Genomic DNA, 63680 nt, shown 5'->3' with positions numbered 1-63680 from the left:
ATTGTTACCCGCAACCATAGACAGGAATCACAAAGAGTGTGACATCACGGTGGCCTTGTGTCCGAGGACACACGTCACATGACTGAAACATCCTTGGTTGTCTGGCTTGTCCAAGTCTGTCCTCACACTCACCTGCCTGTCTGCTGTCTCCCCGACTATTAAAGGTGAAATATACAAAAGATCTCACTCTCTATTGATTTTCCTGCCCCTCTGATTTCCTTTCCACTCCCGATCAAGAGATGTGGTGGTGATGAGGAGGATTATTTAAAGTGTGGGAACTTCTCGCGCCTGCTTTGAACCAACAAATCTACCACTAACGAAGGTTTCAGGGGCATTGTTCCTCTATCCTCCAAACCAGAATAACATCACAGCCTCCTGCAATCCCCCCTTTCCTTTCTTTTCTTCCTCTCTCTTCCTCTTTCTCGCTCTCTCTTATCTGCGGAGGAAATGAAGCTCAATCACCTGCAGAGGAGCTGAGGGCGGCACGGGGGACTTTGCAATGCAAATGCCTGGTAATTACCCGAAAGCTAGGAGAGTGGAAGTGCACGGATGAAAATAGAGCAGGCCGAGAGAGGAAGAGAGGGAGAGGGGGAGAGAGAGAGCGAGAGAGAGAGAGAGATGAACTGAACACCGGGTTCACATGCCTGTTGATGCAGGATGATTTGGGAGTTCTGGGATGTGTGTGAAGATGTAGGAAGAGGGGAGGGGAGGTAAGGGTGATGAGAGCCACATGCATGAAGGGAAAACACACACAGAGGCCCTGAATGTGTGTTTATTTCCTCTGTGTTTGTGTGTGTGTGTGTGTGTGTACATATATCTTCGATATCCCTAAATTTAGTGTTCCTGCATTTCTCGGCTGTGATGGAGGAAGGATCCACTTTTAATTCAGAAGAATACAACAAGTTTCTTTGCACGAGTGTGATACTAGTTGGAGCAGAAGTGTGTGAGGATGTCTGTTAGTGTGTGTGTGTGTGTGTGTTTGTATGAGCCAGTGCGCACCATTGTGTGCATGCTCTCTAATGGGCACTAGTGTATGATATTGTTTGTGTGTGTGTGTGTTTGTGTGTGTAAAGCAGGATGATTGCACACAGTATGCTCGTATGTGTGTGGTTTGTGTGTTGCAGCGGAGGAGTTAGTGAGTGTGTCAGCTTGCAGCTGTTTGATTGTCAGCGAGTGAGAGCAGAGACATGTGCAGATGTGAGCGAGTATCAAAGAGATTATGAAATGACCTGGAATTAAACAGCGCAGTAGATTTCAACTGGGTGTCGCTGCACTTTAAACCCTGGGAAGGAGACAAGGCTGAAAAGGCTGCATGCTCACACACCTGGTTCGGACAGTCTATTCGATATGCCCAAAAAGCTTGTTTGTGCTTCAGTGCGGGACTCTGGTCTTTGTTTGTTTTATTGTTTGCATGTTTGTGGATGATATTACTGAGCAAATAATGAGACTCACGAGCAGTTTGCACCTCAGTACAATAGCTGCCTCTGATTAACATCCGAGCAGAACAGGAGCCAGCCGACCAGAAAACCGTTTCGGCGATTTAGTGCAATTGTGGCTGTGCTAAAAGTCTCACTTTGACTAATTAGAATAATAAATCATGCCGCCTCGTTGTTTTCAAAAGGTCCTCCATCGTCTCGACGAAGCAGGTGGGATTGTGGGATGGTGTGAAAAAAAACAAAGGGTCTGATTGCTCGACTGAAGCTGCAGTCAGTTAAAAGCAATGCGGTGCTCTCCGGGGACTCGTATTCAAAACTGTTGCTGTATCAATTCATAGACCTGAAGGTGGGAAAAGTCAAACCTGACAATTTCTTATTCATACACCGGCCCGGGCTTGACATCACTTGACATAAATGACTTGGTTCATTGGAAAATGGGGGTTTATTCGAGACAGGTGGATTGAACGGTGCAAACGCTCCAAGATGGTTGATGTGTCTTTTAGTTGCTTTCGTGCTAAGCTACATGTACCACATGACCTTGCAATGTTAAATCCCCCCCCCCCCCCCCTCACTCTCAAGTCAATGAACTTTACTGACATGAAGTTGCACATACATAAGGTCTCGTTCTAATATTGAGTTAAGATTGTCAGGCCTGCCACTGATTATTAGCTCTGTCAGGGAGCTTGTGTTTTATGTCTTTGTTTGTTTGTGTGTGAATTAACAGGATTACGCAAATACTGTTATCATTATCAGGGAAGAACCCATTCAATGTCAGTGCAGGTCCGGATCATATGGCGAATCCAACACATTTATTTTACATTCTTTATGTCTTTGATGAGTATGTGGAATTTCCTTTGGATCCAAAAATCTGTTACTGGTGGATTTCAATGTGGTTTAAAAGGGCTGTCAGCAATTGTAAAGTAAGAAACAGGGCTAGTGACCTGTTACTGAGCCAATGTGTATCTGATAAACGTAATGAAGTCTTGTTGAGGGGCAGGGCATGCCCCAAATAAGAAGCCATTCAATTTTTGGGCTGATTCGGGTCAAACGGGCCGATCCAGGAATAAACTTTCTTTAACAAGATCATTGTTGTGTTATAATCTTGGTTTGTTTGCAGTTTTATGCAAAAGCGACCAGAGCGATTTCCATTAAACCTTGTGAAGGAATAAGGTCTGATACAAACCCACATACATTTTTTGTGAGGATGTGGATTTAGGGGCGGATCCATGTTTTTTTTTTAAACTGTTTTATGACAAATAAATTATTTAGGTTATCAGACCACTTTGCCTTTTCTTTTATGTGTCGACTGTAAAAACGAGATATTCACGTGTAGGATTGTGTGGCCTTGGAGGAGGCTGCATTCTACTGAGTGCCACCATCATTAATTCATCTGCAGATGAGATTAATGTAAAAAGAAAAGAAAAAAAGAAACAATAAATAAAATATACGTAGTGAAAAACACAGTTGGAGCTCAAGGTGACGTCTTCCAGTGTTTGATTTTGTGTGATCAACATTATTTGTTAGGGTTAGAATATATGAGAATTTAAGGTTAAGAAAATTACCTCCATATTTACTGATTATCAAAATAGGTGCAGATTTAAACTAACAACAGCATCTGTCTCAGCCGTCCTGCAGACAAGATGTCAAATAAATACAATGTACTGCCTTCTTGTCCACAAATATTCTCAGTCAGTGTGAATTTGTGCAAATTGTTTTCTCTCAACAGTGAAGGAGGAAGTGCGTCCCTGTCTCCACCGTTGTTCTGTAATTACAAAGTGTGCACACTCCAGTTTGGGCAGCCATGTGTTTCTGGGTCTCCCTCTCATTTCCTTGAGTCTATCTTCATAGTTTGGATGCGTTTCAGCTTCTGAACCGACAGTTTCTCTTATACTCACCAATTTGCAGCCTCTCTTTCCAGCCGTGCAGCATCTGATTTCATTGCGAGCTCTGCATATGTTATTGAAATAATATGGTTTCATTTGTTCAGTGATTTTGAGATGATTGTAAAATGTTTGCCGTGTAAGTGGTGCTTATGCTGTAAATCTGGAGGGTGCTTGGGACTGGAGGGCTTTGTACAGTGTTGCAGGGATTGAGAGGGACTGGATTTTAAATTTAACATCCCCCCTTTTTCAATATTTATCATGAGCAGAGGAGAGGAGAGGCTCTACACAAATTCTTTCTTTCTCCTAGATCCTTGATTCACCCATCAGACTTGACTTTATTATTTTAGACTACTGTTAAAGAACTGTTCCTTTAATGAAATAAAGCTGATATAGCACACAGATTATATATTTGTATTTATTCATTTTGAAAGAAATCCTCTACATCAGGTACCGAAAATCGACCTTTCAGTACTTACATGTACTTAGTGGCTCTCCACCAACGACAGCAGGTTGAATTCACTTTGCATTGTTGTTTAAAACAACATTTAATACAATCCCCTCTTACACCAATTCTTGTTCTCTCGCACGGATACAACAGATCCCCCCCCCACCACCCCACACCACCCCCATTTCTATGCAGTTTGCAAATCGAGCCCCCTTTTGAATTTCAGAACAGCAGGTTGAACTTGTGAAGTCACGGGCCTCTATGTGCAGGCTGCGAGTGAAGCGACAGCAAAGAGGTGAAGTTAAATACAGAAAAAAAAAAACCAGGAGGTGATCCAAGCGAAGATGAGCGCAGCTATATAAACCGCTCCAGTCCACTTCCTCTCCCTCTCGCTCTGGCGCTCCACCCGTGCTAAGAGTGGCTAGACTAAGCCACTCTTGCCCTACATACAGCCTAAACAGCAGATTACCGACTGTCCCTCTAATCCCATGCACCAGGGCATGTGCCACTGTCACCATGCACCAACCACCCAATCACCCTGCAGCCACCGTCACGGCGCCTGCTGTTCTGCTCGCTGTGCAAACTCCCCCCCCCCCACCCCGTCCCAAACATCTTCTGTTTTCGGTCAGCCATTTTGGATTTTGGGTTTTATTTCGATCCAAGCAAAGCGCGCTAGCAGCACAGATATTGAGACGCCTTGTTCCACTCGCACATCTTTTCTGCTTCTCTCTCTCTCTCTCTCTCTCTCTCTGTCTTCCCTAGCAACACCCTGTCCTGTCCTCATCCTCCCAGTGCCCCCATCCTCTCCCAGCATTAACCTCGTCATGACCACCTGGCACGGGACAGCTTCCTACGGTCCCTCAGCCTCACCTAAACCACCAGGCCTGAGATTAGGGTTAATCTGGACCTTGTGTCATCCTGTATCTATCCACCAACCCTGACAGCCCCATTCTTCCCTCCCTCCCTCCCCACCTCCCTCTTTACCAAAGAGGCTTTGGACTGAAATCCTTTATTGTGAACCCCCGCTCCCGTTGCAGTGTCTTTCCTCCTGCTGCCAACTGCAACTTTTCCTCCTGCGCCACATCCTGAGCCAATCTCTAAACGGATACTGGTAGAACCTGTCCCCGAGCTATGTTGGTTAAGGGATGCGAGCAAAGGATTTCTGCATTGTCTCTCTCTTTAGAATAAATTTGGAATTAGGCGAGAACTGTCGTATTTTATGCAGGCACTAAGGAATAAATGGAAGCACTGGCTTGCATACGTGTTCACGAGCATGCAGTAATACGTGACTATTCATCGAAAGTGTGCATTCAATTTGAGGACTTGCTGTAAAGGCATAAGTGCGCATCTTTTGTTCAGGTCCACGATATTTTGCTCAATTCTTCTGGACGAGGGACTTAGACGAGAGTCAAAAGAATTCATCCTTCACTCTTCTGTCCCAGTCACCCAACCCCCAGTGCATTGAGCCGGCCATGCTCTCCCGTATACCTCTCCCCCCGAGGACACAGTGAAAGCACGGAGGCCTGAGCTGGATGAAGAGACTCCACAATGGTGCAGGGAGCAAAGATGCGTAGAGAATGAAGACAAAAAAGGGGGGGGGGGGAGATATAAAGTGCTAAAGCCTCTTTTCATTTTTGTTTTGTCTTTGGAAAGAAATGGCGGATTCTCCCTCAAGCAAAAGTCTCCTTTCTTGAGCAGAAGGAAAATAAGCACTTTGTGCAGAGAGAGTGGTAGAATGGAGAGTGAGAGGTGGGGTGGGGGGGGGGCGGCAGGAGAAGTAGGCCGGCAGTAGAGTGTCTTACCGAGACCCTTGAGCACGACAACCTGCATCGGGTGGAAACTTTAATGACAAAACGACACGGAGGGCCCGGTGAAACCATCACGAGGTGCTGAGTTTATCATCTTAACTTCAAATTTCTAGTGTAATCGTCAGCAGCCAATTTGTTTAACACAGTTTAAATTTGTTCTGATTACGTGGACAGTTTTTTTCCCCTTTCGCTCATTAAAGAATCTGAGTAAATGTAAAATAATGATTATTTATAGGGTTCATTGATGTGATTCCCTGCCAGCCGGAGGTTCCTCCTGACACACACACTCAAACACACACCACCTGTACACACACAGACACACACACACACGTATGAACTCGATGACATTATCGCTTATGCAGCAGTCCTTAGTGCATTGATGTAGGACGGGATGCTAACGGCCTTCCACGTGGATTAGGAATCCGGAATCCTGGCGCCCGGAGCGAAAAACGGGCGGCAAGACGCAGGAGTGACTGGTAGAGTGAGAGTGACTGACTAGAGGGGAGAGAGAGAGAGAGCATCAGAACATGCTGAGAGAGGAAAAAGGCGGCGAGAGAGCGAAGAAAGGAGGAATGTTCAAAGTGATTGTGCGAGAGTGCAAAATGTCCACAGGGAGCAAAATAAAAAGACTGAGAGAGAGAGAGAGAGAGAGAGTGCGATGTAGTTAATGGATGTAAATTAATTGCTGTCATGTGGATTCTGATCCCAATAAATCAGGGTCAGTGTGGTCTCCTGTGCCATCTCCGCTTGGCGAGGAGAAGGCAGGACGGAGCTTTGATCCGGCTGACGCACACTGCCACTCACGCAGAAACACACAGACTTGCACAAAACATGCAACTTTCAAGAGGTAGAAGGAGAAATATAAGAAACATCGAAAAAACGTGTCAAGTCCTTGTGGGATCAGATGTCAGGGAATTCCTACGAATCAAGACTAAATATATCAGTTGAAATCAAATGTTTGGAGCCAGAAAAAGTTGTGTAAGACATAACATTCAATGTAAATATATAAACAGTAGTATTAAGTTTTAAATTTATACATAAATATTATTTCTTAAGCTACGGTAACTATCTCGCACAAACACTTGCCGCCATATAATCCGGCCACATGAGATAACCGGGATCCGAGGTGCCGTGCGATCCCTTTCATCAAGAGGAGCTTCTTTCTTTTTTTTTAAATGCACCTCAAGTGCAAACAGGCTACTGGATGCCAACTAGTGCAGATAAATGCAATGTGGTCCAATGAATTAGCCATGCTTATTACTGAAAATTACCACTGTGCTTTCTGCTTAACTAGGCTGCAAAATTGATTTACCTTATTTCCCCAGTCTATGACCATCACAAAGACGCGCTCCTATTACGAGGGGCTGCGATTATTATTGTACGTGTTAATCGGAAAATATGTGAACCATGTATTTTAATTACAAATCATACAAATTGTATAAACAAAAGCCTTGGATGAAATAAAACAATTTTTTTAAATGCATTGCCAACACATTAAGAGAAGCTGCAGCCACACCGAATCATGTCCCCGCCGATGTGAACGTTTTTCCATGTTAAAAAAAGAAAATTCATTCATTACTCCTTACAGTTCAGATTTCCCCACATTATATACGCCGTGTTTTCTTTGATACTGTATGCCCCAAAGCAAATCACTCATGTTCAAACAATAATATCTGAACATGAGAGAAATGGTGCAAAATGGGAAGTAGGTCACATAGCAATTTATCTGACAAAAAGGGATGGGGGTGGGGAACTGGGGCATGGTGTATGCAGAGGCAGCAGCGAGGGGGGAATGTTTTTTGGGGAATGCAGATCGGATGTTGTATGTTTGCGTGTGTGTGTGTGTGTGTGTGTGTGTGAGTGATTGAGCATATACATGTGGAGCGTATATGCACGATGTGGAAGTTGCAAAGGCGCGATCGAGAACAGCTTGGTCAGTGTGGAATCAAAAAAGCTGACATCTTGCTGACACATGATCTCACACACACGCACACACACACACACACACACACACACACACAAACAAATACATATATTTTGTGTACAAAAAAACTATGACCACACACTCTAAACTGAGGTTGCACTGCTCACTCTAGTGAAATTGAAACTGATATTGCAATCACTGGACCATATCAGCACATCTGACACAGAGTGTGTCAGCAGCATTGATCAGCTGTCAATGAACTACCCAGTTGCCCCCACCCCTGACAACACACACGAACTATCACACACACACACACACACACACACTATCACACTCACACACACTGATATTTACAGAGTAAATGACTACGCTGCACTACTGTCATAGCATGTATTCCCCTGTACAGACACCCACACACACACGTAAGCTGCCTGGATTCCTCCTGATCCTGTTTAAATCCTGTCATCACCCAACGTAACAGCTGCATGATTTGCAAGTGCACGGAAGGCCGTGTATCGCTGTATTCTGCAGTGACCCACTGTGCTAAATGCTACAGCTTATCTGCCTATGCAGTTAGACATATAGAGCGGAGGCATTTGTTTTCAGAGACGGCCTCATTTGTCTTCGGGTTCACCTGCCTCCAGGACGGAATCTGTTTGTGAATAAACTCTGCTGAAGTTATTCTGTGTGTGTAGGTATAAGTAGTGTCTTATACAAAAATAAATTCTGATAATAAAGGAATTGCAAAATTTAAGACAAGAAGTATAAAGAATAAACAAAACAGTTAGACTGCAGCGGATGCAAAAATAAAATCTGTCAAATTAAATGAGGTTCTCTCACATCTACCAAAAAAGAAAAAAAGAAGTAAAACAACGTATAAATATTCTTGTAAAAAGCAGAAAATACATTTCCTTCCTGATTCATTTGCATTCACTTTAATGGGAAAGAATTTAAGAAAACAGAGCATCAGTCATGAAAAGTCTTTCATTTTATTCGTCACATTTTCCTTTGAACAAATCAATCTTTGCAGAATTTAGTTGACGCAGCCTTATTTACATATTGAAAGACTTATTTACTGCAAATACTCCGAACACGATCTACACGATCTGCGCAGACTGCGCTGAGGATCTGCAAAGCCACATTAACACATGAGAGAGGCTCTGGAGCACCAGTCTTTTCTAATGACTCGATAATCCGACCCAAATGCTGCCTGCTTGCTAATCTCTCCATCAGATTACCAAACTAGGGACGAGCACTGTCTATTTATCCCGGCCTGTCTCCCTGCCTTCCTGCCCGTCTGTCTCTCCCCCGGCTTGTCTCTTTGTATAACCGCTCGTGTCTTCCCCTTGTATTTTCTCTGTATGGTACACCTTCCCGGCCTGCCTCTGTGTGATCTCCCTGGCTGTCTGCTGGCGGGGTTGCAATGCGTGTTTGCCCGGCTCTCATCCTCACATGTGCAGATTTTGAAGATGGAGGACGGGCCGGTAAAGGACATCAAAATGCAGTCACAGATCTCCTCTCTCTCTTCTCACCAACACACACGAGGGCCGACGCGTCCAACTTAAACATACGAATGCAAACGGGACAGTAAGCGTGAAATTCATGGCATGAAATTTATGCCTGCAAACAATACGGGTCCCGCCGAATTCCAGAAAATGGACAAAACATTTACATAATTTGAAAATAGTAGGTATGTTGGACAAAAAAAAAGCGAACAAAGGAAAAGGTATTTTTTTTGTATGCGTCCGTCCAAACCATCTTCACCCCCGCTCGCTCTTGAAATCCATCTCTCCGTCCCCAACAAAAGGCCGAGCTGTCTCCAGCGCTCTCCCCCAAAGTTCTGCCGCAGCGTTATTGTGCGTTTCATGTAAACAAATCCAAACTGATGTCCTGTTTGTCACACTTGGACCGTGTCTGATTCTATACATTTACTGTAAAACACTGCTGCAGTGTTGTGCCTGCGAGGCCCCTCGAAACGTCCCCTTGATTTTACAGAAATCACTCTGTGTCTGCCTCCGTACGTGCGTGTGTGTGTCTGTGTGTGTGTGTGTGTGTGTGTGTGTGTGTGTGTGTGTGAGAGCGCATCTGTGTCATGTTCGGGAGGGTATACAGGAGCTTGTGTATTCTTGTCTTATACGCTGCAGCTCAAACTGCACTTGACAGTCGGCAAAAACTTTTGACATTTAGCTTTTCACCAAAATAGCACTTGACGCCACTAATGCTAATTGAACATGTCTCTGATTTATCCCTGTGTGTGTGTGCGCAGCAGTTTATGCAGATTCTGTGACAGACCGGAGACGGATCGTATTCTCCGTGAAAAATTAAACATCACTTTTTTGGGGGGTTTTATCCCATCGAGGTGAGTAATTCTTCCCGATATATCGAAATAGATATTTTATGGTTTCGGTAAAATGGAGATCATTAAACGTGTGTCAAATTGCGGCAGAAATTTAGCCTACGTGCTTTTGGTAACGTCTGACAAATATCGCACCACCGGCAGTGACCGCACCAGACGATTCAAACTTCCGACGACTGCACTGAAAATGATCCTAATCACATCGACAACACTGCCGCTAATGTATTTGTGAATCTCCTCAACAGCCGACATTTTCCTGAAATGGGTTTTTAGTGTTTATTTGATTAATTCTAACACATTAATGTATTTCATTGAATTTTTTTTGTATTTGATAAATACAAGGGGGGGAAAAAAAGGGGCTCACTGCTTCAACAGCCACATGCAGCGCTGGGGACGAACTGTGAGTGTGTTGTGTGAAAGGTCCAGAACAGCTCCGGAGAAGAAACCGGTCAAACTAACACTGACACACGATATCAGCAAAAAAGTCTTCAACACAATAGGATCAGTCCCAACACGAGCACGCAGACAAATATGCTCATTCAGAATGGATCTGCTCCGCCACAGATATGACAGTTGTAGATGTCGACACATTTCACAATAATGAGAGTGGTTAGGAGCGGGGGAGATCGGGACGAGCTCAGTGGTGAAGTGAGGCGTGAGACGGGAGAGAGCAACGGAGGGCTGCAGGGAGCGAGGGATGGAGGAGGATTGAAGAAAGGAGGAAAATAAAGAGGAGTTGAGGTGGGCCCTGGTAGATTCAGCGCTAGCAGTGGATGAGTGAGTGTGTGTGTGTGTGTGTGTGTGTGTGTTTGTGCGTGTAGGATTTGAGCGGGAGGATGAAAAGAGGGGGGGGGGGGGGGGGGGGGGTTTACTGCGGCTGTCCATTTCCCGGGATCAGCTGATGGCCGCGGATGATGGAGCGGAGAGGGGTCAAGGGTCAAAGCCTTGCATTGTCAGCCCCAGCCTCTGCACTCCCGCGGAGTTCCCTCCCTCCCTCCCACTCGCGACCCCCCCCCACCCCCCAGTCCCCAATGCCTCGTGCACATTTACATACATTTATCAACTCTGTGCGTCGCGGCTCGCTGACTGAGGGGATGCACTTGCATGTGTTACCGGGCCGAGTCTCCTCCGCCGCCGCCGCAGCCCGTGCATCCGCCGCAAAGTCACATTTGTGAGCATCTCACATTGGGCCCGGGCGCTGGTGCATGATACATAATGTGCATGTGCATGAAATGTGTCTGTGACAGCGAAACGTGCGTGTCTATGTGCACATCTGTGTGTTTGTGTGTTTGTGTGTGTGGGTTGTGTGTGCGTGCAGGACAAGACATCAGGCCTCCCATCCCCCCCCCCCCCCCCCCCTCCCCCAGAATTAGGCCTCCCCTCCTCACCCCTTGCCCCCCCCCTCCCATTCCCACCCCCCACACACACACACACACTCAACCTCCCCCACTTTGCCTGTGTAATCCCTGCCAGCTGGCCCCGATGGCTAATCCCTCTGCACTGATCAGCTGGGCCACGCATCCAGTACGGGACAGGACAGGGACAGGGGCAGATAGGGGCGGGACGCTCTGTCTGTGTGTGTCTGCATGGGTGTGTGCGTGTGTGTGTACGGGTGTGAGGCGGGGGGTGGTGTCGACCAGAAAGCATAAATTGGAGCCCGTGCCTTCGCCTCGGCGCAGTGTGTCTGTGTGTGAGGCAGTTGCCTGTTCCTCCTCATCCCTTATCTCTCTCCTTCTCCTCCTTCTCCCTCGGATCCCTATACATATATACCTCCCTGGCTTATATATGTATATTTTACATCTTGGGCTTTTTTTGTCTTCCTTTTTGGTTTTGTCTTGAGCAGATCCAAATGGATTTTTTCTAATGATGGTGACTGGGTAGAATTTAGTTTTTTGTCCTTCTTTTTTTGTTCCTGCTGCCCTCCCTCCTCTTTCCCCTGACTGCATGCGTGACACCTGCCTGCCTGCCTCCCGTCCCTCCAGCCCCCTTGTCCGCCATCCCACCACCCCCAGTGTGCCTGCTCCCATGATCCTCCCGACCCACAAGGACCTTCACAGGATGGAGCTGCGCAGTCACAGCTACAACTACAGCAACAACAATAACAAAACCAGGACCAAGGACCTGAAGGAGGAAATACTCTGCAGCTCCCGCTGCTTTTTTGCCTGGTCTTTAGAGAGGAAGGATGTGTTTGATAGGAGCAAACATTATTCTGCTTGTTCTACAGTAGTATTCTATGCAGGCAAGTGTTAAGTGCATGGGTCAAGAGTTAAAAAAAAAGACAGGGATAATGAATGTAGCAGATTTTCTGGATCTGAGAGTCTTAGATTATGGCAAAGAAAATTCATCCGCCTCCGTTTGAGATTTTTCTTATGCATCAGTATTTACCCTTTGTTCAATTATTAATTTGTACTTCTTGGTCCGAGGACGGAGACTTGATTTAGATTCTGTTTTCCAGTTTGTACAGGGCTGTAGTTGCATGCGCAGAGTCCTCACACACACACACACACACACACACACACACACACACACACACAGAACTGTAGAGAAGAGATGGAGAGTAGGAGGGAGGGATGGATGGAGGGAGGGAGGGTGAGGAGGGGGGATAACGACACAGCTTTACCAACTGTAATGAAGAACTGCTTGGTCTGGTTAAACCGAACACCAAGCTCTTAACCAGGAGCAGCGGAGGCAGAGCTGTGGCGGGGACGAGGCGCAGCGCCGTGGGTACTCATTAATATCTAGTCGTCATCCTTTGTTTTGCTCTGAGGGGAAGATGGTCTGCAGGAATGGCAGCAATCAGGTAGCCGGGCTGCTGCTCTCTTTATGGTGCAACAAAGGTAGCGTTGCTCGCTGCTCTATCTCACTCCCTGCTCCTCTGTGCTCTCCTCTCTCTGAGGTGCTTTTTTAATGATGTGCTGTATACAGAGAATGCCTTAATGCTGCGAATTCTGCTTTGATAATCACCAGATGTATGTATTTTTTTTTCTTTGTTCATATTTTGTTGCTGGAAAGCCTTTCTTCTTCTTCTTCGTCTTCTTTTTTTTTTTTTTTTTTTGCACATCGACAAACGCGTGCATGCATTCACACGATCGGAGGAATCACAATGTCATTGGTTTGTATGGTGTATGTATTTTTCAATGTATTGTCTGTATCGGAAATACTGTTTTCATTCCAAAAGGTTGAATGCATGTCGGTGTGGGATTAGCATGCGATGTACATGTTTGTCATGTGAAAGGACCGCATAGCCGCCTCCGGGTCCACTGGGAGGACAGATCACAGGTGAGGACAGAGAATGGGAAAGTCAAACAGAGGTGGACTGGTAAAGAAAAAAAAAATGATTGTATACTTTCATCAAATACGAGTGCATGTGGAAAATGGCTGTAGAATGTGAAAACCAAGGAGGGAAACTGTTGCTATAAAAGCAGGGTAAGGTGACCGAGGAGAACCGGACGGAGAACGCTTTCGGAACTTTTGGTTTGAGCTCTTTGTGTTCACAGTGGACCTTGATTTAATTTCAATACAATTAAGGCACGCGGTGAATGCCAAGAGAGAAGCCACAGTCTTCGCTCACCTGGGAGACGCAGCGTAAAGCGGGCGATGTACAGGAAACAGGAGAGAGGCAGTGATAAGATGGATCTGCACTGCAATCCCATGAGATTAACACGCAGCGACAGGAACAGTCACGGGAAGCCAGGAGGAGAGGTATTAGGTAAAGAGGAGCGGTGACCTGCTGGTGTACAGGTCGGTCAATGCAAGTCAGATGTGGATCTTTCGAATAAAGACACACAGGTTACAAAAGGTGGTGAATAATCGCCGGTCACCAGTCGAGCTAAAATACTGGTTTCCATAATGTCAAGGCGGACAGAGCTGAAAGCAGCCTACCAGTGTCGGTCCCGTGGCCAAATGGACAGAGGGATCACACCGGGGGTATTTGCCATGTGGTGACGAAGGGCCACTTCAAAGGGTCTGTGTGTTTACGCATGAGCGTGCACTTGACTTATCTGAGAGGGAAGATGGAAAGAGCGGGTGAGAATGCAATAAGTGCATGAAGCGCTGCACTGGAGATAAAAATTCACCAGTAGGCCGGTTATAATGGGCAACAACCTCCCGAATCTGCTCTCTCACGCATTGCCGATTTGATTTGATTTCGGTTGAACACATCTCCGAGACCATCCTGAAAACACGGCTTCGCGCCTCTTTAAAAAAATATTTCTGTTTGTGAGTTTTTCAATATCACGCCTTTGTTTGTTTTTGTTGTGTAAAAAAAAAGTCTCAATAAAAAAAGTCATTTCATGGACCACATTTCTATTTGTTCTATCTAGTGTTTCTTCTCAAAGTCAAGGGGGGGAAAAAAAGGCCCAAAGCAAATCAAGTCATTTAAATAATGAGCTTCATCGCCACTCGTATAATCACAGAGCTGCATCAAATGATTCCAGCTGTAAAACGCTGCAGGCGATAGAGATGCGAGTTGACCTACATCTCAGATGATGGAGGCGGACGACGTGGGCATAAAATAAAATAGGAGTTTTAACTCTGCCACATATTTCACCGACTGTTGTATCTCATCCTATTCCCAGTTTTTCTGGCTTTGGTGAAAATACGACTTAATATTGTGAACTGTAGGAAGAACGGACAAAATGACTCATGCATCATTAATCAGTTGTAAACATTAGGGATTGAAAGCTTGAGATATAATAAAACACGCAGATGCAGACAGCCCTTTACGCCTTGCATCTATATCAGGCTTTTACAAATATATATATAGCCCTTGTATATATTATATTCTTATATATACCGTTGGGTGACATTTAATGATGGCCTGTCAGCTGCACATAATGAGCGTGTGCGGAGGGCAAGCGTGCCACATATGTTGAGACAGAGGTCATCCACTGAGGCTGTAGGCCCCCGACGCCCGTCCACACATTATTATGCGTTTTAGTAAACTCTCAATAGAATCGGGACCCTAGAAAAGAAAATAGAGGAGGGGGGCGGGGGGGGGGGGGAATACTCAATATGTCAACAGTGCAGGACCCCTGGCGATAGAGAGCAGGTGACCACATATAGACCCCCCCCTCTCTCCTCCTCTCATGATAGAAACATTCATCATGGTGACATCCTTATACCTAAATAGGCTGCAAATTTATTTTTTGCTGCTGATGCTTTCGGTTATTATGCAAAATGAGGCGGATAATGTGATGACGGGGGGGGGGGGGGGGGGGGGGGGATTACGGAGGCTATTGGGAGGAGAAGTTTTATAGTCTTTGTAATGTTTGTAGCATGTTATAAGAAATAATAGTTTGTCATCTAGAGGGAATTTCTGTGGCCCATTTGCACAGTTTGAGCTAAATTAGTGTACATATATGCAATATCTGTGTCATTCATATATATTCTAACCAGGCCGGATCCATTGTCCTACATTTTCCTTTCATCATTTTCTTATGTTGAACATTATTGTCAGGCTTTTCAATGCATAAAAAAAAAAAGCCCTGAAGAAATCTAATTTAGTCATGTAAATAGAGTTGGGGTTGGCGACATGGTGAAGCGTCACTAATGGAAGAAAGAGATGGATGCCTCATGGTAATTAGGGGAAATAAAGCAGAACCATGACCTTGCAGATCAATGTGTGAACCCATAAACACAACACGCTTTCATGTGTGGCTCTGGGACCAAACAATAGGTTCTATCAGACTAAATACAGACAGGGGGCGTTTTAATTATTATCCCCTCTATATGAAATGCAGGGTCACTGGGTTTAACCAGATTAAAGCAATAGAATAATCCCTGAAATGAGTCGATGCAAGTGAAACGCAAAGGCCCAGTGGACTGCCACTGGGCCTTTTAGGGTTGCTTGAATGAAAACATTTTCCTAAATTTAGTGAAAGTGGATTGATGAGTGCGCTCCGAGACATTAGTGCTGACCTCCTCTTCCCATCGTCCTCTTCCTCCCCTTGGTACCATTTCCCCTTTTCCTCTTCTGCTTCTCCTCTTCCATCGTCTCGGTGTCTGTTTGCGTCCCTGCCTCCTTTATGGCCGTTCATTTGCATCCCAGGAGAAGTCTGAACGTCGTCCCCAGGGAACGCGCGGATGAGGGTCACAGGAGATCCCCCTCGAGGCGGCGTGTTGGCCACGCACCCACAACGCAGACACGACACGTGCCGTCAGCCCCCCTCTCGACAGCCGTCACTCACACGCACACTCTCTCTTTCACACGCACACGCACTCACAAAGTGGCCTCATCTTCCCTCGAACCCGCGTATCTGCACCATCACGCACAGAAAGTCATCAAATATCAAGAATATAGGAGCACATGGCTCCTATCGTTAACTAGCTTAATTTATACACTGCTTTTTCCTACTGATTCAACTGAATTCTGTGGTGGCACTTAAGAATAAAGCTATATGTAAAACAATAAATGCATGACGTCTGCATACATGCACACGTAAGATCTATTATTTAAAGCTACTGGAGGTCTTACACAGCCTTCTTCAATGCATCACGCCGAGGCCCGATTTAAAAAGAAAACCATTGAACCCAACCGAAGACCCCTTTCTCTGTCAAAGATGGAGAACGGGCTACAGTTAATGGTACTGTGGCGCCCTCTTGTGGCCAGTATCCTACAGCCGTAGTGACGAGGCCAGAAAATGGCGGATTTAACAAATCCCATTTCCCAGTCATTTGTACATACACACACGTAAACGGGAAACTTAATTTCGAGCATGTAAAACCCTGATGGCATCCATGTTTCTATATGCAGCACGCTCATATCATTTATCTTTATGCACACAGAGGTGGAGCTGATTTCAAATGTGCCTTATCCCACAGGATACGGTAAATACACCTTATACAGTCCAGTAGACAAACTCAAGATGGCCACAAGGCAGCTGTGTACTGCCACAACATAAATTGAATACAGCATGCTAAACATTTGCTCCTATTTTAGTACATCATGCTGTGCAGGAAAATAATACAACACAAGTATTCAAACAGAACAGGCCACCCTCATGACCGAAAAAACAAAATAACACAGCTAATGATGAGGAAAGGCCACACATGACTTTGTGGAGCATCTTTATTATGCCACAAATAAAAGCCAGTAGTTCTGAAAGAGGACCTTGCGTATTTTTCTTTTTTAACTCACCAACAATGTCATTCTGAAAATGGTGGAAGCTGCTTGTGATATTATAGTTATGTATGGTTGGCTGAGCAGTCGGAGACACGAAGATGAGGAGCGTGGAGGACGAGGTGGGTTTGGAAAGTAGAGGAAAATAAACATTCCTCCCGAGTTGAAAATTGGGAGTCAGAGATGGGCGGGGGGGTGAGTATGAAGGTTAGCAGAGAAATCAAAACAGTCATTCATATACCCATCAGGGGATAAGAACAGATAGAAAGGATGCACAGACATAACTGCTTTACAGAGTCAAACAAGGGGAATGCACACCAGTTCTGCTGAATATACCACATTTATTACTTTTGAACTGATTAATAGAAAGAGCGGGGGCAAGGCCACTCGCATCATTGTCTTTAGAAAACAGGGGGAAGGAGAAAAAACAAACAAGAAAGCAGCCCATAGCGACGATGTATTTACTTGTCCAAGAGAAAGAAAAAGAGGGTCAATAAAGTCCAATGAAGACAGTTAACAGAGGCCCCCCCCCCCTTTTTTTTTTTGTTAGATTTAAATTATACAGCGAGCAAGGCTCATCAACTTAACATTTCTTCTGCTTTCACACACTCGAGCCCCTTTTCCCTACTCTTCCTCTCCAGATCCTCCAGACCCTGCCTTCCCCACACACTCTGCCCAACACATGCGATAAACAAAACAAGAGGGTCGTCCATTTACATCTGCAGTCCTCTCAAACCAAAAACATGGCCAGCATGTGTGAAACCGACTCTGGAGTGAGCGTAGTTTGACGCCCGCTTACGATGAAAATCCACTGAAGAGAGAACTCCGCTGGGTCCTTGTTGAAGAGTTGAGCATCCTCAGAAGACGGTGGGGGGAGGGGGGGGGGGGTTACAAAAAAATAAACAAAACAATGAGACAAACTGCCCATTCCTGACTACGGGACACTATCGTAAGCCAACACTACAAATTTCTATTGGATTTGTGTGTTTGAGAGAGATTTAAAGACTTGCTCTTGGACCATAAAAACTGAGGATCCTTTCATTTTTAAAAAGGAAAAAAAAAAGGGGAAGAAGCAGCATACAGGGGGGTGGGGTGGGGAGGATATGTTGTGGAATGGGGCAGGGCAAAAAAGATTTCACCTAAGGATGCTATGCATTTAGTTGTAGTCCTATGAATAATCGTTTCCTTTTGTTTTTACTACAAGTTCGAAGTAAGTCTTCAAAGTCAAGAAATCAAGAAAGTCTTCATTTAGTTTTTTGTCCTTGGTTAATTCTTCACCCCTATTAGAATTTCTTAAAGAGATCTGAATGTGATGATGTAATGGGGCGGACAGGGCTTTAGGAGGGGGGGCATTGCAGTCTTTGACCAAAGCACTGACTGTTACTTGACTCGTCCTTGGCGCTCCTGGAAACCAACAAAAGATGGAAGATTACACACGAGAACATACAAGATTTGTATTTTCAAAGTTTAGCTGACACAGATTCCCCAAAATGTCACTTTCACGAAGCTAAATGTGCACATCACTATCTTCTATTTTATTTACTACCCAACAGCCAACTCTTGCCCAATTATTAAGGACAGCTAGGACACAATTCATAGAAACTTGATTTATGATTATGTAAACAGTTCAAAGCACTTCAGTCACTGGGTATTGAAATAACTACGTACATGTAGCGTGTGTATATGGTGACGGAGGAAGCAAGTTACCTGAATCCTGTAATGAGTCCTGTTGCTTGGGTTGCTGGGATATGGCTCGTTGCCTTGGACCTCCACCTGTCACACAGAGGAGTGAAAGCTGAGCGTAACTGGAACCATTTCACATGCTAACCACAATTACTAATCTTAAAAATCAGATGTTGCAACAGCAGAGGATTGTCATAGAGTCTGATCATGACGTTGATGATGATGCTAATGCAACTTTGGCAAAGGATAAAATATAGATTACAACTCTGCCTGCAGACCTCAGACAACTTTTTTCACAAATCTGAAACCAATCTTACATTGCAGCAAATTATAACTTAAGATATTGAGTAAATCTACTGGAAACGTCACTTCATGAAGTCCGTTACACCGTTGTTAAGATGGGCTCTTTACATTAGAGCATTAATATTTCCTAAATGAATACTTCAGGAGAACACAGTTGTATCTGTGTAAATATCTTAGTTGGTGTAAAATATGAGAAAGCAGGCAACATATAAAGCCACTGTTCCCAACAAGCTCTGGAATATAGACGAAGCATTTCAATAGAAGACTGACCAACTTACTGGTTTCTCAAGCTCACGTAACTTTGCTCATTAATACTCAGCAGTCACTTTGTGGCTTTATCGAGCAAATTCCCCTTTAAAACATACTGCAAGTTTAAGGTGACCCAAATATGAAAATCCAACTACAAAAAGTTATTTATATGAACCAACTAAAAATCACATCACACTTGAGCAGAATTACTTGTATGCACAGAATGAAACAAGCCTCTCTCCATGTAACAGCAAAATATAACGATTCACTAGAATTTAATAAGCAGCTGTGTTCAGGAAGGATTCAAAAGAATTGTGTTTTGTCTTGGCATTATTGTTGACTTCATGCATCTTTAGTGAGGCAAGTGTGTTACAAATGCGAGATACAGCTGTGCAAGACATCAAAATCCAAGTATTTAACAGCAGCGTGTTCAAATAATTGATAATTCATTTTATGATCCACAACATCTACACATTTCCTCAATTTTGGTTCCATATGCTGATGCTGCTTAATATAACCTGTTTCCACCCAATGAAAAATTTGTGAGATTCAAATAAAAAAAAAAAAAAAACATTTTAGATACTGTCACAAGGCTGCTAAACTGTGTACATGTGTTATGTGTAAATAGCGACAGAAATCTCTGATATGAATATATTGTCATGAAATCCACTGATATAACATTTCATTATATCAGCTCTGTAAACATCACCAAGTTAAATAATTATGGTGTTAATTCTTCTGCGTGCGTTATCTTTACGTGGAGGGTTACACATAAGAGATAGTTAACATCTAAACAAGAAACATGAATTCAATTTAAATTCAGACAAAGATCTCAATTCAGCTATAAACCCTTTAGGTCCTCTTTTGCTTTGTAAAGTGCAAAGCAATGTTGTTCAGCTTACTTGCTGTCTAATATACAGGCTTCATATACAACACAATGTAAAAGGTCACCCCTTTTTGATTCCTTTCTTTCATCACTTTATTCAATAGTAACTATGTTACCTTTTTCACACACTCTTCCTCCTCCTGACGCTTCTCGTAGTGAGAAAAGTCATCGAAGATGGAAGTGGTGTGTTTATATCCAGCGATGATCTTTAGCACCTGCCTGGCCTTATCCAGTGGTACCTCCTGTGTGTCCCGAGAGTTGGTCACTGGCTTGTTCTCGTTGTTCTCCAGTCGAATGTGCCTCAGCTGACTGTTGGGAACGTCCTTAACAAAGATCCAGCGCACATCGAAACGCCCCTTCCACTTGTCCTGTGACCACACGCCAGCAGACGTGTTATAGTCCACGGGTGAGCGCATCTCTGCTACACCACAGAAGTGACCGCTCCCATTGACACTGAAAAGAAGATAAAGTGGCCCCTTGGCCCCCAACGAGCGGTAGGCTGTGTCGAGCCTCTTGTTGCCATGCTCGGTGCTGCACCAGATGTTGTACTTGATGGAGCGGTGGATGTCATCCTCGGAGTAGCTCTTGATGATAAACACCCGGCCCTGTTTTGGGTTCCAGTCAAAGTCCTTGGGGTTATAACTGTTGACCATGCGCAACTTCTCTAAGACCGGGTGAGGCTCAGAGGGTATCCCAGGAACAACCCCCACACCAGACGAGGTGGGAGGCGACTGGCCTGTTCCATTCCCACCGGTGTCCCCAAAACCATTGGCCCTGTTCCGTGGAGGGACCCAACGAGTGGGCTGAGATTGTTGCTGCTGTTGGCTTGGAGGTGGACCCTGGGAGAGGGAAGGCTGGGGCATACAGGCCATACCTGGCTGCCCAGTGGGTGGAAGCTGATGCTGCCCCATCTGGGAAACAGGTGCTACCAGCTGTCCATTGCTCAGGGGCATTTGTGGGTTCCCTGCAGCAGTAGCTCCGGGCTGCGGGGAAGCCTGATTTGGCGGCTGCCCGTTGCTGGGAACAGGGGGCACCTGCTGAGGGGTGGCAGCTTTAGGCATGGTACCCTTGTTGTCCCAAGTGCCAATGTCCATGTTGTGTTTAATGGGCGGAGGAGGCAAATTGGCACCAGCCATACCACCCTTGGTTTTCAGCTTGGGTTGAGGCTTGGCTGGCTTGCTGGCAATATCGGCCCAGGAAGCGGGCTTGGCAGGGGCAATTGAGACAGGAGGCATGCTGGGAGGTCCTACAGATGATACAGGGCCATGGGGTCCCCCACCAGGCAAGCCAGAGCCAACCACCTTAGGAGTCATGTCCACATTACCACCAGGAGCCGCACTGTTGATCTTGAGCCCCGCCATGCCCTGGTCAAGGCTGTTCATACCAGGTGCCTTGTTGAGCGGCTCGTTGGCAGCGGGTGCAAATGGGGACTGTCCATCAATCATGGCCCCCCCAAGGGAGCTGGGAGCGTAGGCATAGCTGCTGCTGTAGCCAGAGCTCTGCGGTGTTGCCGACTGTCCCTGAGAGCTGTTATTGCCCCAAGCCGAGAAGTCAATACCACTGGGGAAGAAGTTGAAGCCGTGCTGACCAAGGAAAGGGTTGCTCCCCAGGGGGCCTGGCTGGCCAAACATAGCGTCCGGGAGGTAGTGGGGCTCCCCGTTGCTCAGCTGTCCATAGGAGGCCAGGTAAGGCATAGGAGGGTCCCCACCTGTGGACCATGCTGCCTCGTTTAGAGAGTAGGAAAATCCTATGGAGGGGCTGTAGTAGCTGGGCATGTACGAGTCCGACATGGCCGTATAGGCATTGCTCTGAATAGAAAAACATCCACGTTTTAGTGACAAGAAGAAAAATGTTTCATGCAACAAAACCCAACACCAATAACTTCATATAAGCATCTGTTTGAGTATACCTGTTTTTTGTACATACGAAAAGTCAGAACAAGATAAGTTATTTTATGACTATTAATTTATTATTGACCAAATATTCACCAAACTACAGGACTATAAAAATACCAGATATCCCTCCTCTCATCTAATCTGTAAATTCACGACACTTAACTACTTTGTGCTTATTTATAGTCTCTTGGACAAGAGGATATTACATTCCTTTGAGTGGAGGAAAAAACCGGCTCCATTCTTTTCCTCTATAGCCCTCTTCCCATCGTCTCTGTTAATACAGATTAGAAAAACAAATGCTCCTAATGGAGCCGCAAATTATTAAGGTCTTCTTGTATTGTACCCTTGCAAACGAGGATGAGCGTTCACACAAACATAACAAGGCCTCATGGCAACTGGAAAAAATGCTGTGTGTACATTATGGCGGAGAACTTGTATGTTGTTATTGAAAAAAAAAAACAGGGGAGGAAGAGAGCTTCTAAAACAAAATAACCAATCTATGTGGGCTTGGTGTTTCACAGACTGTGCTCTATGAGACACATAGACGTTATGTCAGGGATTTCAAAATAGTGAATTAATGCATGCATACCATATTCAGTTAGTATAAAGCCTTGATAATCAAATGATTCAAGATAATCATATCCTCAAACACATTATTCATCTAAGGTAGATTGTTAAGTGTCAATACTATTGATGTTCTGAGTCAAACTGCAAATTCCTGCAGCAGGATCAATCAAGGTATTTATAAATGGCCTGAGCTATTTGACCATCATTATTGTGATCTGCTTGACTCTACATTAGTTATATTCAAAGTATAGCTTTAAGAATTGCAATATTAAGTATACACATGCATACAATCTCATACTCTTCACATTGGAAGTCAACTCCTAAAATCCAGGTTACACCTGCAGATGTTATCCTCCAACTGCACCACAATCATTTCATTAATGAAAAGATGAAAGATTAACCCCAAAACAAACAAACAAAAAATAAATCATAACTTGAGGGTTCTTCAGTCATTGGTGATAGAGCTGCACCAGTGAGTGAGTACAAGCTTACCTGTCTGGCCTGAGTATTCAGGTAAGGCTCAAACTCATCGTCATTCAAAGTATCCTTTTGTGTCACAGCTCCGTTTTGCACTGAAAAGAAAAACAAACACCGCTGTTAGCAAAACACACGTTTGTGTGAGACTAGACATTACATGAGATCATTCATTTCCCCATTGGGGGAGAATACAGTATCTATCACATCAGCATCATCACTGCTTGTTGCATAACAAAAAACACTCTGCAATTATTTATTAGTCTCACAGGAAAAGACACTAAGCAGAGCATGACACATTATTACTGCTCAATAAGCTTCAGATTAAACTGCATGCAATTAACAATGATGAAAAGGGAGGGGAAGACTTAGACGCTTTGGTCAGTTTGAAACTGTGTAAACTTTACAAAAAAGACTTGCAGACGAACACGAAACAATGTATATCATATGTAACATATAAGTCACTGTGTTATAGATAAACTGAGGGCAGATGAGTGCATGTTTAACTCGGACGGGGCAGTGGTCCTCGGTTTGTTTTCACAACTTGTGTGTTGACATGAGATTGTTGGAGAGCCTCTCGGGAGATGGAGGGGTGAGACTGAGATACACATGTTGGCAAAAGCACATGATCAGTCAGCGGGTTGCGCGGTGCCGGGGAAGCGTGAGGCCCGTCAGGACACAGGGAAAACATGTCGGAAAGACGTGTCGTTTTGGTTGAACTTAGCAGCCAGCTAACGTTAGCAGGCTAGCAGTGGGGTTAGCTTCACGCAGTGCGCAGTGTCTCCATGTTAACGAGCGCCAAGAGCCCTTTCAACAAGACGGTCCTGGCTAACGTTAGCCGAGTGGCTAGCGTGCTACGACGGCACCTGTAGTCCACCACCGTGGACATGTTATACACTCCCTGGGGTTCTAGTGTGCCTGTCCTCACCCGTGTCAAGCTCAGTGAAGAGTGTAGCGAGCACAACGTGGAAGATAGTGTCGATGAGAGCCATGTTGCCATTTAACGCTGTTAGCTAGCGAAGAGGTAGCTAATGCTAACAGTGGGTAGCTCACAAATGACATCTCGGGGATGCAAAGGAAACTCGGGAGCAAGGCTGAGGACGCGCGCCTTTGCGTTGTGTGTTACTGGATACACCTAGACAACTCATACACACGCACGGGCACGTTTGTCAAGTCGCTAGGAGCCGGAGAGCTACCGCATCCGCGCACGCAACATTTTTCGAAAGCGCACCGCAACGTAGAAAAGATCCGCATTCACTCCGCCTCCAGTCGCTCGTTGTCACACTACCGCGGCGCTTACCTTTATTCGCTTGGCCTTTCGGTCTCTGGATTGGGTCCAGGTGATTCATGAAGGTTTGATTTATGAGAAGAGAGGAAGGGGAAAAAAATGGATTGAAGCGATGTATTTCCCAGCAGTCGGTTCCTTTAGCAGGTGGTCAGGCCTCGGAGCTAAGCTATCCCCCGCTAGCCGCCGCGATGCTGAGAGATGTGGCCCTCGTCAATGTTCAGAAAACACCTCTCTTTACCTGCTGGAGAAGGCTGCTGGCGGACATGTCTTTCCCCCACCGGCGCCTGTATAACTCTATTTACTCCGAAATAAAAGCGGCAGGGCGTAGAAATGGTGTCGCTATTGAAGAGTTTCAGCCAAGCGCCCCTCTCTCTGCACAGAGCCTGGTGTCTACACAATGGCGGGCTGCAGTTTGCCTGACACACTCCTCAACATGGCTGGGCGGCCTCGTCTACCCACGATGGAATTTATTCACGGCGGACGCGCGCCCCCGTGTGGCGCGGAGGAGCCAGGTAGCAGTCGCATGATCCACTCTCAGCCGAATATTGATCCATAGCAGCAGATTTTATAATAATAATAATATGATATGAAATCATTTCCAATTAATTTTGACTTAGCCCTAGACTAGAGGTCAAGCTACTTGCTAATGCTGCCATAGGTCAAAAGGCAAAACTATAAAGTGGGAAAGAGCGATGAAGAAAAATAATAATGATAATAATTCCTTGTTTAATTAATGTTCAAACTCCCCTTGTAGGATATACACATTGAGACAAGAGTCACAAATAGGCACCACTAACTAATAATAAGTAGCATGCAATACGTATGTGTGTATTCTACTGTATTTTGTATATACCTTACACTTAAGTGTTATTATCCTGACACTTAAGTATTGCATACTACTTATTATTACTTACCTATAATGCCTATTTTGACTTTTGCTGCTTTAATATAGCAAATTTCCTCATGGTGGAACCAATAAAGGATCATCTTTTCTTACGTACTTAATTGTAATGTGGACCCATAGCATCATATAAAGGATTAACTTACAATAGTAATAGTCATAATAATAATAATCATCATCATCATCATCATAATCATAATCATAATAACTACAACAACAAAAATAATAATACAAATTGGATATACAATCCTATTTCATTAATTTGGTATTGTTCTCTAGAGGCCATGCTACATGCTAAGGCTATAACAGGCAAAAAAGAAAAACTATTACATTACAAAGATAACATTGGGAAAGAGGGTTGAGGTATAATTACTTCTATAAAGCACTTTTCTAACTCCCCTTGTAGGATATACACATTGTGGAAAGTACAAGTAAGTAAAATATGTTACTTCAGTAGATAAGTGTTACGATCAGTAAAGTAAAATATGAACCCATTTCATTAAGATGAGCCTTTTTCACACACTCACGAAAATTCCTGCCCCTGCCACAAGGGGGACTCCTCGTCACTGTGATGAGTTGTGATAACAGACGCTGTGAGGTCACGAGCAGTGTAGCTCCTGTGTGGTGTGTAATTAGTTACCACTCATCTCCATACAGGACTCTAGAGTTTCTGTTTCACTTCCTGTGAATCGCACTGAAGTGTATTCACATACAGTTGAAAGACATTTTTTATCTGCTGATCCCTTTATAGTTGTCGCATCTCAGTTTACAGGCGGTTCATTTATAAAGTGCTACTGCTTTGACATTAATGAGAAGTGTCCATATGTGATACTGGTTCAGTCTGTGAGTCATGCTTTAAGAAGCTCAACATAGAATACATTAGACTCTACCTCATCCATTTTCATTGTTTCATAGATAAGACAAGACACGACACAATAAGATCAGAGACAATCCTGTATTAGTCCTGTTTTGTTAATAAGTTAACATGGCCGAAAAAAAGAAAAAAAACATAGAAACTATGGCTATTCAGTTGAACCAGTGGGATTTGCTGTTTGTACCATCACTATGTCTATAGGCACGGTTTGTAAACACAGCCTATACAGTGGTTAATGCGTTTCTGTAAGCAGATAACAAAGCTGGTTTTCCTTAGTAGCGTTTTGATAACTTATTTTACATCTATCTATGTTTAAAACTTTCACATATGTCATTGTGGTCTAATCAACACCATCCTCTCATACATATCTTATAATCCACAGTTATTCTTCGCTGTAAGTACCTAGTTTATTGCTCAGAGTTGACATAATGCAGGGCTGTGCATGGGGTTATATGACCCCCACCCCCGCAGTTACTGTACTTATCATTTTTCAGGGCTAAAGGGTTGGTCAGATGGCATGTGACTGAATTGCACCTTAGAGCACACGACACAGGGCCAGGAATAACCCCACCCTTGGAGTCACACACACATCCAATGGCCCGGGACATGGATCTTGAGATTTCCCCTCCAACCCAGAAGAAAATCTCAAATTCACATGCAAATATAACACAACAAAGCTCTGGAAAAAAGATATGCCATCAGATGGCAATGTGTGTGACTGTTTCAGGCAAACGAGGGGAGCAAACCAGTAGCACGACAAGACGTTTGACTTGTGAAACACGCCCAGGACAGTAGCACGGCATGCGTGTATCCTATTCTGCCTTTCAACTCTCAATCATTTTTTGGGTGCTTGATTTTTTTCCCCTCCCTAGGGCTTGTTGACTGCTGCGGATTGGACAGGTGGCATAGCCAGGAGAAGAGCTGGCCATTTACCATCCAATAAAAATAGCTGTGGTCTCCATGATGTCACCGGAGGGTAAATCATAGCTCCTGACTATATCCAGGGAGAAATCAAATGAGAGGGAAATAAAAGGGGATCTGTATTTTTCTCAACACCATCACCATTCTCCATGCCATATCTGCATTTCTCTTTTATTGCCTCGACTCATTTCACTTTGCTTTTCGCGCTCTGGATTTCACTCCAGCTCTGTGTCAGGTTTCTCCCTCTCTGCAGGTGTTCCCACCTATTTTGTTACGTCTGCATTTTCAGGGGGCGAGTAAATCTATATGACCAGGGCGATGTAAAATATCAGACGTCCACAGACCACGTTCGCCTCGCCGGCCACCAATAACACTGCCATCTTCAGCCATGTCACACCGGGTACAGTTGCCAGAAAGGGTGTACAAACTAAAGCCGGAGTCTGATCTCACTCCCATACCTGGCATTCTGAAGCCACAACACCATGCTACCGATGTGGAACCCGATCAGTCATAAATCTTCCCTGTTTGACCATGTGACGTGCCAAATTTGTGATTCTGCCCTCCGTCCACCCTCTGCATCTCGCTCCCCCTCCGTCCGCTGCCATCCACAGGGCCTTTCTAACGGCAGTACCCTCTGGTAGCAGGACTGTCAGGCAGGAAGGTGACAACCCCATGTGCCCAGATTGGTGTCTCTGTGAGCAGCTTCCATGTGTTCTTGTAGCGTTTTCTTTGGCTTTTATATCTGTGTGTTTGAATGTGTGAGTGTGTGAATTTGTGATTGTGTGTGCATAACTCCGGTGACCCAGCGGCAGTTTGGTGGCAGCCTACTCTTGGTAACAGGATGTCAGGAATGTAGCACTTGTCAGCCTCTCCAAGGATGCTGTTAGTTCACATTCTGTCCGTTTCAGAGGGTTAGCCTTTAATAAACAGTTTGAATCTACCTGTGCAGACGCTGCCTCCCTGTGTGTGTGTGTGTGTGTGTGTGTGTGTGTGTTGGTTTGATGTGAAGTGTGTGCAGATTCATTTCTTGGATAGTGAAATTTGATGTTTAGCAGATCCTTTTTATTTCACGTCTGCTCAGACATCATCTAAAATTGCCACACAGTAAGGATCTATTGTAATAATCTTTTCTATTATTGATATAACCCAACCAGACTTGTTGTCGGAATTATGTATATATGCATTATGTTCCAAATGTCCTACCTCTGAAATGGAGACATTAATAAATAATAGCAGTTAGCGGTTCAGTGTGTAATATTCAGGTGAAAGGGATCTATTAGCAGAAACTGTATATAAAATAATCCTAGTGATGTTTTCACTAGTGTGTTTCATCTAAATTGTATGAATTGTTATTTTCTTAACCCTTAACCCTTTATATCAGAAGCGGATCTTCTCTATGGAGACAGCCATGTTTTTCACAGATGCCCAAACTTGACAAACTAAACACCTTTTGAGTTTTTATGACAACTGAAGTCTGCCACAGGTTCTCTCTCATGTTTGGAAGGGGAGGGTGAGGTGAGGGGGGATCATCTGCAACACACAACTTCACCAGTAGATTTCTCTAAATTCTACAGACTGAACCTTTAAGTAAATCATTCAAATGTATACATTATATAAACCAACACACAAGACCAGTCATAAAGCCAATTCAGTTTATTTTATAAAAAACATTTACTATAATATCTTCATTGCAGATAGGTGGGATGAAAGCAAAGATTTCTAACTTCACTCTTCGAAATAGACTGTTTATAAAAAGCTCTGCAGACATCATCCAGCACGGAAACAATAAAAGAGTGACAGGCTGTTGTCGAACTGTTTGAGGACGAAAAGCAATAATTCTGAAGTCGCTCTGGAGAATTAACACAGGCCAAGAAAACAGCCCATTCCAAACAGGCCGGTTTAGTGACACATCAAATTACTCTGACCAGACCCATGAGTTTTGATATAATGTGACAACATTAGGCAAAAGAGACGGTCAATTAAACAATATCAATGATTATTGCAATATACATTTTCAACAATAGCAATATAACAAAAATCTAACATTGATATATTTGCTTATGTATTGTGCAAGGACGGTGAGGAGTGATAGCACAAAAGTGTTTGTCATTCTCTGCTCATAAAGAAGAATTTAAAACCACAAACTTCACTCAGTGGCAAAAATCTGTCTTTAACCTGAAACGAAATAATAATGTGACATTTATCCATATCCTCTGTTATGAAACATTTGTTGTATTAATGTTAATATAATATTTGGCCATATCACCCAGCCCTATTTTGCAGATACTTTTTTTACACATGTTTTGAATATATTAAACACATTTTAGAGTTTTAAAGTTCCAAATGACATTTTCTGTCATAATATACAGTACAAATTGAATCTCATTAAAGCTATTAAGGCCACAAACTGTTCTGTGTGATCTCGTGTAAGGTTTCATGTCCCATTAGGTCGGTTTTCCAACTGTGCTGTCATGAACAGAAACTGGGGACGTCCCATTAGGTCCTACATTTGCATTAATTGGTGTGAAAACTAAAGCCTCGGTTAGCTGTGGATAGCAGTTGGACTGTAAAATAAAATCTACGTGGTTTCATATAAATAGTTCACGGCAAGTGTGATCTTTAAAAGTCTGTATTCGTGTTTAACTGACTTCCGACTCGAGTGTGTCGATTCCTGGAGCCCTGCGGCGATCTGTCTGGACACAAGGGAGTTGTTTTACAGAAGATAATAGCTGCACAGTTGCACATTCTATCACAGAGGATTTACCATCAACATTTGTGTAGAAGGATGAATGAGCCAGACCTGTCCATATGTGGCCCTTTGTGTGTGTGCGTGTGTGTGTGTGTGTGATTCAAATGACACTTTAGTGATGATTTTCAACAGCTGAGATGAGTTTGTGCGGAAGTGGAAAATGGGGCAGCTGTACATCTCTCTCTTGGACAAATGCACGCACGCACACACACACGCACACGCACACACACACACACACACACTCTCACACACACACAGTGAGGCACATAAACAACAGCGGAATCCTGAGGTCCGACCCCCTTGGGACCAAGCCAGACTGAGACCTTAATAAAGGCCTTGTTGTTTCAGGAGGTGGCTTGTATGGTTTCGTGTTCATATCTCAACAAGCCCCACACACTTAAGAGACCATCCCCATAAGCTCAGTGATCACATTGTCTTGATTCGTCATTACATATGACACTTTGTCTGCTTCTGACATTATGTCCATTTACTTCAATGATGAGCTATAGCGGGTGGATTAAAGTGTGTGCGTGCAGTTACTTCTTTAATGTACGAGGGTATTTCTAGCATGGAGTATAAGCTATTTATGGTGGTGTTGCAATGTGAATAGTGGTCTAAATAAAACCGGGTTGCCATTACTACCTCGACTGGCCCTGCAACATCTCAGCCAATGGGAGACTTTGTTTGGTCAGACCTCTTTTAAGAGGGGCGGGACCTAGATCTGCTGCAGGGTCACAAGGAGTGATGTAACCTGTGTTTATTTTCGGCATATACACGTAAATGTAGACACACGGACACCTCCACACACACACACACACACACACACATGCACACACGCAAAAACGCTCACAGCAGCAGCAGTGGACTCTTGCACATATTGTTCTTTACATGCAAAAAATGAATTGACTTTTGGATCACTGACATTTTTCTAGCCGCTGGTTGTCTCACTTGCCGTCTGCCTAGTTTGGTCACTCGATGACAAGTGTTGCGGCCCACACACACACACACACACACACACACACACACACACACACACACACACACACACACACACACACACACACACACACACACACACACACACACACACACACACACACACACACACACACACACACACACACACACACACACACACACAGGAATGACAGTGGTCTGGCTGTTCCAGCAAACACGGGATGATTATATTGAGAAAGGTGTGCGTATCACTAAGGACGGCAACTGAGACTAGGAGACAGAGAAATTTAGTCATGGCCATTAATACTTATAGCGGCCTCTCTCTCTCTTCCCTTCCGTCAGCTGCAGCTGTTGATCACGCTCTTGTAACACTGAGCCCTCTAGCATTGCATCACTCTCTTTCTCCCTGACTCTAATGCTGTCCTGCAGTACCCTGCAAGTACGTAGACCTAGAGGCACATATTGTAAAATAATGCAGCTGCAGCAGTGGACTGAAAAAAAGACGACATGCCCCCGTAACGTTCAAACTGAGTGGAGTATCCCTTTCTGATCTGTTTATTGATTTGTTTTAGAGACTGACTGAGGTTGTATAATATTTACAGTATCATGTTGCGCTGCAATGATATAAAGTCAGTTGATCAAAACTGTGTTGCAATAGGGAGACGAGCGAGAACTAACAGAAGTGAGACGAATTAGCAGAAGTGAGAACCGACATGTTGCATGTCAGTCATTTCCACAGCTATTTAGGAGCATGTTTGGTTCATTAGTACGCCAATAACCTGCCACCAGTTATTCATACTATGTGTGATGTATGCATAGTGAGATGTTGGCCAGTCATGTTCTCCATTTAGAGAACGCAGTGCAGCGGACGAGGTAACTTCCCCAGGAGCTCGTCCACTAGCATACATCAGAGACATTCCACCTCATCTGACACTCGTCCACGGAATTCTGCAAATTTTCCACACTATTCTCCCAGGCATTCTGAAGTGCCTGTCAAAAAGACTGGCATGCCCAAGCACCATGCAGGCACCTGCAGACCCTTCAGGAGAAGAGAAATTACAACCCCACTTTGAGGAGAATGTGACTAACTTGTGTTTTTTGTAGGTTTAATGCTTCCTCTGTGTTATGTTTCAAGTCTTTTTTGCACACGGATGCACAAAGGACTCTGTGCTGCAGTGGTGTTGGTTGTTGTCATCGGGTATGTTTGTGTGTGTGTGTGAAAATATCTCCTTGTTTGCACTGCTCATAGGTGATAATTTGTCATAGATTTGTGCAGAGTCCCTTTTTCCTCCATGTTGGTATGACCAGTGTATGCAACCTACAGTTGACACATACGTGTCATTATGGGAACACACACTAAATACTTCAGATGACTCGGAGGTTTACTTGGCAACCGACGGCTGTTTTAAGACGGTGGATACACTTTCAGCTTGGACGTGGCACAAAAGTGTCCACAGGTCCAGGACATGGAAAGAAATACGAAAGTTACTAAATCACGTGCATCATGTGCTCATTGTGTGTGGTTGGTTATGAAGCTGAATGACTTCATCCGAATCTATTTTTGTAACTGGATGACATTCTGTTTAACCTTGGTTTTACACCAGGATTAAGATTTTATGGGGCTTTAATCATTAGGTTGTGCCACATTTCCAAGAGGACACTTTTTATTGATTTATATTTGAATAGAAATACTCATTCTTTTCACAGCAATCACACACTGTCAAATTTAATTTAAGTCTCAGCCAATTGATTTTGAATGATCAACGTTACTAATCAGTGATGATTATCGATGATAGATGTGATTAGTGGGGGCCTGGTGGTGGAATAGTGGGAGTGTTGGTGGTGATGTGTGCGTGTGGGGGGGGGGGGGGGGGGGGGGGGGGGGGGTTGGAGGTCTGGTAAAGGTGGGAGGGGTTGACACAGAGATGTACAGGACAGGACACCCCTCATGCTTGCTCCATAAACCTCACCACATTTTGCTGCCGCAGCTGCTGTGGCGAGTCTGGCACGGACTTCCACACTAATCCGTTTCGCTGTGACAAATACAAGAAAAATAAGAAAACAACGGAATGTTCCCGCTTTCTCTCTCGGCAAGGTCGGTTTCCACAGACGAGTGAAGACACCGCTCATTTACCATGAGCTGTTTGGATCTTATGTACCCAGCCTATGGACATTACGCACAGTACGCATCGACTGCTCCTGCCTTTTTCAACAGCTTACAGGTAGGAAGTGAGCTAGTGTTACCGGGATGTTTCTTATGATGTTCAGTATCTGTGGGAAACGTGTGTAGGTAAAGTGCAGGAATAACTATTGCGCCACTTTACGCAGCATGTGCGTAAAAGCCAAACACCGCATGGATAATCCGTTATGCGTTTTATACATTTGTAATGTGCTAATCGTTTGGTTTATTACAAATACGTGCATTTGCAATGATGCTGTTTGTGTGTGCCAATCACAGAAGTCGCTCTTCACCCAAAACTGTCGTGTGCGTGTGTCTTGACGCACACGCAAGCGCGCGCATGAGCCAGTGATGCCACACACAGAGAAAAACATTATGACAAAGTGTCTGAGAAAATGAGCTCCAGAACAGTGTCCTCCTCAACACCTGTCTTAACCCTGTCCCTGCTTCTCCTCTACCCCCCCTCCACACACACACACACACACACACACACGCACACGCACACTGACAGGCACCCACAGGTCTGAACAGCACTCCTCACTGCCGGGACTTTATCGACACTCCCAGGGGTCCCGAGGGGATGTCTGGGGGCCCGGGCAACGCAGGATCAGCTTCCTCCACATCTTCGTCCAGCTCTACTTCATCCTCCTACACGCCTGCGGCTTCAAGGCCAGAGGAGGGGAGCAAGGAGAAGCAGGAGGGCCCCGAGGCAGAGTACCTGACTTCCCGCTGCGTCCTCTTCACCTACTACCAGGGAGACATCAGCAGCGTGGTGGACGAACACTTCTCCAGGGCCCTGAGCTCCTACATGGATGGCGAGGGCAAGCGGAGGGGGCCAGAGCAACAGGGCACAGGTATGCCTCATCACCTGCATGAGTTATGACTGAGATATGGGTGCACACCTGTGCTTGTGTGAGTATTGCAACCCCCCGGGTGTTCTCTGAAATCGAAATAACTTTCATGTTCTAAATTACCCAACAACATTGTGTAGAGCAAATTTGGGCTGACTCCACTCCATTAAGGGATGAAACGATAAACCTAAATCCACTTAGAGGTCACAGAAACCTCAGCGAGAGTCACAACTGAGGGTGTGATAGACAAAAAAGACGTTCATTGTTTTTTCATATATTCATTAGCTTTCCCGTCTGAATGTCATTTCACCAGTTAAGCTGATGTTACTACCATGTTTACCACAAACACTCAAGCAAGCCTGATATAAGTTAAGTAAACTGGGTTCAGGCGGCTTTTCTCCTACATCCTCCACAGTTTCATAAAGTGATTTATTGGAGGGTGCCGCTGTTGTCTGTGTGGCGTCTTGCACTTTTGCTTTTGAGGCCACACTGGGTGAGCTGACAGTTCTGCAGAGCCCAGCAGAGTGTCGGACAGGTGATGCGATCATGTGACAGGACAGAAGGGGCTGCTTGTTGGAGCTGTTGTCCCTGGAGAGGTCAGGGCACAGGGGTCATGGAAGCCAGGAGCTGCAGGCAATCAAAAGGGACTTAAAAAAGGGGTAAAGACTCAAAGTTAAGCGAAGGGAGAGCACGTTGTGAGAACAGTTGTGTGCCGTAATGTTGTTTCAGGCTTGTAGTATGGGCATTACTGCTGCAACTCATCCATCGCCTATTATGATAAGTTGAGATTTCTTAGTTGCAATATCCATGATCCTATTCCACAAATCTCTGAAAAGCTTCAATTAACACTTAGAGTTAACAATTTGATCAAATATTCATATTTTTTTCTTTTGTGCTAACTTTCAATTTGATTGCACAAAAGTAAAAAAAAAAGCTAAGTATAAGTAAATCCATCAAATCAAAAATAAGTAAAGTTGTTGAATCCTCTAATGGGACACTGCAGATGTCCCCTGGATATCCATGTAGGGTCTCCGTCCTCTCTCCCTCTCTCTGCTGTCGCCATTAGTCTCTTTCCGAGTTCAGTCGGACGTCTTCATTCCGGCACTAACACACACCTTCTGCCTCACAACAGATGCTATGTTTATACACGGCCGTAAGCGCACAGCCTCGCCGGCGTATCCCCTTCAAACATCTCCGCGGCTGCCATTCTGACTCTCCCTCCGGCTCTTGCCCCATAATGGCCGTCTCAGTCGCACAGCCGCCTGCCTGCTGGACATATATGCTGCGGCCTGTGTGACGGCGACAGAGGGAAACACTAGCCCCCAGTGTGCCGCGTGGTGTCTCTTTTCAGAGGAATACCTAAATATAAAAGTGTACATCTGAAAACATATAATGGCTCCCTGACATTCTGTCAAGGGCGAGGGGAGAGGGGGCAAGGGGGGGGGGAGCAGAGAAAACAACAGGTGGGGGTGCAGGAGACAGAGGAGCGAGACGGCGGGCGGTATAACAGGGGCCGGAGTTGCATGTCTCAGTATGTGTGTGTGTGTGTGTGTGTGTGTGTGCATGAGTATGTTGTGAGACGTTCAGAAGCAATGGACTGACATGAGAGTGAGAGATGTCACCACAGCAAGTGATTTAAGGCTCGGGGAGCTTTGGGCTGCCTCCAGGTCCCAGCGTCTGCCTTATATAGAATAGTCGGATATAGGGACGCCTCTCTTTCTACCTCTCTCCCTCCCTCTCTCTCTCCCTCTCTCTCTCTCTCTCTCTGTCTGCTAGAACGTTGTTGTGTTTATTTCTGTGTCTTGTTGGGGCTAGGGCTGTGTGACAGTATGATCCAATGGGGAAGATATCTGGGCCAGAGGGTGTTGCAGTCATGTGAGTGACATCTACGCTTTAGCACGGGTTCCTTGTCGTCTCGCGTAGCTCCAGAAGCCTTTTTCCTTTTGCCATATAAATCAAACTGCACACAGTCCGTGACCCCCCTCTCTCTCTCTCTTTCTCCTTCCCCCCGCGTTAGATACCCCTTCACCCAGCAGCCGACGAAGCTTCCCCCCATCCTTCTGGGACAGTAACTACTCCTCGCCACAGAGCCGCTCCCACTGTGAGACAGGAGCACCCTCGTATTCCATGGACCCATACGCATCAGGGTTACACCCGGGCCTGCATCCGCACGCGCATCCTCACCCACACGCTCACCCTCACTCCCATCCTCACCCGGCAGAGAGCTGGGGATACTCCCAAGCGCAGGCCTACGGGCCACCGAGGCCTCTCCACGAACTTTATTCCCCCGCGGCTTTGGAGCCTCACTACGGGCCCCTGCTGATGCCCACGGTGAGGCCACCTCACCTCCCGGCCTTGCCGAGCCACTATGAAGTGAGCAAGCTGGAACCTGCCGCCACCTGGCCGAGCCTGCTTCCCCCAGGAGACGTCAGCCAGACGCTGGCACTCAACATGGACGCAGGTACCCACTCAACCCTGTCGAGCTTTTGCAAATAGTGTTGCAGTTTGTCATCAGAGCAGATATAAAAATCTGAAAACGAATACACTCGGTGTTTGCAAATGCAAATCAGATTATTTATGGCCACAATAATATGAGGAACAAATGTACTGTATGTGTGTATTTGTATGTGTCGGACAAAATGAGAACATTCAGCAGCTTTTTTCCACTTTTAATTGCTTGAGCACTTTACCCCAGACACTGACTGGTATTCACATTACTTAATCAGAAACAGAAGAAAACACAACATGCATCAGCCTTTCACAAAAACACACACACACACACACACACACACACACACACACACACACACACACACACACACACACACACACACACACACACACACACACACACACACACACACACACACACACACACACACACACACACACACACACACACACACACACACACACACTCCTCCATGTACAGATCTGCATTAACTTTCAACCCTTGAAACCTGTGCACAGATGCATACACTTGTGATGTTGAATAGGTCCTGACACTGACACTCCCACACGTGTGCAGACACACACGCTCACAGACCCATTCAATACATCATAATCACCCAAACAAGCTCCCCCCCCCACCCACATGTCTTTCTAAAACAGGATGTTTGGCAACAGTAGACTCCATGACAACCTGTGTTCTGTTGTACGCTGCAGTGCTCCTCATTGTTTCCTTGTCCTTTTTTCTCAGGCCTCCAGCAGCACAAGAAAGGCAAGGAGCTGTACTGGTTCTAACGAGCCCTTCAGTCACATTGACCAGCCATTACCAGATCCAATTAGTCCCTGGACCTGCTCCGCTATTGAAGCAGCGTGTCCCTTTATCCCCCCTCTCCACCACACACACACACACACACACACAGACACACACACACACACACACATACACACTGCATCCCCATCCATCCACCCCCTTCTCTCTGCTCCTGGCCTCCCCTGCCAGTACACAGCCTTGCTCCAGGTCGACGTGTGTGCACCATGGAGATAAAGCAGAGAGAGAGGGAGAGAGGGAGAGAGAGAGAGAGAGAGAGAGAGAGACACCACAATCTGTGCCGTTGCTTCCTCTCACTCGTCCCTCCACAGCTTCCCTCTCTCCTGCCGGTGCGGCACAGACCTTGGCGAGGTGCGAGCCACGGTGACCTGTTTGGACTGAGAAAGACAGGATCACAACAGACTTTTAACAGAGGACAGAGAGAAGTGGGGATGAATGAAGGGAGAGGGGGATAAATAGCAGGGAGCAGGGGTTCCCTCCAACATCCCTGGTTATCTCTGCCTCATGCTCTTTTGTTGGTACAGTGGCCGTCATCATCCACTTATCTGCATTTGACAAATGCAACATGCAGCGATAAACAGGGCCGGCAATTATGGCGGTTTGTGCTTTGTGACGGTCATCATGATGCCTATTTTTTGGGGGGGGTTGTTATAATATATATTCGCTCTCCGAAATAAAGTGTTTCTATTTATTGGTGTTCATGTGCATTTCTAAAATGTTTGTTTTGGCCAGTGTTCTGAAATGACTGTGGTTCGGTTTATTGTGTTTTCTAAAGACAGAGGAGCACGAGGGTCCTGTGTCGTCCACGGAGCTTCTCATTTATTTAGAATGAAGATTTCTTTATTTCTCAAAAACATATCAGAAATCTTGGTTCAGTTAAACGAGGAGTTGTTTGCACTGAACGCCTCACAGATTGTGCTCTTTCAATTTGATGATGTTGTTCCACTTTAGTTCTTGATCTCTCTGTCATTCTTAGATGTTTTGAATGTGGAATTTCTAAACATTTCTGGGATGTTTTTCTTGTGTGTCATTTCTCATTTTTTTGTGTCGGAAGAGGATTGTGATGTGAATAAATATTTTTATGGTACATTGTCGCATCTCCTAACTATTTCCCTGCATGATATTATAAGTAGTATCAGAGCTGGTGCTAATTGAAAGAGCACTGTGGGTGTCGCTGGGCAGACCGGACCCGGGCCTCCTTGTTACACAGCGACTCGCAGAAGTTGCAGATATTTTAGCCGCTGTGTGAATCCTCGAAGCAGCCAGATGTGATCAAGGATACGCTGAGCGATTCAAAAGGCCTTCCATTTGAATTCCTGCTTGCATTCACACTTTGTCACCTATAAAGTGGGAACGAGTGCTGAATGCCAGCAATGTGCAACCAGAGAAGCAGCCAGCCATCCCAGCTATGCACCAAATGTTGCTGTGTTATTGATCCGATAATAAGATTATGCACTGAGGTATGCCGGCCTGAGCCACTGTCACAATTTAGTGGCTGTTATGTGTGACCCCCGCTAAGAGCAGCCAACTATGTGATTGGCTCTAAGCTGAGGAAACATGAAGAGTAATGAAATTAGAAGAGTTTACCGGGGATAGCGTTCCTCCCAGTTTCCCATGCCAAGCATCTTAGTGCCTTTTTCACACTGGCATTGTCACTGGGGCCAAGGGTTTCCTTTTCACACTGGATCCTCCAGGATCGACTCCATGGTTAGGATGCACTCGCAGCTATTGTCAGATTATGTTACTTAGCTGTCAATGGCCCCGACATAGCAATTACTGCATTAACCAGAATACAGTGACAGTTTGTGTTGAGGAAATTACAATGATGTTTGATATTAGAGGGATGAGTGGAATGATTCTGCTTCATGAATCAATTTGTGGAGGAAATTCTGTATCTTTATTATATTACTGGCACACAATTAAATATAAGTTGACCAATGAACAGAAATACTTCATAAGCAGGAAAATGCTGCCCTCTCCTGGTGTGTTTGTAACACTGCAAAAAATGAAAAAAAAGTTACTTCATGGTGAGGGGTGCCAAGGTAGACTTCCACAGTAGTTTTATTCTAACGTTGTAGTTTTCCATCCTGAATTTGTGTTACCTTTGAAGTGCGCTGATGTGCGTGTTGTGATTTATTTGATGGAAAGGTCGGACCAAGAATGTGATCTGGTGTTAATTCTGAAAAACAAGTGGAAAATAAATCTTTTTTTTTCTTCTTACTTTATTGCAGTAATTGCCTTACAAGTATTCAGACTTTAAGTTTCAATCGTTCATGCAGCATTTTGCTTTAAATATTTGCAGGCTCCAAATTGAATTATATATATAACAAAGAAAACATATGGTCAGGATTTTTTCATCCTAGGTCCCAAAAGTATCTATATATATGTATATATATATATATATATATATATATATATATATATACATATATATGCTGAAAGTATTCAGAGGTCCCTCACTCACATTCAAAATATGTAATAACACTACTATAATTTTACTTGAGTAGGATTTAGAATTTTTTGACTTTTACTTTTGATATGTATGCATTTCTTATGTGTTTTTGTGATATTGGTTCTTCAACTTAAAGGATACAACTGATCATTAGGTGGTGCTATCACCATCACTAAATACAGACTAATAGATCTGTTCATCAAATTGTTTTATATGGTTAACCTTTAATCAGAAAGTCTCGAACATTAAAAGCATTAAATAAGCAAAATAAAATATTTGGCCTCGCTTGGTTTTGAACCCATGACCTCACAGCATCTTAAACCACTGAGCTAAACACTTTGTTGAAACAACTGTGAAAGTTGTTGATTTAAAGACTTCAAAAGCCCCCCCCCTGGCCCCCCCTCTTTCCACCTGTGTACGGGAAGGGGCAGATGTGAGCTCTGGCACTGTCCCTGAACAAATGGCTGTGGTTCAAAACCGAACGACACAACAGGAATGTTATCTAATACTTAATAAAAGTGCAAATTTTTGATACCGTAAGTTCCACACTTTGTTGATAACACAACTAAGGATTTAGAATTTTTGGACTTTTACTTGTGATATGTATGCATTTCTTATGTGTTTTTGTGTTATTGGTTCTTCAACTTAAAGGATACAAGTACTTATTCAACTCTTGTTAAACTGCTTGAGTCTTTTGCGTTTTATTTGCAAATTTTAAAGTTATACAGCATTAAAATAATTACAAACAGATAAGATACATCAATTTGTTTTGTGTCTTTTGCTTTTAAATGCGGCCGAACTATTATGTGTTCTTTTCAAATAGGGCAGAACCAGAGTCTTTGCACACAGAGTAAGTTTACACTGAACTCTTGATCTGCAGGAGACTAACAAACAGGCAGGAGCATGAGATGAGTGGTAAATGAGTTTAATGAGCTCTTTAAACTTGAGTCGTTGAGTCATTATGGTCTGAGGTCACGTCAAAAGCCTTGTGACAGTCTGACAGATGACAAATCCATCCTCTTATTGCCTACATTTTAGGAAACGAAAATATCTAAAAAATCTTTTCAAGCCAAAATGAAACTGAAATTAGAAGATTCCTATCGAGAAATTTAGAATGGGTGGGGGGGGGGGGGGGGGGGGGGGGGGGGGGGGTTAGTTACCAGGAATCCCTTTGGGGTTCCTGGTAACTTCCTGTAACGATTAGGGGATGTTCATTTGGAAAAGCTAGGATCCTCTCAGGTTTCCTGGTAACTTCCTGTAATTTTCTGGGGGGTTTATTATCTTCGTGTGAAAGAAGTTTGCGGCTGATTGGACAATGCACAGAGGAGCTAAAAATAAATTCATTTTGAAACTGATCATTAGGTGGTGCTATCACCATCACTAAATACAGACTAAAAGATCTGTTCATCAAATTTTTGTATATGGTTAACTTTTAATCAGAAAGTCTCGAACATTAAAAGCAGTAAATAAGCAAAATAAAATATTTGGCCTCGCTTGGTTTTGAAACCATGACCTCGCAGCATCTTAAACCACTGAGCTAAACACTTCATTGAAACAACTGTGAAAGTTGTTGATTTAAAGAGTTCAAAAGCCGTGAGTCGTTGAGTCATTATGGTCTGAGGTCACGTCAAGAGCCTTGTGACAGTCTGACAGACGACAAATCCATCCTCTTATTGACTTCAACCAGGGTTAACTGGTAACTCCCTGTAACTATCTGGGGGGTATTATTATATTTCTTATATTTGTTGTATGAAATAAGTTCATTTTGAAATTGATCATAAGATGGCGCATTCACCATCACTAAATACAGACTTATAGATTTGTTCATCAAATTTTTTTAACATTAAAAGCAGTAAATAAGCAAAATAAAAAGTTTGGCCTTGCTTGGTTTTGAACCCATGACCTCTCAGCATCTTAAACCACTGAGCTAAACACATTGTTGAAACAACTGTGAAAGTTGTTGATTTAAAGAGTTCAAAATTCTCAGTTCGTTTGGTCAATCTTCTTTCTGTCTTTTTTAATCGATAAATAGCATTTACATTTTATGTTACTGACAATATCGCGTTGGGCAAAATTCGCAGAACAGATCAACACTTGTTGAAGTGTGTGTGGAAACAGAAAGGGAGTTTTGAAGAACAGATATGATTCATGAATGAAATTACAGTAAATCAAATGTATGAATCAGACATGTAAATGAGTTGTTTTTGTACTATATGTATAAGAATATTACTGCGATGAAATAAAACATTTTCATCTCTAAATCTTAAGTCAAATGTAGAAGTGTCTCCTCTCTAAAAGCTGTACAGAATAATTGATTAGCATCTTTTTGTTATAGTAATTTTTACTGCTTTATGAAAATCATTTTAGTCAAATTCCTTGGATGGTTTTCAATTTTGAGTTTTTAAGGTCAGTCTAATAACATATTGATCATTCCAGTAAATCTCTTAAACAAACTCGTGGGTGAGTGTATATTTTGTAAAGTGACTTTTAGGCCAATACCCTTTTGTGGGGTTGACTCATACATTTTTTTTTTAAATTGGCACTGGGTTAGCCCAATCACATCTTTAAACACCATCTCCTCTGCCAATAGATTATTTAGCTAAATCTTACACACTGCACATTGAACCAAATTACAAAGGATGTTTCAGACACGTTGCTTTTATCGCTCAACACAAGAAAACAGATGAAAATATAACTAGATTGCATCTTGGCCACCTTGGCACATGCAAGGCAGCAGGTGTACCCACAATGAAAATGCTCATAACTCGGTGAACACATTATTCCCTCATTCTCTATTTCAATGGTTGACTGACTTTTTTTCTGTCTGACTTAATGAGCTGCTGACAGTCTCACCTTTTCTCTCTTTGACTTTATGAGCTTCTAAAAAGCACCTGACTGGATACACTGCAAGTTATAACCATATGGCTCTACAGGGTTATAGCACAACATCCTGGGCCTCATACACAAACACTCTGTGGGCCACCTTCCTCTCTCTATACACGATGTCCCTCACACATACTTTATTTTATTATTATAGTTTTCTTATACAAATTATTTTTGTCTCTTAGGTTGTGACATGCATCGATATCTTTTGCTGCTTCTTGGCCACTGGTACTATTTCACCCAAGCAGGTGTTGCATTTTGGACTGGTCAGGCGGTCAATCAAAAATCTGGGACTGTGTCTCTAATTTCTGTGGAGGACGTCTGATTTCCTCATATGTGAGATTAGAGCTTTGCAATGGTCGGAGCTGGGGTCCCTAATTTTCAGATGGCTCTTTCTTGAATTCTTATTAAAAGAGGAAATTGGCCGAGTTCAGCAAAGCATTAATTGTAAGTAATTGTTTTTGTGGACTCTGAGAATGCTCTCGTAGATCTCAGTGTGCAGGTTTTCTCTCTCGCTTGGTCCCTCTCTGAAACGAAAAATGTAAAAAAAAAAAAATTCAGGCCCTTGGCCTGGCCCCTTTTGGGGCCCTGTGAAGTCACGAACCCCCCAATCCACACCCAGCTTCCCTCCCATACACAACCACCCACCCACACCACCAGCCCACTATGGCACCCCTGTGACAATATAAGAGAAGCCCTCTGCCATAGTCCTGCATCACTTGCAGGTGGTTGTACTGCAAACTTCACTTTGCAAATCTGTAGTTAAGATAGTTCAGTCTCAACTCTTTGCTTTTTTTTCGTGAGCCAGGATGAAGCTGCTGTTGGTTGTTGCTGCTGCTCTGGCCGTGGTCAGCTGTGCCAACGACTCCGTGGTAGACCCGGAGTTCCACGCCTGGAAACTCAAGTTTGGTGAGGCAGTGTTAAAGCTTCTCAAGCTGTCTTCTTTTATTAAATAGAGTATATGTTAACATTTTATCAATAAGGCTAACTGACATTTTAGGCCAAAAAATTTAGGCTGGAATTTGGAGAGACCTTGTACTCAGATACACTCGACCCAAAATCTAAATCTCCAAAAGGATTCAAATGTTTGTGTCTGAAATTGTACTTGTCAGCTAGTGAACTATCTCTTGAAAAAATTGTCATTTTTCCCGATTCTCCGTCCTCTGATTTTTCTCGTCTCTGGTTGGCAGAAAGATCCTACAGCTCTCCATCAGAGGAGGCCGAGCACATGCAAATCTGGCTCAGAAACCGTGAAGCGGTGCTGGAGCACAATGCCATGGCTGATCAGAGCAACTCCTCCTACCGACTTGGCATGACCAACTTTGCTGACATGGTATGATATGTCCCTGAATTCCTGTACTAAATGCCACCAGTGTAATTTTGTTGCAGTGAGATTATGACAAAGTTGTGATCAACATTTTGGATAAAGTAACTCTCTGAACTTTTGTCCTTCCTCACCAGGAACCTGAGGAGTTCACACGAAATTTCTCTAGCGGCTCCTTCAATGCTTCTAGGCCTCGCCAGCACTTCGTCTCTAAGCTGTTGCATGCTATTGGCCAACATCTGCCACAGAGCATGGACTGGAGGGCTCATGGCTTAGTCACCTCTGTCAAGGATCAAAAGAAGTGTGCCTGCGACTGGCCTTCAGTGCAGTATGTAAAACCCAACTGGCCACCTGTTTCTACAACATGCTCTCTGTCACCAACAAAAACAAACTCACCTGCATCACACACACTGCTTCTAAAATCACTGGCCTTCCCACATCAAAAATAACATACCTGAGCGACAGAGCCATTACATGACCAGCACTCACCAACACTTAAATGGTGAAGGGTCCAATTCAGCAGGAGCTTCATATCCTCTGTCATTGCAGCAATACATGACACTACACTTGTACATGTTTTATGTTGCATGTCATGTTTTGTCTAATCGGTGTGTTGCCTCTGTAGTGATGTGTCCTTCTGTGGTAATTGTACGGTAAAATAATTTGCCCAAAGGGACAAAAAAGTCCAAGTCTTCTGTCCCAGTAACTCAAATGTTTTTTGTCACAATTATATTTCACTCTGTTCCAGACTGGTTCGCTGGAGGGTCAGCATTTCAAGACGACACAAAATCTGGTTAGCCTGAGTGAGCAGCAGCTGGTGGACTGCTCTGAAAAATACGGCAGCAGCGGCTGCCATGGAGGCTCAGTCGAGGCTGCCTTCAAATACATCATGGCCTACGGAGGTATAGAAATGAAGGATACCTACAAATATGTGGCTCAGGTAAACAGAAAACTTCTATGTGTGTATAACTTACATTATTTGAATGCAAGTACAGCATACGGTCTGAAACTACATTTGCCATTGTTATGCGAAGAAAGAAAAAAAAAAGAGTTGGAGAGATGTGCAATACTGCCATCTTGTGGAATAAACCTTTTGAACAACTAAACTCTGGCTGCCTCTCATTACATAGTCCACATTGACCCTTTTAAACATTCTCTCATTTGCACCCATGACGTGTCAACATGGAAAATCAAGTAGATTTGTTTTGCTGTCATTTATTTAACTTTTTCCATTTGCAACATTTTGTAGAATTTTTATCTGCAGTCTTCGATTTTTATATGACATTGTATTAATTTGCTTCTTGTCTGTGATGTTCTGTGTTGTTATTATTTTTCCTCTTTTTGAAGCACTTTGTATTGCCTATTTTTAAATGTGCTACATAAAAAAGTTATTAATATTAGTATAATGTTGTCTCTGAATTAGAAGCAAACCTGCAGTTCCCACCCTGATAAAATTATTGCCACATGCTCCGACTACCAAGATGTACTAAAGAATGATGAACAAGCCCTCAAGGTGGCTGTGGCCACCATTGGACCCATTTCTGTGGGCATCGATGCTTCTTTGGCCTCTTTCCGCAACTATGAATCAGGTCCATATAACATCCTTTTCAAACTCTGGAAGAAATGTGAAAACTATGTATTTATCATACAAGCTAATGTGACCAATGTATTCGTATTTCAAGGGGTGTATGATGAGTCGGATTGCAGCAGCACATTCGCGAACCACTATGCACTCGTTGTGGGTTACGGCAAAGAAAATGGAAAAGACTATTGGCTGGTCAAAAATAGGTTGGTACACAAATATATTGAATTGCATGTTACAACTGTTACAGCTGAGACAGTCAGCTGAACTAAAACATAGTGAATCTCAGCCAAGAGGGTTTTATCCTCTTTTCACTGCAATCACTTAGGTTTTTATTATATAAATGTTTTTTTTTCAGTATGCTGTTGTTAAGACAATGATTCATTTCTATATGAAGCAGCTGAATATGGTTGGTGTTGTATGTTTGTTTAGCTGGGGTACAGCCTGGGGAGAAGAGGGATACATCAAGATGAAAAGGGACAGTGGGAACCAGTGTGGCATCGCTTCTGAAGCCAGCTTCCCCATGGTCTGAGAAGGTGAGGTCATGAGGCCTCCTACTCTCTTCTGTCTTTCTCTTTGCTATTTAAATGAAACGTTTAGGTTTGTGTACACAGATCGACCTGAAAGTGTGTGTATGTGTGTTTGTACTGGGCACTAACTGGTTGTTGTTTATTGTATTTACAGGACTTTCTTCTGCGACACAGCATTAACTTTAATTTCCTAAAGAAGCTGAGTTATCACTCGACTGTAGTAGATTTTTGGACTGAGAGTCCCTGTACCATGGTGTACTTTTAATACAATTATTCTTTTAAAATTGAGAAATAAAAGCTTTTTGCTTGAAAAATACTTGTGATGTTGTTCCTTTAATTCTCGTTTCACATGTCAAAGAGGTTTCGCTGATATTCTTAAATTGTACATGTTGCTTGGAGGTATTTGAACAACACTGTTTTTTTTTATCCCTTTAGCTCAAAGTTTTCACAATTTAAGACCCCGTGACCTCCTCTTTAACGTTTATAGAAACTGTGTAAAGAAGTGAAACACTCTATTACTGACAAACTGTGTACCCTATTTCTATAATTTCTAAATGATTAATAAATATGAAAACTCCTCAGGAATCCCAGTACACACAACTTCAGCTCGCCACACAGTGAACTTACTAAACTGTTTGCCCTGAGTCGGGGCTTATGTGTTCAAGGAAGTGAAATCATATTTATATAGCACCTTTCTAAACCGAGCTTGCAGAGTCTGTGCTCTGTGCACACATTTATGAAAAAGCCTTTTTAATGTTACAGATATACTTTACTCATAGTTTCTTGAATGTGTGCATGTCAAGTTGGGGGAAAATGTCTTGAAGAAAGGTTGTGCATTTATGGAAAGCATATTTTGGAAAACTGATTTCACCCTCATGTCTCAAAGCTCTTTATCATATCTGTGTTTGATGCTTCTGTCAGTTAGGACTAAAAACAAAAATATACAGTAAATCAAATGTAGAGAATCATAAATGTGATTGTGGTTGGGTGTGTATTATATGTTTATGAATGTTACTGAATGCCAAACTCATTCATTTGCGACAGAACAAAGATTTTCATATATCAATATTCGTCAACGTCAATAGAACTTCAGCCAAATGGAAGTTGCTTCTTTTTAAAAGCTTTTTGAGAACATTTGATTTATTGTTTTGTTTTTGTCATTTTAAGTTTGTTTTACTTCTTTTTCGTTAACCCATAGTATTATATGCAAGTTTTTAACATAATTAATAAAAATGGTGTATAAATGAAATGTGTTGTTAATGTTAGTATTATTATCATAAAGGGAGAGTGGGTGGCACAATTTCCAATAACACTTGATCATTCAGGTAAATCCCTTGAACAAACACTCAGTGAGTGGGTGTAATGTGCCACTGACATTTCTGAGAAATTGAAACACTTCCACCTTGAGTGTCATAATTTAAATAGTAAGTTACAACAAGGCGGAAAGTAGCACAAGTGTCATTGTTGCTTTGTGTTTTGGTTTTGTTCTTTGAGAGAATTCCCCATCCCTACATGACAGGTAATTTTCACACAAACAGACATGACTGTAGTGCTGCTTCTTTATGTGGCTGGAAGATTTCCAAGGGAAGTAGCTGATGAGATCATAATGCGGATGTTCCTCGTTTTGCTTAGGTTGAAAAATACATTTACCAGAAAACCGGCATCATGCGGTCACAACACATGACTCCCTCATTCCCTGTTTCAATGATTGACTCTTCCCCTTTTCTCTTTCTAACTTAATGAGCTGCTGACAATCGAACTTTGCTCTCTCTGACTTTGTGAGCTGCTAAAAAACACCTGACTGGACGCACTGCAACTCATAAACATACACAGCTGTATATAAGAGTGTCGCTCTGGTGTCGGCCCTGCATCACCTGGTGGTTGTACCTTCGACTTCACCGTGCACATCGACATACGGGCAGGTAAGAACTCACACAGACAAACACACACACACACACACACATACACATACACATACACATACACATACACATACACATACACATAGGCACACTTCCTGAACTGCTGGTGCGCTGCTGCAAAGAAGAAAGAAAGACTCATAAAGATAAGAAGGAGTTTGTGAGAGGAATGAAACTGAGGTTCATTGAAACCAGGAAATAAAGCTGATTCTGTGATGGAGCAGACAGGAAACGTTTTTTTTGAGAGAGAGTTCAGTCTCAACTTCAAGTCACATTGGATTTTGTCTCTTCTTTGTCGCTCAGAATGAAGCTGCTGTTGGTTGTTGTCGCTGCTCTGACCGTGGCCAGCTGTGCGAGCGTGTCCCTGGAAGACCTGGAGTTCCACGCCTGGAAACTGAAGTTTGGTGAGTCAGTGTGAACTCTTCTCAGACTGTTTTATTTTATGGTCAAATATAGAAGAATTTCCGTCGTCTGAAGAGGCTTTATCTATAAGGCCTACAGACTTTATAGGCCTTATGATGTAAGAGTTAAATTTAGAGAAATGTGTGCTCAGTTACACTTAAAGGGATAGTTCATCCCAAAAGGAAAAATCACTCATTATCTACTCAGCACTTTGCCGATGGATGCCGACAGGATCCTGTTGTGTCATCCAAGTGACTCTAAACAGCATCATTTACAACCTGTTTTATGTCTAAATGTCCTCTGATTTTTTCCGTCTCTGGTTGGCAGGAAGATCTTACAACTCTCCATCAGAGGAGTCTCACCGCATGCAAATCTGGCTCCAAAACCGCAAACTGGTACTGGTGCACAATATCATGGCCGATCAGGGCATCAAATCCTACCGCCTTGGCATGAACTACTTTGCTGACCTGGTATGCTACACGGCTGTTTAACGCGCCATTTGTGGAATTTTTACACAAAAACATCGTCTTTTAAAAAAATATATTTTTAAGCAAGATCAAGACGACACTGTTATTGACATTATGGTCAGAACGCCTCTCTATTTTTGCCCCTCCTCCCCAGGAAAATGAGGAGTACAAGCGCTTGATTTCTCAGGGCTGCCTGGGCTCCTTCAACGCTTCTCTGCCTCGTGGTGGCTCCACCTTCCTGCGGTCGCCTGAAATCACCGATCTGCCACAAACTGTCGACTGGAGGGACAAGGGCTACGTCACTGACGTCAAGGACCAGAAGCAGTGCGGCTCCTGCTGGGCCTTCAGTACAGTATGTAAAACCTTTCCAATAACACAGATGATTTGTTTTGCTGGTCTCAAATGAACTTCACCCTCTTCCAGACTGGTTCGCTGGAGGGTCAGAACTTCAGGAAGACAGGGAAGATGGTGTCCCTGAGTGAGCAGCAGCTGGTGGACTGCTCTGGGGACTATGGCAATGAGGGCTGCAATGGAGGCTTAATGGACGATGCCTTCCGTTACATCCAGGCCAACGGAGGTATAGACACAGAGGACTCCTACCCGTATGAGGCTGAGGTAACAAAAAACTCTGGCTTGGTTGAAATAACAATATGCATTCAATGTGGATGTAAGTCACTTTATTTGAATGCAGCTACTGTAAACAGTCCAAAACAGACATTTCTCATTATTGATTCTAAGAAGACAGAGTAGAGGTGAGTTGAGATTGTGTTTTGGGTTCATGTGAGAGATACTGCCACCTTGTGGACACAACGTTTCAAACACCTAAACCCTGGCCGGCTCTCAGGTCAAAGTCTACAAGAACTATTCAAGACCTCTAGTATTTGATGTGTCAACTTTGTAAAACTAATATGGTTATTGTTTGTCTCTATTACGTTAAGTTTATTTTATCCTTTCCCTTTGCCGTTACTTTTAAAGATACTACACACTTTATCTGCTTTCTATGACTTTAAAAGTATTAATGTTTGTTTTTGAAATGTGCCACACAAATAAGGTTATTCATAATATTGTGATGTTGTCTCTGAATTAGGATGGAAAGTGCCGTTACAACCCTGCTACCATCGGTGCCAAATGCACCGGCTTTGTTGATATAAAGCAAGGTGATGAAGACGCCCTGAAGGAGGCTCTGGCCACCGTTGGACCCGTGTCTGTGGCCATTGATGCTTCTAATGAGTCTTTCCAGTTATATGAATCAGGTCCATACAACATCCTCATAAGAAATATGAAAAACTGTGTACTTACCTATGTACGAGCCTGACTAATGTGTGTGTGTTTCCAGGAGTGTATGATGAGCCGGGTTGCAGCAGCACGGAATTGGACCACGGTGTTCTCGCTGTGGGATACGGCAGTGAAGGCGGACATGACTATTGGCTGGTCAAGAATAGGTAGATACAACTTATTAGTATATCAGTGTTTTTTTAATTCGTTATGCTGTTGTTTTTGACAATGATTCAGTTCTATATAAAACAGCTGAACATGGTGGCTGATGTGTGTTTGTGTAGCTGGGGTCTTTCCTGGGGAGACAAGGGATACATCAGGATGACCAGGAACAAACACAACCAGTGTGGCATCGCTACTGCCTCCAGCTACCCCCTGGTCTGAGAAGGTGAGGTCATGATCCGTCCTACTCTCCTCTGGGAAACACCCAGATAAACCTGAAACTGTGTGATTGGGTGTTTTTACCATGCACTAACCGGTTGTTGTTTATTGTACTTGCAGGTCTTTCATCTGTTCCACATAATTAACTTTAATTCCATAGAGCAGCGGACTTATCACTTGACTGATGTTTTTCTTGTTTGAACTGTACCCTGGTGCAATAATAGAATAACTTTGATTGTAAATAAATGTGAAGAAATAAATGTAACCCTTGTGTGTTTGTTGCTTTTTTCTTTTATCGTCCGTTCATCCATCACTGTGGCTTCGCTGATATTCTGGGCCTTGTAAATTGTGAAGTGTTATTTGGCCATTAAAGTTTGCCTCCACAACACAAATGCAAGGCCGCCAGAGGATGATAAACTACGAATAATAATACATTTAGTTAATGTATTACTTGTTGGCTGGAGGTGTTTTGCAAAAACTGTAATTAACCCTTTAGCTCAGAGTTTCTCAATCACATTTTAATGACCTCATACAGTTATTAATTTGCAGTGTGAATATATCTGCAATGGATCATGGTTATTATTTCCGTACGCTTTGTTGCTTTAGATCAATATAATGTGAACGTATACAAATTTAATTTTCTTTATTTAATATGCCTAAAAGCGTATAATCACAGCAGTGGTAGGACTGATGATCTGTGTTGTTGGGTTTATGAGTAGAAAAATATCTTGAGCTGCATGAAGCACACAGTATGTGAATGTTTGCAAAGCACAACATGTGCCCATACCGACTGTGCAGTTGTCTGTGGCTTCTTGCTGCAGTCGTATGCAAATGTACATTATCAATCCTGCAGCTGGTGCAAATAAATGATTGTGTTTCAGAGAAAAAGGTACGACAAGGTTGAAGTAGGGACACCCCCTCGCTCATCTGGCAGCGAGTGCATCTCACAGGTGCAGGCTGGAGTCCTCCTGGAAACATCTGCACTGTTCACACTCTGTTCTGTCAATAAAGACGACCAAAAATAAAAATGAATGAATAAATAAAATAGTTTATAACTAAAGCGCTTATTATGTGATTTGCTTTATTTATTTAGGACTTTTCTTTTTCTCTTTTTAATCTCACACATTTTTCTCTGTACGTATGAATTTTTACCCTAATTTATTTAGCTGGATTCTCATGTTTTTATATTGTTGTAACAGGATAAAGACTAGTGGTTTGTTGGACATTTAGTTCTCATCTTTTCCATGTGCCTTAGTTTTTGTCTTTGCATAAACTTCTGTATTTGTTATCTGTCTGATTTCTGACATCAAACTGCCAGGAACTGTGGATGAAAACCAGCCTTTACGGCTAAATCGGGCAGATTTACATTTTGGACCCAAGTACGCATGTTAATTAATATGCATCGTCTGGTTCCCTTTAAATAAATAAACACACAGGCAAAGGTCAACATAAACAGTGTCAGCCATTAAATGTATATATAGCTTTAGCTTTGCACATTAACCTCATGAAACGATTTGCCCCGAGTCCAGGCTTATGTGTTAAAGCAAGTAAGTAAATTCATTTTGCGCCTTTTGGAACCGGGCATGCAAAGTGCTTATACTCTGCTCTGTGCACACATATATTAAAACTTGTATTAATGGTACAAATAAACTTTATTCATACATATTTTCGTGCATGTGCGGATATCAAGTTAGTGAAATCGTTGCTTGACTTACAGATTTATCTACATTTTAAAGAAAAGATTCATTTTTTGGGGGGGAAATTCATCTTATCCATATGTCTCATCATATCTGTCTTCGATGCTTGTACCAGTTTAGACGAGACACACCAAGGCAATGGGCAGGAAGTTTCAGAAGTGGAAAACACATTTTAGGAAAAGTATTATCTCCTCCTTGCTGCTTTCTGCTGTCTTTGTAGTTTGTTTTGGATTGGATGGCTTTTCCTTTCTCTTTTTAATCTTCCCTGACACAGTTTTACTTTCTGTCGCATTCTGTGGTTTGTGAAAGGTTATCTCAGATTCATTCCTCACAGGCGGGGACAGGCTCGCAGAGTAAGCAGAGGTACAAGTGAAAAGAGACCTGACAGGCAAATAGGAACATGAGACACAATGGCAGAGGCAGAGAGAGGCTGAAATTATAAACTCTTGACTGATGTGGTAAAAAAATTAAATAGAAAAGAAAAAGATAATGTGGATTTTAGAGAAATAACCCAGCAGGTTGTACTTTGACCTCTATTACTGTCAAAATATTTCACAGTCTTACTTTTGAGCTGTCAAGAACATCCCCTCATCACATCTTCCCAGCCTGAAACTTGATCCAGCCAATCATTGATAATCAGTTTCCATATACACTGAGATTATGACCAAACCAACAGAGGGAATATTAAAATGTTTTATCATATACAATACAAATATGGAATTTGATACTACCTGACAAGCTAAGACCAGAATGCATTATACTCATTAGACGAGCCAGTGTAACATTGTTATGGCTGCAAACTATAAAGTTGTTGATTCCCATCTTTACTGTAATTCGACCTTTTCTATCTATAGCACAAAGATGAACACAAAGCTATAGATCATGCTTGTTCCATCCTCTTGTGTCTTGGTTTGGTCAGTTACTTTAAATATGTTGCTGTACAGTACGCTGTATTTTGCCATCAGTACCATCATGTAGTTTTCTTTTAGGGCCAAGTTAAGTTTATATATATATATAAATGTCCTTATTTGCCATCACCGTCAACAAGGAGGTTATGTTATGTTTGCTTTTTAGTTTGTTTGTAAGCTTGTTGATAAGATAACACAGAAAACTACAGAGCGGATTACTCTGAATCTACCAGATAGAAGAATGCCGTGTGGGTCGGGAAAGAACCGGTGAAATGTTGGTGTGGATCCGGATCACAGGGAGGATACAGTGACTTTAATCACTTTGTCATTCTTCTCATTTTTCTGATAAACAAACACTCACCTTTTTTCCATCTCCCCTCCTGTTTGTATGCATGGATGGATGAATTCCACTGGTTTTCATCGACTGCTTTTCTTTCCCTCCACAGCTCTGGCCTCGCTCACTCCCTCCACACACAGCGTCCCTGTTCAGCTGTACAACCTCCTCATCACCCTTATTGAGGACACTGATTAACTTCAACCCAGGTTTGGCGTTGTAACATTGTTTCCAGGGTAGCACACACATATATGGGCCAGATTTGCAACACTCACACCAAAATGTGTGTAATCCCATAATAGAATCCGAGCTTCTTTCAACCTTAATTTGTAATGCTCAAGGCTTTTGCATGTAATCCAGCTAAACAGCAGTACTTAAGTCATTATTCTTACATCTCCATTGAACCTCGAGGCAGTGGAAGGTTGTTTCACTCATCTGTAATCCATCAAGTCAGCTATAAATAAATCTACAATGCCCAAAAATATTTGGGTTCACTTATCATGGGCTCTTCAGTTTTACTGCGCGTGGGACAAAAGAAGTCAAGGAACAGATGCTGCTGCATTGACTATCTGCCCTTTAAACATATTTATATATAATGTTCTCTAATTTCTATTAAAAAATAACTTCGACTTCACTAATAAAAGTCGCTGGAGATAAAGTAATTGTTAGGAGGATGACATCTGATTGAAATCATTCACACAAAGTTGCTCTAAATGTAATCAAGGCCGTAACAAGGCGCTTGTAAGTCGCCCCATTCTAAATGTCACATTAGGTCTGGTTGTGATAACATGTGATGGGAGGTGGAGAAACACCGAGCCGGGGATACAGTGAGGGGGAGAACTTATTAGGGATTTAATCAGCATGTGTGACACAGAATGTGACCTCGACGTCTGACTTTTTTTTTACCCTGAGCAGCAGCAGCAGCAGCAGAGCAGTGCTGTTTGGAGGCAAACAGGCTAAATCAACTTAATTGAAAGAGACATTTAAATTATCTTTTGTCAGATGAGTCTTGTAACAGAAGACCTGAAAAAAAACAAAAAACAAAAAAATAACATCCCTGCCACTTTTTTTTAATCACACTATGACACGTGTTGAGCCAATTAGGCCTGACTGATTGTTATCCAGTGACGATATCGCCATCATCTCCTTGGTTGTATGTGAGTTTATTTCTTTGCGAGTATGAAGGAGGCCATTAGAAAGTGGAAATGATGAAAAATCTCCCAGACGGAGACAAAGGGAGATGGCGGCAAATTAATTGGTTTCGCTAAATCCTCCTCAAACAGCAGAAGCCAATGTGGTTCCACAAAAGGCCATTACCAGTAATCAATTTAAATCTCTTTTACCCTTCCCAAGGAAACCAATTAGGCAATTTAATTAGGCTTTTTTTTGATTCGCAGCATAGCCGCGGCACACGGGTGGATCGTCCAATTCGCTTCCTGCGGAGAAGGACAAGTGAAAACACTGGGAGGTGTTGCTGGAACAAACAAAGCTATTGATATGAGGGCGGCTGAGGGATCCGGGGGATGAGTGAGGAGGAGACGTGGGGAGCGCGGCAGGATTCATGAATCTGGATTTTTTTGGGTTAAGAAAAAACACTAACCACCTGCTGCGTCTGCTCGACTATGCCTCTATAATTAAAGTTCAGTTCAAACTGCAGCTTTTGGCCAAATCTTCATCTTAAGTTCATCTTCCCAGTAAATGTGACTCCACATTTTGAGCAGCTGATCATATATCACTGGAGGTTTTTGTCTGGAGAGGCTCTTTTTTTTATTATCACCACGAGATGGCAGCACTTGACTGCTGATGATAAAGTCAGAAGTCCGAGGTGTTGTGGCATGGAAGTCATGCAAAGCTCGGGTTCAAAGTCAAATGTACTGCTTTGATTCACATGTCCCTGGAATGCACATGCGACACACACACATTCAAACATCTATGTATACAAACACACACACACGCACGCACACATACACACACTGAGAGTCTGCATTTCCCTGCACCAGTGAATCCATTACAGTGTAACAATGCACAAGGCTCACACTGAATGTCTGCTTAATCAACAATGTCACTGCACAATTTCAGTATATTGGCTGTTGGGTGGGTAAGGAGGAAAGTGTCAGTCAGCCGTGTCTCACGTCATAACGAAACAAACAGCCGCTCCTATGGGGATAGTGAGGGAGGCCGTGTTTCAGCGCCTATGTGTTATCCCTCCATCTCCCATCACCCTCTCTGTCTGCATGCATGTGTGCAGCTCCTTGTGTGGTGTGTGTGTGTGTGTGTGTGTGTGTGTGTGTGTGTGTGTGTGTGTGTGTGTGTGTGTGTGTGTGGGGGGAAATTGGATGTCAACCGGTTTGTCATCGTAATGGGGAACACGTGTGATTGTGACAGACAGAAGTTCTGGATGACCGCACACACTACAGATGCACGCATGCTCATGCACGCACACACACACAAACACAAACACACATACATTGGTCCAAGACACATGTAGGGTGTGAACATGTGATAAAGCATAGCTTTATGGAAAAAATGGCTCAAACAAATAATTTGAAACATAAACACTTCTAAAGTGAACCCACAGTGGAGGCTACTCCATTTTCACCCTCCATCTTGCCGTTTTAAATCTTCCCTTCATTATCCCCCCCCCCCCTTTTCTTTTCCTATTCGTTTTCATCTCTCCATCCTCCCCTAGCCAGCAGCATTTCTTGGACAGGGCTCCTGGCTGCGGTCTGAGGGAGGCGAGTGAAGCTAACCGTTTGAGAAAAACAGCTCTGGCAAGGCCAATTACACCCAGACAAAGCACTTTGCATGTTATTGTGTTAGGGATTCATGCTTGATTGACTGAATGGGTTCTAATGAGGCTGGGGAACGACGTGCAGGAAAGGAAGAAACACTCCTACCTCTCCCTGATGGATTGATTCACCCGCACGCCGCACGTACACAAACACATGCAGGTGCAAACACACTATTCGCCCATGGTGCACACTTACAGTGTAGAGGTGAGCAATTACATTGCAACGCACGTGGGAGAACTCTTACAGTGAAGATACAGCCAAATCAACTCGAAGGCAAACGGCTGCCTTCCCAGGCTGCAGCTGTAATGTATGTGTGCATCAGTGAGTGTGCGCCACACAAAGAGGAAAGGTACTGCCTCTGCAGATGTGCCTATGTGAGGCTTCACTCCCACTGGCATCCCTTTTATAGTATCACTTCACTAGGTAGAGTTTGATATAGCAACAGATGGAAATGGTAAAGCCTACAGCAGTGTTAAAAAAAAAAGAAAAGTCAGCCATTATTCTGGTTGGGCCTGTAAAACAGACGCTGGTTTTATTTCGATGTTGCGTTGTGCGCCCGGCTGCGACTCCACCAACTTCCACATCTTTGAAGTCGTTTTGTTCTCCGCCTCAGCGGGATGGAAGTTGAAACGGGTATTAGTGGCCACGGGCGAATGAAAATAACAAATGCCAAGTGTGACGTGCGCAAGATCACTGTCAACAGAGTACAAATTGAAAATGAAATTAGCTGGTAACCCCCGGACCAGGCTATGAATGTTAAAAGGCAGGTATGAGCTGCATGTTGGGGGGGGGGAGACAGGGAGAGAGATGCACCAGCATACAAATTACTAATCCTTCATTTTCTAAACACACATCTTTAATAGTCAATGAACTGATAGTGTCAGTTCTATATCAAATGCTAATTTCATTTGATGTGATAGATACTTGAGATACCCAGAGTGTGAAGATACCCTCCTCCTTCTTTAACTTCCTCTTCTTTCTCTTGCTTTCACAACTCCACCTGCTCATCTCCTCGTCTCCCGCGGCCGTCTCATTCATCATTTCTCGTTGCCCCTCCTCTCCCTCCCAGCTCTCTCCCCCCCATCACCCATCTCCCCCGCCGCACCGAGGTCAAGTTGAGGGGTCAATTGCCCGGGCGCACCAGCGAGCTTGCTCTTGAAGGGGAAGCCATGTATCTGTCTTGTCCGTCCTATATTCGTGTTTTATATCGCCTGACAAGTCGCCTCACTTTCACCTGCAGTAACCAACTCAATGCAAGTGCATGTGAGTGCATGAGTTTCCTCCCTGCACCCATGTTGATGTATGTATCTCTGTGTCCTTTACCTGCCCCTTTCACACACCCTTGTGTATTTGCCCCTTTATCTCTCTTCCTCTCCAGCACTCTCCACCTTGCCTGTCCATTTTCCTTGTCTGCCCCTCCCCCCCCTCCATCGATAAGCAGTACTAATAAGGCAATTAAAGCCTAATTAAAGAACTCTTCAGGGAGACGGAAGGTCCCAGGCAACTTCATGAAGGTAAAGGGAACGGTGTGTTTACTCATGTCCCCCGTAAGCTCCGTCTCACCCTCTCCTGACCACCACCACAAAGTTTTTAAAAAAGTACAGAGATAAAGAAAACCCCCGAGGACGTGTGCACACACAATCTCATCATATTTATATATTTGACAAAATTTCCAGATTTCTTCGCGTACTTTTAGTTGTGTCAAGAAACGGGGCAACGCAAGGTAACTTGCTAATTTGTTCTGCTTCGAGTGTATTTATCCAACCAGCGACAGCCCACTCGTTGTCAAATTTGCCAGCGCAGATCAAAGGGCCCTGTGCGGCGTGTCAGCCAGGTTACCTCTGCTTGGCGTTCTGAATCAAAGTCACGGATTAAGACGAGGAGAGGGAGTGTGTGTGTGGGGTGTTCAAGGACACGCAGCCTAAACTCTTTGGGGTTTGAGCAGCTCCTCACGAAGGGTCTGCGCTGAATCTATGTTGCGTTTTTTTTACACATACATCCCGAAGCTTCTCCTACATCCCGATGCATGCGATCGCTGTGTGCACTTGTAGTGTGAAACAAAATCTTTACCCCTGATTTAAAAGACACTTACAATGCATTAGCCTTGTGGTAATTACTAGAAACTCAATTAGAAGAAAACCGCTGAAGACCAGGACCAAACTGGAGGGCTTAAGCTGCAACGCTGGTAAATGGATTTGGAGTTAATTTAGTGAGTCAGAGGGTGAAACAGCCATCAGTGATGTTTTAAGCTGCAGCGAGCAACCTGAGCGCTCAGGGCTCTGGACCGTAGGCTGATCTCCTCTGTAGTCTGCCTTCAATTGGCATTCAGCTTCACTTTGGTTGAAGTGTTACAATTAATTTGATCTGGGAATTTATTTTTCCTGCCTGTACACACACACACACGCGCATACATGTCCGTGCACGTGACCATACTTCATCCAACTGTAGTCTATATCGTGTCTGTGATGTTTACAGTACAAATATATTTTTTATTCATAGATCCTAGTATGTTCTCCAAAATGCCTCTGGGCATGTTTATGACCTTAAGCAGGGCCTGTCTGTTTCGATTGAATATCTGTATTCACCTTATATGTCTTCTCCTGTAGTGTCTTTAAGTCTAAACATTTCTTCTTGACACCAATATGTGAATACTACAGACCCACACCATATTGACTAATATTGTTTATTCTTTTACATATTAAACACACAGAACATGTCTTATAGAGATCGCATAAATTTGGATATATATGCACAGATGTGTACCGTGCACACCATTACAGGTAAAATATCAGCAAGCAGCATATAATCAATGTGTCTCATAAATTATAATTGGCTAGTAATACTTCCCAGGTTGATGGTTTGATGAGGATCTCTTGGTTTCGATGGGTACCTCACACACACCGTGCCTATTGGGACAGTAATACAAGGCAAGCTGGTGAGCGGTAGCACATGCTGGACCCTGCCTTCTAAATCCAGGGAGAGAGGAGCGAGCAGATGGACTGCACCTTGCAGAAAGTGTGGGTGGTAAAGTCAGCATGTCCCTTTATGTGTACTTGTGAATGCTCCTATTGGCGCCAGCGTGTGTTGGCGCGTGTGTGTTCACAAAGGTGGTGCAGGATCCTGGCTTTTGCCTTCGAGTTAGGGTGTGTGTGTGTGTGTGTGTGTGTGTGTGTGTGTGTGTGTGTGTGGGTGTGTGTGTGTGTGTGTGTGGTGGGCGTGCATCGGGAGAGCGCTGCTGTGCCTCCTTCTCCTGGGGACCAGATGGTGATGGAGTCAGTGGCTCCACCCGGCTGTTCTTGACATCATCGGTCATACCACAAAGGGGAGGATGGGGAAAAATAATATATGAAGCTCATGTTATGATTTCAATGGACTTTGATTGTCTCATTCTTTGAGGTGTGTGCGGATTGTTAGGCCAGGCACTGTTGACGAAGTGTAAGTTTCTCTTTTATTTTTTTATTTCACGAGACCAAAATTAAAACTCTACAAAAAGTACTCCAGTAGAAGTAAGTACAAGTCTTACATACTTAACTAAATGTGCTTCTCATCAAAATGGATCCAAAGTATCTGAAGTTGAAATCTTGTGCATAATAGACGCTCACTTTGCACTTTGTGTAATCCCAGCTAATGCAAACCAACATAAGAGTCGTATAATATAATGCATTAAGGTTCTAATGTTTTGTTTAAGAGAGATACTTTAACACTTTAACTTTTTTATGCTGTTGTACTGAGAGGCTTATAATTAGTTAACCCTTACTGTAAATGTACATTGTACATCAATCATTTTTAAATTAAAACTCCTACAAGGAATTTTTCCTTTTTCTGATTCTTCTCCCTTCATTTAAACTTAGGCTTCAAGCCTGACTGTCGTAAATGTCTGCTCTGACCTCTCGGATAAACCGTCCCAGCTACAGTTTATAGTAAAAGCCAATGTTCTCCCTGAAAATCTAATTTGCTGTTAAGGGTCATAAAGAGGCAGCAATATCTAACTAAGCCCATTTCATTACAGTTACAAACTCCTTGTAGGGGCTTTAATTCAAACCAAATGTTTAGACAAAGCAGGAGATGAATGGGGGTTAAGCTGATGATAAACAAGTGAATATACACTCACCACACACCTAATTATTTATGCAATCGATCAGCCAATCATGCAGCTGCAGTGCAACACACAATAAAATGCAGATGCAGGTCAAGAGATAGTCGGTCCTAGAATGACAAAATCTCTGATCTTTTTCACTGTCAAAAACAAAAAGCACTGCCTTTTTGATTGGGGAGGTCTGTAACCCAGGTTCAAACTTTTAAAATGTGGTGAGCAGAAAAGCTTCTCAGAACGCACGGCACATCCAGCCTTGAGGCCCACATGGTGTCAGGTTCCACTCCTCTCAGCCAAGAACAGCAATCGGAGACTGCGCTGGTAAGAGACGTCCAAGAACCGGACAGTTAAAGAGGGGAAAACGTAGCCTGAGCTGGTGGATCTGGATTCCTGCTGAGGCTGCGAGGTGGTTCGGTCTCGACAGCATGAATCCACTCGACCTGCCTCGTGTCAACAGTCCGGGCCGGTGCTGGTGGGTCAATGATGTGAGGAATGTTTTCCTGGCGCACTTCTGGGCCTTTACTACCAATAACCAGCCAACCTGCCAGTATTGTTCCTGAACATGTGCTTCCCTTTATGGCCACAATCTACCCGGCGTGTAACGGCTACTGCCATCATGTTGATGTCACGAAGCAAAAGACTGGTTTCATGCACATGGAGATTAGTTCAGTGCACTTCAGTGGCCTCCCCAGCCACCGCATCTGAACCCACTATTACACCTCTGTGATTTGGTAAAGCGGGAGATTCACAGCAGCTGACAAATCGGCGCAACTTACATGACACAATGAAGATGGCGACACGGAGCAGAATCTCAATGGAAAGTTTAAAACATATTGTGGAATCAATGCCAACGAAGACCTGAGGCTGTTTTCAGAGCAAAGGGAAGAAACGACCTGCACAGCATGGTGAAAGGTCTTTGTCTTTTTTATTCTGAAGAGCTGCTGATATGCTGAATGTCAATACATGTCTCAGCAAGGTTATGTACCATGAATCAGAGGGCCTAGAAATCCACTTGTGCTTATTTTAGACTCCACAATGACACCATGTGATTAGTTTGTAAAGTAGAATGAGACCAGCTGCTCGATCGGTAAATGAAGCAGTGATTACGTTATGAAAAGGTTCTGTTGAAGTAAACCACAATAACATCTCTCTATACGCGTAATTTCTTCCTCACATGGAGTTGAAACATACATAGTGAGGCACTTTAGCTGGAAATGTCTCCGTAAATTTCAGCATCTCTTAAGTTTAATCTTAGCAAAACGATCTGCAGTGGAAATTATACAGTCGCTTCACTTTCCTCTCATGTAGCCTGAACTCCTCCAATATTCCCAGGATCCCTCAGGTCCAAAATTACACCCGGTCTTCGGTGGATTGAGGCTCAGCTCATATATAAAGGTCACACATGACTATTAATGAGAATCTTTGTTCCGGTGAGCGTCTCTAGAGCTCGCTAATTGAGCTAGCAACTATTTCCCTACGTCCCTTTTGGATGTACGTACATACGGACGCAGGGAGGGACAGCTGACACAAGTGTGTCTTTTTTTTTTCTCCTCTGGTGCTGCCAACTGTGATGGTGTAGCTAAATGAGGCCTGTGATGGACGCCGTGCCAGGCAGCGGCGCTCCAAGCCCGCTGCTCCCCCTTCCCTCGCCGCCCGGTGTGCAGCGCGATGGCCAATCAACTGCTCTCACAAAGGAGGAATTAGCATATTCCCTGGCACAAAATCGCACCTTTAATTGCAGCTGCAGTGAACCCATGTTCTCCACACCTCCTCACAGCTCTGCACTCTGTCTATCTGGTTTCCCTCGCTTTTTCTTTTTTTGCACTCTCCCCATCAGCAGCAGCCTCTCCAGGCATAGCTTCTTTTTTTTTTCTGTTATTCTTTCACGTTTCACTTCGTTCCTCCTCCAATCATTCAGTCTTCATCAAACGGCCATTGTGTGAGCTCAGGGGGAGAACGCAGCGAGAAAGAGAGGGATGGGGGCTGGGAATGTGTTTGGCATGCTGTACAGTCGGAACGAGGTTGTCAGTCTCAAATGATGCTCTCATAATCAGCACATTGGAGCAGAGCGGCTGCACAGAATGACAATATCAGCCTGATGCTCTGTACATTTCTGTAGTCTCCCTTTTGGCCTGTCAATCTTTCTTTATCTCTCCGTTTGTGCCGCGTTCCCGTTTCCATCCCGACGTTTTTTGTTTGTGTCTTTTGGTCGTGCTGTCCTCGCTCCTCCGTTGTCTGGCGAGCTTTGCCGTTCGTGTGCAAATTTCCTTCCTGCTCGCACCTTGCTTTGCCGCCGGTGTTTTTCATCTCCATCTTTCGCTCCCGTTTTGCTTTTTCGCTCCTGCTCGTTTGCCACCACCACCTCCGCCGCCGCCCCCATCCCCAAACGCCTCAGTTTACTCATTCCCTCCTTTACCTTTATTTGTCTCAATCTCTCTTTCTTGTGTTAATTACCAGCAGCAGAGAGCAAGGTGGGACTTCAAAGGTTTTTTTATTGATGCTAATTTTGTTTTTCCAGAGTGGAATACCTGCTTGTGCGCTAAACTGTTTTAATGTTGTTGGTCTTTAGATCTCTCACACCATCTCCCATTTTCTCCCACTAATAATACGCTCAAAACAGCAACAGATTCAAATATTATATAAACCACTATAGTTATTAGGGGTTTCACAGATAACTCATGGCACAGTAAAAAAGTAGAGTTAATGGCAATGCAGCAGGGGGTGCTGTTGTTGAAAAATAGTTCGACTCGAAACAGTGTTATTTAGTTTATTTAAGTTTTAAGCCTAATAGTCCACAACTGGAAGTGGCGATGCTAGCAGACGTAGCCACGCAAACGCCAAGCCCACGCATGACCTTGTTTGTGGTGTTCCGAAGTGCCCCATGCTATGTGGACCCGCCACCGAAGAGGCTATCAGATGAGATTTAGGCCAAAGACATGGTGTGAATGACCTTGTTTCGAGTCAAATATGAATGTCGGGGCTCACCCACCCCTCCATCGGCATAGTGGTGAGTAGATAATTCGTTTTTATCTGTGAACTATCCCTTCAATGGCGGAGATATCCTTGTTTTTAACATAAACATCATGGCTACCTCAGATAACCTGCCTTTGTTTTGTTTCTCAGAAATTAACGCAACGTGTCCACAAGATGCAGTGTGCACATCATTTGGAATAACGTTTACCACCATGCACGTTAATGGCATTTCATCATGGCGATTAAGTGTTACATGTCTGTTTGCATGAGTCATTTCTCTTTACACTAACCATTTGGGTATGTAGGTAAGTTGTTAGTGGAGCTCGTGCTTCCATATGAATGTGTCACTCACTCACTATTGATGTTTATTTCAATAAAATAAAATGTGAGCCACCTGAACATGTACTTTTTAAGGGGAATATTTGACAACCACTAAAATGCAGTAGCCGTCAATGTCCTACTAGGTATGAGTACATTCCAAGTCAACCGTTCATTCACACTGTCACTATCCCCCTTGTAGAGAGTTTCCCCGAGCAGACCTGCGGTTGTGCCGTCACCTTCATGCGAGTATCATGTTTGTGCATCTGCCTCCCGACTCACTCGTCATCATCGCTGGGCTCAAACAACGCACTCCCTCTGCAA

General features: G+C 43.6%; 4 protein-coding genes across 4 annotated transcripts; 3 read left to right on the top strand and 1 right to left on the bottom strand.

The window, feature by feature from the left end:
• Positions 1-16903: 16903 nt before the first annotated feature.
• On the bottom strand, positions 16904-24761 carry ythdf2 (YTH N6-methyladenosine RNA binding protein F2). The gene is made up of 5 exons (XM_053434583.1): positions 24330-24761; positions 23048-23127; positions 20210-21901; positions 18680-18745; positions 16904-18376 (listed from the first exon to the last, which is right to left on the bottom strand). Exons 1-5 carry the CDS (start codon positions 24376-24378, stop codon positions 18353-18355), a joined length of 1911 nt encoding a protein of 636 aa, XP_053290558.1. The 5' UTR covers positions 24379-24761; the 3' UTR covers positions 16904-18352.
• A 6823-nt stretch (positions 24762-31584) lies between these two features.
• Positions 31585-38104, top strand: vgll2b (vestigial-like family member 2b). The gene is made up of 5 exons (XM_053434684.1): positions 31585-31819; positions 32815-32941; positions 33410-33752; positions 35767-36210; positions 36949-38104. The coding sequence occupies exons 2-5, from the start codon at positions 32855-32857 to the stop codon at positions 36990-36992; spliced, it is 918 nt and encodes a 305-aa protein (XP_053290659.1). The 5' UTR covers positions 31585-31819; positions 32815-32854; the 3' UTR covers positions 36993-38104.
• Positions 38105-43052: 4948 nt separating this feature from the next.
• On the top strand, positions 43053-46113 carry LOC128451085 (procathepsin L). The gene is made up of 9 exons (XM_053434850.1): positions 43053-43270; positions 43552-43694; positions 43823-44013; positions 44311-44338; positions 44434-44625; positions 45109-45274; positions 45368-45473; positions 45700-45803; positions 45952-46113. Exons 1-8 carry the CDS (start codon positions 43171-43173, stop codon positions 45797-45799), a joined length of 1026 nt encoding a protein of 341 aa, XP_053290825.1. The 5' UTR covers positions 43053-43170; the 3' UTR covers positions 45800-45803; positions 45952-46113.
• A 1318-nt stretch (positions 46114-47431) lies between these two features.
• Positions 47432-50506, top strand: LOC128451168 (procathepsin L). The gene is made up of 9 exons (XM_053434947.1): positions 47432-47719; positions 48020-48120; positions 48446-48588; positions 48740-48937; positions 49009-49200; positions 49673-49838; positions 49922-50027; positions 50145-50248; positions 50362-50506. Exons 2-8 carry the CDS (start codon positions 48021-48023, stop codon positions 50242-50244), a joined length of 1005 nt encoding a protein of 334 aa, XP_053290922.1. The 5' UTR covers positions 47432-47719; position 48020; the 3' UTR covers positions 50245-50248; positions 50362-50506.
• Positions 50507-63680: the final 13174 nt, after the last annotated feature.

This window comes from Pleuronectes platessa, chromosome 11 (genome assembly GCF_947347685.1).
Source record: "Pleuronectes platessa chromosome 11, fPlePla1.1, whole genome shotgun sequence".
Classification (NCBI taxonomy): Eukaryota; Metazoa; Chordata; class Actinopteri; order Pleuronectiformes; family Pleuronectidae; genus Pleuronectes; species Pleuronectes platessa.
Note: the sequence above shows the minus strand (reverse complement) of the source record. Positions and strands in the feature narration are given on the sequence as shown.

What these genes read in the sequence shown, in the direction of transcription:
- LOC128451168 (XM_053434947.1), top strand. Translation starts at nt 48,021, where the DNA reads ATGAAGCTGCTGTTGGTTGTTGTCGCTGCTCTGACCGTGGCCAGCTGT. An exon ending in CGCCTGGAAACTGAAGTTTG is followed by an intron (nt 48,121 to 48,445) that starts GTGAGTCAGTGT and finishes TCTGGTTGGCAG; the next exon opens with GAAGATCTTACAACTCTCCA. An exon ending in TTTCCAGTTATATGAATCAG is followed by an intron (nt 49,839 to 49,921) that starts GTCCATACAACA and finishes GTGTGTTTCCAG; the next exon opens with GAGTGTATGATGAGCCGGGT.
- ythdf2 (XM_053434583.1), bottom strand. Translation starts at nt 24,378, where the DNA reads ATGAATCACCTGGACCCAATCCAGAGACCGAAAGGCCAAGCGAATAAA. An exon ending in TGAATACTCAGGCCAGACAG is followed by an intron (nt 21,902 to 23,047) that starts GTAAGCTTGTAC and finishes TTTTCTATTCAG; the next exon opens with AGCAATGCCTATACGGCCAT. An exon ending in AGGAAGAGTGTGTGAAAAAG is followed by an intron (nt 18,746 to 20,209) that starts GTAACATAGTTA and finishes TCTGTGTGACAG; the next exon opens with GTGGAGGTCCAAGGCAACGA.
- LOC128451085 (XM_053434850.1), top strand. Translation starts at nt 43,171, where the DNA reads ATGAAGCTGCTGTTGGTTGTTGCTGCTGCTCTGGCCGTGGTCAGCTGT. An exon ending in TGACCAACTTTGCTGACATG is followed by an intron (nt 43,695 to 43,822) that starts GTATGATATGTC and finishes CTTCCTCACCAG; the next exon opens with GAACCTGAGGAGTTCACACG. An exon ending in TGCGACTGGCCTTCAGTGCA is followed by an intron (nt 44,014 to 44,310) that starts GTATGTAAAACC and finishes TTGCCTCTGTAG; the next exon opens with TGATGTGTCCTTCTGTGGTA.
- vgll2b (XM_053434684.1), top strand. Translation starts at nt 32,855, where the DNA reads ATGAGCTGTTTGGATCTTATGTACCCAGCCTATGGACATTACGCACAG. An exon ending in GCCAGAGCAACAGGGCACAG is followed by an intron (nt 33,753 to 35,766) that starts GTATGCCTCATC and finishes CCCCCGCGTTAG; the next exon opens with ATACCCCTTCACCCAGCAGC. An exon ending in GGCACTCAACATGGACGCAG is followed by an intron (nt 36,211 to 36,948) that starts GTACCCACTCAA and finishes CTTTTTTCTCAG; the next exon opens with GCCTCCAGCAGCACAAGAAA.